Here is a 61,770-nt window from a genome sequence, read left to right as displayed (position 1 = left end):
CCCCCCCACCTCCCCTTCTCCCATGTCCTTCTGGAACTGTCGGTCCCCTTGTTTTCTCCTCCAGATTGTTCACATTTTTTTCTTTTCTTTTTTTGGAAACTACTCGAGGGTAAGTCAAAAAGTATGGCTGCTAGGGTTCAGTTCATACATGGATGGGTTTATTCCAAACAACAGGTGTTTCTACACGTCTCTGCAATCAGTGGGTGGCTGCAGACAAGTGCTCCCAGTCATACACGCTTGTTTCCTTAGGGTGCTTTCCAAAAAATGTGTCATGAAAACAGTGGCTTCCAAGGGATCTACTGGGCAAAGAGGTCAACTCAGAAGGGTATGGCGACTGTTTTGTGAGATTCCAAATGGTGCACCCTGGTAGCTTTCTCAAAAGACACAGGACCATCCTGGGGAAATGTATTGGAGGACAGAGGCCCGGAAAGCTGTGCCCAACAATGTGTTTTCATCATGACAAAGCACCTGCTCATTGTAGGGTAGCAAGGACTGTCCTAAGAAAGTTTCATTGGGAAACTTTACCCCATCCACCCTACAGCCCTGATCTTGTGCCTTCAGAATTTTTGTTCCCCCAAATCAAGGAGCATTTCAAAGGAACACGATTTGAGTCCCTCAAGGTTCCAATGTAGTATAAATCAAAGCCTATAGAATTCTTCGAGGCAGGGCCCAAAGGACACACTCTTCTGGGAGAAGCCTCAGCCTGAAACGCACTCAGCTTTAGCTCTGTGGGTCAACAAAACTAGCCTCCCCAGTTAAGTGCCTGGAGGCAACCCATTCCCCAAGCAAGCCTCTTGTCTTCTGCTCTTGGTGTTGCTGCCTGTGAGGCCACACTTCTTCACCTAGTCTCTGCTTTATAACACTGTCTCTTGGATCAAGGAGGTTCAGTGTGCAGAATCTCAGCGTCCAGAGGAGTTGCTCCGCTCCTGCCTCTTTCTTGATGGCAGTGAGTTCCTCTTCCCCCTTCCTGCTTCTGAGATGGCTCATTTTGTACATCAGATGGCAAAATTGCCCAATCCCCTCTTTAGATTTCCAAGTTTTAACAATCACAGTGAGCCCTGTTAAGGACCATTCACAATCCAGCATCTTCTCCCACCTTCGCTTTCCCAGACTCATCAGGAAAGAAATACACCCCAGCTGCATGGTCCCACCCTCTCATTTGGTGGGAGTTAACAAAGACAGGCTGAAGAGCCACAGCAAGTAAATCACTGCATCTCAGGAGCTGATTTATATATTTCTATTAGACATATCAACTTAGGTCCACAATGAAGGGAGATGACTTGGGGAATTGGAAATAGCCAGTTGTTTCCAGTTAAAACCAGCAAATAGGAAAATTGAATGGATTTTTTTTTTTTCAGAATGAGTAAGGTCCTGGGAGGGTTGAATGGTCACAGTGGTCACAGCCCAGACTCTGCACTGATGCAGTTTTAAGAGGGAAGGAGTTGTCCTTTGGTGAGGAATTCAGAGCCTGAGAGGTAGAACAAGGTCCATTTTAGGGGTTGGAAATAAGTTCCTAATAATCAGGGCAGCAGTGGCATATCTGACGGATGATGTTCACAGGTAACACACACCTTACAATACCTAGGGCCCAATTATAACTGTACTTTTTTTTTTTACACCAGCACAAATATTTCTTTCTTTTTGCCAGGTTTCTCAACATGGATAACCTGAATAAGCTTTTTTGTTGTTGTTCGTTTTGGTCTTTTAAGTCATTTCCATCCTGTAGTCTGTGTGATGTTAAATTGGAAGAACATGAGTGTCCAGACAGACTTGGGTTCAAATCCTTGCTCCACATGTTACTACCGAGTTCCTGCTGGCCCCCTTCATCTGTAAATGTACTCATGGCTACATAATTTAGGGTTCTCAGGCTTGTGTGGCCCCATACATGACAGGTGCTCCCCAAAAGTTAACATCTCCAAGGAGCCTCCAGCTCTGAGAATGTGAGACCAGGCCTTTCTGCAATGCTTCAGCCCGCCTTAGAGAAAAGCTTGCTTTTTCAAGAGGCAAAGTTCAAATAAAATAAACCTCTTGTTTTGGGGTATAAAACGAATGAAATAATAGCGAGCTCATTGACCTCTCACTCACTCTCCGTGCATATCCACAAACCAATGACACATCAGAAAATTGGCCCTGGTAGAAGCCTGACTTAGGCTTCATCAATATGTGCGTGTGTGCGTGTGCGTGTGCGTGTTGATCTCACGGGTAGAATGAGCAAAGTTCATTTTAAAAACCAAGGCTTCTTTTCCTCTTGGCTTTGAGGGTTTCCATGGAATGAAGGATACGGTGTTAGGAATTTGGAAGTTCAGAAATGTCCATGAGTTAGCCTGTTGATGCCCTTTGAAACTTTTTTCTATTACTGACTGCCTTCTCCTTCCCCGTCCTCCCCACCACCCCCCAAAACGCATGAAAATACTGTGCTTATTCTGATCACAAAATTCAGGCAATATGGAAAAAAATTTTTTTAAATAAGAACAAGAACAAAAACAAAAAGAAAAGAAGAAAATAAGAATAAAGAAATACCTGAAACTCCAATCCCAGAGAAAAATACTGTTTTTGGTGAGCAACCTATCTACATATATTTTATTGTTATGCATGCTGTTTTATATAATGCTATCATTTTTCCATTTTAACACAGAATTCTTTTAAATAAATAAATTCTGTTTTAGTTGTTGCCCCTATTATGAATAAACCATAATTTGATAGACTTTGCTACCCGAAGGCTTTTTATTTCATTATGTTTGACACTTCTGAATATGCTTCAGTGAACAATCTTAGACATTCAAATGTGTGTCCAATCTTTCCTAGGGATAAATTGTTAGAAGTGGCATTTGTGGGTTTGATGGATGACTACATATAAAATTTGAATACCTCTTTTCAGAGTACTCACAAGTACTGTGTGAATGCCCATTTCATGCTAGTCTTAAAAGTCTAATGAAAAGAAGTATTTCTGCTTTTACTTAAAAATAATATCCTGCTTTATTGATTTCAAAAGAATCACCTTCCTTTGACAGTTACGTTCGAAGTGAGGCAGCTCCATGAATCTCCCCTCAGACATGATGGCTGTGGTTTGATGAATACCCATGAACAGTTATTTATCTGTGTTTATGGTATCACTGTAATTATATTGGTCTTAGGAACTTTTCACTAAAAGGTATGTTTTATTAGCCTGTCCCCGCATAGGTGCACAGACAGTTACCCCGTCCTGTGAGCAACTGCACAGCAATATAGACAAACAACTATTTTCCTCGCCTTCCCACATAATTGTTAACTATATGGACATGAAATTTTGCCTACCTGTCCATTGATCTCTTTACGCCATCTTCCTCGGAATGGAGTTGTTGAATCAAAGGCTTTGTACTTCTTGTATCAGGAATATTGATTTAATTTTCAGTCTCTATCGGTGGGGTATAAAGAAAGCCTGTTTTCCACATCCTTGGTAATATTGACCAATATAATTTTTTTGTTTGTTTACCGGATAGCTGCTTTTTGTGTGTGTGAATTCCCTGTTTATAATCTTTACCGACTTTTCTATTAGACTGTTGATTCTTTTTTTAACTTTCTTAGATAACTTTCATTATATATTAGGAATATCAATTTCTTGTGAGTGTAAATTTTAAAGTTAAATATATGAAAGGTTAACCTTTTAAAATTAGTATCTTCTGTGTTCTGGGTTTTATCTTGCTTATAGTAAGAAACTGCCTGACATTTAAAAAAAATCTTTAATCCTATGGATTTAGAAAATATTTAGATGTTTATTCCATCTGGAATTTATTTTTGTGAATGGGATAAGGTAGCTGATTCCCAAAATACTATTGATTGGACTGTGCATTCACTCCTTGCTCATGTGAAACACCTTCGTTATTTTACATTAAATTCTTGTACACCATGGGTCATTTTCCGGACTCCCTCTTCAGCTCTATTAATCTATTCATCTTTTCTAAGCCAGTAAATACCTTATAGTATAGGGGGTTGCAAATGGAATGGCTAACTGAAATGTCAGCAGTTCAAACCCACCAGCTGTTCTGAGGGAGAAATGTGAGGTTCTCTACTCCTGTGGAGGTGCAGTCTTGGAAACCCACAGGGTGGCTATGAGTCAGCATTGAGTCCATGGCAGGAAGAAGCCTTCTCACATCTGGTAGCAGAGCAGAGCCCACGCTTTAATTCTTGCCTTCCAACGCTTGCTGGCTATTCTCATGCAGGTAGGCTTCCAGATCAAGCCTACAGTTACACACCCCCTGTTAGAACTGCCTTGCATTTATAAATTAATTTAAACCTTTCATCTTCCCACATCTTTTCATTTTTTCAAGACTTTTGGGAGTTATTTTTGGCTTTCTTTGCATAGGCTTTCCCCCTGCATTTTAAAAGTTTAGTCTTGGGAACTTTATATTTTTGGTTGCCATTCTGAATAGAAAGGGTTTTCCAACTATTTTTGATGACTTCATTGAAGGTTATCAAACCTAGTGACAGTAAAACCTACCGACTTTTAGGTTACTCTTAAAACCTCTGGAACAGTGATTAACTCCCTAAGAGTGGATTATATGTTTATTCTCCATCACTGCTCTGTCTAGCCACGTCCCAAATATATGACTACCCGGGCCACTGTTGTATGGCTTTTCAATTAAAAAGAAAATAATATGTTGTTGTTGCCGAGAATATACGCAGCAAAAATAGGCACGAAGTCAAGATTCTCCAGGTACCGTCCTGGACATGGAGCACATTCTTTGAGTTGTGCAACCAATCTTAGTCTCAAGGGTCTTTAAGTATTATGTCTTATTTCGTTCCTTTACCTTACCATCCTCAAATAATCATTCTGTCTCTTCAATGCATAACCATTTTAGTTACTCTTTACCTTTTTAAAATTTTTTTTGCTTTCTGGGGTGATGTTTTAGGCTCATTTGTGCATTTCCTGCCCAGATCCTGCGATCTGGAACTTCTCCCCCGGGACCCAGGAATGGGCCGAACCTCCAGAACAAAGCGGTGTAACAATAGGGGGAGCAGACTTTCCTTGGGAGTTTCCTTCAGCTAAACAATCTGGGGCTCTGCCTGGAGGAGGAGGGCCCAAGACTCTGCTAGCTCCCAAAGACTAGGTCATCAGTTAGGAATCTGCCCTCTTGGCATAGCTCTGGGGAGGGAGCTGGCAGGAGCCCTCCTACTGGGGTTTTTGAAGTCCTCATCCATCTCCCCCCCCCAGCCCCCGCTCAGGTATCCTGTTCAGGGCTGGGCACTGATCTGGGAGTGGGGGTCTCCGGTATGGCCCTAGTTCTATTCCCAGGGAGGCTAGAGGTCGCAGGCGCTGCTTACCCAGCAGCCTACCCAGTCTGTGGATGCTTTTAATCCTCTGCCTTTTGGGCCTCCAGCAGAGGGCTCCAAGGCTGTGGAGGTGCTCTTTGAAGGCCTGAGGCTAAGTGAGGGGCTGGAATCCTGGGTGGGGCTGCCAGAGTGACCCTGGGTTTACCAGTCCTTTCAAAGGCAGAAAACAGACTTGTGGGTTTTTTGTTTTTAGATTTGTGGTTTGTGGGACCAAAGGCTGAGATAGATAGATGCCCTGAAGGCAGCTGTCTAACCTTCACTGGGGTAGGGGGGTGTCTGGGAAGGGTGGAGTATCAGGTGCCTCTGGCAGTGAGGGAGGCCTTGGAGAAGGGCAGCAGCTCCTCCCTCCTGGGCTGCGGTGGGGCGGGGGCGGGGGAGGGGGATGCCGGGCCTGTCTGAGCTGGAGAGGAATTTACAACCCGTTCCTTCCTGAGTGGACAGCCACCAGCCTGTAAGGAGTAGGTCTTTAGCAGTGGGGTGTAGATCCAGTCCCCACTACCATGCTAAGTAACGTGACCTATCTTTCCTCACAGCCAGATTCAACGACTGCTTTTGAACCAGACTCAGCGTTGTTTCTTGATTCCTCCCTATGAGAATTCCTTTTTGGCTTCCTGGACATACCAGGCACCTGGTTTTCTTTTTTCTGTTATTATAAAGATCATTTTATTGGGGACTCTTAAACAACTCTTGTTACAATCCATACATCGATTGTATCAGGCACGTGTTTGTACATCTGTTGCCTTCATTCTTTTCTAGACATTTACTTTCTATTGAGCCCTTGGTATCAGCCCCTCCTTTTTTCCCTCCCCTCCACCCTCGTAACCCCATGGTAGATTATAAATTATTATTTTCATATCTTACACCGACTAATGTCTCCCTTCCCCCATGTTTTCTGTTGTTCTTCCCCCTGGAGAGGAGTATATGGTTATGTATCGATCATTGCGATTGGTTCCCTTTCTCCCTTCCTCTCACCCCCTTCCCCCACCCTCCTGGTATCGCTATTCCCACTCCTGTTCCTGGATTCCGTGTGTCGTGAGCCCTCATCTCTTACCCATATTTGTGTCCATGCTCCGGTCTAGTCTGAATTGAGAAGCGGCACTGGGGACACGATAGTGGGGGGTGAGGAGGCCTCCAGGAACCAGAGGAGTATTGCGTTTCATTGATGCTTCACTGCACCGTTTGACTCACCCCTTCCCTGTGGTGGTGTTCTTCTGTCATCTGGGACGTTAGCTAGGCCGTCTTCACGGGTTGTAGGTGGTTCTTCAGGTCCTAGAATTCTTTTTCTTCTACCTCTTCTCTTCCTTTTTTTCTCACGATGGCACGTGCAGGCCATGAACCCACCCTTTTAAAGTGCTGCATTTGACCCGGTTCTGTGCGGTCTTTAGTCTGTGCAACCATCAACCGGCATCAAATTCTAGAACATTTTCCTCACTCTCCGGAACAGCCCATACCCCTTAGAAATCACACCCTTCGCCACCTCCCTTCAACACCTAACTCACTAACTGCCACCCAGTCAGTTCTGACTCATGGCGACCTTATAGGACAGGGTAGAACGGCCCCCCTGGGTTTCCAAGTCTGTCACTCTTTATGGCAGTAAAACGCCCCATCCTGCTCCCTCTGAGCACATGGTGGATTTGAACTGCTCATCCTATGGTTAGCAGCCCAATATGTAACCACTGCGGCACCAGCACTCCTCAGCACCTGGCATCTGGTACCCACTAATCTGTCTCTCTCTCTTTCTCTCTCTGACTCGGCCTATTCTGCACTGTCCATGTTAATGGAATCATGCAATAGGTGGCTGTTGTGTCTGGATTTTTGAAAAAATGTAGCAGCATATTTTAAAAGTTCATCCATATTGTAGTATACTCCCATGTTAGTACTTAATCCTTTTTCATGGCTGATTTCTTTTCCCTTATGTGGCTATCCTGCCTTTTGTTCTCCATGTATCTGTTTGATGGATTTCCCACCACCACTAAAATGTTTCCATTATGAATAATGCTCCTATGAACATGGATACCTATTTTGTGGTAATAGGTTTTTATTCTCTTGCATCATTTATTAGAAATGGAATTGCTGGGTCTTGTAACTCTTTTTTTGGGGGTCTCGTGGTTACTCTTCTTAAACCCATTGGGCTGCTAACCACAGGTCAGGGGTTCAAAACCCCCAGCCTCCCTGAAGGAGAACGATGAGGCTTTCTGCCTCAGGAATCCAAAGTGGCAGTTCTATAGTGGCCTACAGGGTCATTACAAGTCAGAGGCAACTCGGTGATGAGTTTGGTTTAAAGTTTGGGATTGGCCATTTGAGATTTTCTTCGGAGAAATGTCTGTTTGTATCCTTTGCCCATTTTTACTTGGGTCATCTTTTTATTGTTGAGTTGTAAGAGTTCTTTACATATTTCCAGATATTAGACCCTTATCAGATGATTTTAACAAACATCTACCATTATGTGGTTGTCTTTCCACTTTCTTTTTTTTCTTTATTTTTTCTTTTCACTTTCTTGGTGGGATTATTAGCACATTGTTTCTAATTTGGGGGCAGTTCAACTTATCATTTTGTTTTTCTCTTTTTTTTTTGTTGCTTATAATTTTGGTACCACATGATCACGAAGATTTATGCCTATATTTTCTTCTTTGAGTTTTACGGATTTAGCTCTTCAATTTTGAGTTGATTTTTGTGTGTGGTGTGAGTTAGGGGTATAACCTCATTGTATGTGTGTGTATGTGACTGTGTAGTTGTCTTAGCACCATTTGAGGAGCCCTGATAGTGTAGTGGGTATATGTTGGGCTGCTAACCACAGTCAGCAGTCGTTCCGGGGGAGAAAGACAAGGCTGTCTACTCCTGTAGAGCGTAGTACTCTCAGAACCCCATCCGGGCAGTTCTCCCCTGCCCTGTAGGGTCACTGTGAGTTGGAATTGACTCCACAGCGGTGAGTTGGTTTTTGTTGTTGTGGGAGCACCGTTTATTGCAAAGACTGTTCTTTCCTCCTGGACTTGCCTCGGGACTCTTGTGGATAGCTTCTCTTCTTCCTGCACTTCCTTTCCCTGGGGGGATCTTACTAATCCCAGGCCCCTCTATGGGCCGGTACTGAGAAGTATAGCCCCAAAGTCTGGGCCTTTCTCCTGAGCTCCTTACTCAGGTCACCCGAAACAACTAGACCATCAAAGCCGAACTCATGGTTTTCCCCTGCAAGCCAGCTCTGTCAGTGCCTGTCCCTGGTTTCAATTTACTTAGTTTTGTCTCAGCAGAGCAGCCAATATCCTCTGTGCTCAAGCCTGAGGTCTAGAGTCATACTTAACACTTTTTCCTCTTCACCTCACAGTTAACCGATCACTCGGTTAGGTTGATCTGTTTGGGCGCCATTACCACTGCCACCAAGCTCAGCCCACAGCAACCTCTCTGCTGGACCATGGCCTCCTAACTCACCTGTGTCTGTGGAACATTCTAAACATACACACTGGAGAGGGGGGGTACAGTAGACCCCAGGTATCCAGAACCACAACACAAAGCCAATCTTGTTTTACCAATACCCAGGTGTGGTAGGCCGGGTTGACGAGAGAAACAAATCCAGTGACACTCATGTGTTAGAAAGAGCTTTATATCAAGAAGCAATTCTATATCAAGAAAACATCCCAGCCCAGTCCAACTTAAGTCCATAAGTCCCATCCTCGTCCCTAAGCCCCTCTTCACACTCACGCAGCCACATGCAGTGATGCAGAATGCAAGGAGGTCACAGGCTGGTGGATGCAAAGTCATGTGGATCCAATGGTGGTGGTAATATTGGACCCCACCAGTAAGAAGGTGATGGCAGAGAGAGAGGTGGGGGTTCCCAGGGCCCTCCTAATGAGAAGGCCACGCCCATAGGAAGACATCATCAGGCTATGACCTGATTGACAGGCTGAATACCACCCCTATCCAAATAAACATGAAATTATATAACTACCACACCAAGCTCTTGTGCCTCCCCCCGCTCAGCGCCCCTGGGTTACTTCAAAGCAAATATATGGGTCAGAATGATGTTTCTAAGACACAAAGTTAAGAGTTTACTCCCCTGCTCAAATCCTTCCATTGGCCCCTCATGGCTTTAAGATAATGACCAGAGACACTGCTGGTACCTAATAGACTGACCTGAGCTGTCCCCCACCCCCAACTCTCCAGCCTCATTCCTCCCCTCTTGGCTACTCATCCCTACCCTCCAAACATGCAGGCTCTGTTTAAGGGCCTCCCAAAGTTACACACCTGGACTGAGGGCCTTAACACAATGTGATCCCCTTGCCACCTGTCCATCTGGTCAGCATTGTTTGGAGATCAGTAGACGTCCTCCTGGGAACTGAGGCTTTCCCTCCTAGCATGTAGTGCACAGTTCTAATCTCGGATTGCTTCATAGAAATATGTTTCATGCCTGCCTCTCCTACCGGGCAGTTTGAGCATCGATCCCTGCTTCACTCCTCTTGGCATTCACAGCACTGATGCTGAGCTGAGCGGGCAGCAGGCCCTTGGGTGGTATTTGTGGGAGGGAGGCAGAGGGGCTTGGTGGGCCTCTGAGGACTGTGCTCCTGGGAGAAGGGTTCTGACCACAAAGGGCCAGTGGCCATCGGCCCTTCATCCACTTCCTTTATCTTGTCCTTGGTCAGTAGTCAGGTTTTCTGAGGGTAACTGAGGCCCAGGAAGAGAGAGTAACTTACCTCTGACAGTGAGAGGTCGTTGCGGGCCCAGAGCGTCCTGCCCACGCTCCCAGGCTCCAGGCAGCCCCAAACCTGCCGGTGACCAGAGAAGAGCCTGCTGGGTGCACAGATGCAGGGTGTTTCCGGAGTGGGCGTCCTCGGTGGCTGGCGTGGGCAGACTGAATGACATCCATAGGTGGACAGAGCGGGCTTGTCCCCAGACTAATCAAACCCCTGGCATCTCGGAGTGCGGGCATCTGAGTGACTGCGACTGAGTCTGAGCCTGCCCCTCAGCAGGCCCAGCCAGAGGGTGGCCACCGGGAGCATAGGGGCGCTCTGTTTCTTTCATGAATGCCAGTCTGTTTGGAGACTGAATGACCAGCTTCTTGTCTGGAAATGGCCAGGCCCCTAGTGGCCCGCCAAGAAAAAGTGGTCTGTCACCAGACCCAGAGTGCCAGCTCACAGCCGCTGCTGCTCTGGCAGCGGGCACTCTGGGGGAGGCCAGCAGTAGGCAGGCGCCCTCTGCAGAACCAACGGCCTGCCCTGCGGTCTGGGCTTCTTAGGAAATCCTGGAATCCCCAGGAGCAAAGCTTCCGGGTTTCAGCTGTTTGTTCCATCTGTCTCCCTGGTGACTGCTCTCACCGCACAGGCCTTGGAGCTCTGGGCAAGACTCCGGGGGGTGGGGGTGAGGGAAGGTGGGGGGCAGGTAGCTGGCCTCAAACTGTGGTGGAGAGGGGAGGAGGGAGGATGGGTCCTAAGCCTGCCTGGGCCTGAGCTGGGAGCGCGCTTCTGGGTCAGAGGAGTGGGGTAGGAGGCAGGCACTGGGCACGTCCTAGGTGGGAAAGGGCCTTGTTCTCAGCCTCTTGTTCTGGGTGTTGTCCCAGGGGCAAAACCTGGTCATGCAGGACATAGATGGAGCTTCATCCTTCAAGGAACATCACGGAGACACAGGGGTTGGCCTGGGATGCCGTGCATGGGAGACCCTCCCCAGGGCTGGGTAGTGACCCCTTCCAGAAGACCCTCCCTATTTCGTAGGGAGCACACTCCGAGGGAGGTGGCCTGGAGGTCAACCAGAGCATCAGGGTGCAGCTCCAAGCCAACTTGAGGCTCTTTGCTACCCGCCTGCCGTCTGTGCCCTGAGGTCCTGTGGCTTCTGAGCAGACAAGCCTGGACACTGAGGAGTGTCTCAGCTGGGGGCACTGGTGTACTGAATAAACAGCTATTGAATACAGGCCTGAAGCCGAGTGAGGCCCTGGGCATTGGAGTTGAATGGGACCCAGTGCAGTGGAGGGACAGCTACATAAACATGCCTGAGCAGCCAGTGCGGGGGCACTAGGGAGGGAGGGGTACACTCGGTGTCAAGGGGAGGTGTCCAGGTAGAGCTGGGAGGGGCTGCTCATTAGGAGGTCTCCTGAGGAACAGGGGGATCCCCGGGACCACCTACCTTGACGTTCATCCCCATGAGGCTCTGGGCCTTCCTGGTGTGGGGAGAAGAGGAGCAGAAGCCGGCTTGGATGGGCAAGGACCAGAGAAAAGGGGGCTGAGATGCGTTACCCAGGGGCCGTCCAGGCACCCACTGAGCTAAGGGTGTGGCTGGCCATGCTGGGCCCTGATGAGGAATCTGGGGAGTAAGCTGTTGGCTGAGCTCATCTCCCCACTCCACTGGAGGGGAGGGGCAGGCTCTGAACTCCCTGTAGGTAGAAGGAGCTCTCGTTTGTAACAGTGCTGAAAGGGGTTCTTGTTAAGGCTGGACGCAGCTGCCCCCGAGGCCTGGGCCAGCCCACACCTCCTGCCTGACTAACTCTCCTGTTCTTTGCTTGGTTGTTTAGGTCCCCCCGAGACAGGGTTTGGGGGAAGGGCCTGATCTTGGGAACCCCACTCCCAGAGAGGCCGCTGTATGTTTACCTCATCCCTGAGAGACTGTCTTCTGTCTCCTCTGCACCCTCGGCTGGAACTTGGGAGAAAGCTGGGCCCTGCACGGCAGCCAGAGAGAGCTACAGGGAGGGGCTGAGTTCTGGGAGCCGTGGAGTCCTCCAGCCTGGCCCTGAGGTGGAAACCGTGCCTCCTCTAGCCAGACTGGAGTCTGAGTTCCAGTTCTATCACTGTCCAGAATGTGGTCCGGAGCAAAGTGCTTTCACCTCCTTGAGCCTCAGTTTCTTTGGCTGTTTAATGGGGATTCTACCTCCCCCTCCCCAGGGAGCACCCTATAAAGGAACCAGGCTCCAGGGGCTACTAGGGCTTGATTTGGTTTGGCGCTATCGGGAGCTCTGCTCTGAAACACTGGTGGCAGAGGTGGAATGCTTGTTGGGTGTGGTTTAGAGCCAGGTTTAGGCTTGAGGCAGAGTCTGTGTGAGCAACTCACTGAACCTGGCTCCGCTTCCAGTCTCCACCCACATGCAGGTCTCACCTGTGGGCCCTGGTTTACGGTGTCTCGTCTGGCTGCAGTTGGAAGTGGAGGGGCAGCCACGGGCAGCAGCCCCTCTGCTCCCTCCTGGGCTGGACGCCTGGCCCAGGGCCCTGCTGTCTTTGTTCCAGGCCTTGTCTGTGATGCACCTGGGAATGCTGCGCCTGCATACCTGTCTACCCTCTGACTGCACACGTCCACATCCTCTCGGATTTCCCAGTTAGGATTCATTAGAAGGGGAATCTGATGGGCCAGCTCATCCTTCCACTTTGAGGAGTTGCTACCTGGCTTGTGGGTGGCTTGACTTGGGCATGGAGCACACCCAAAGGTCCCTGGGTGGCACAGATGGTTTGTGCTTGATTGCTAATCTGAAGGTTGACAGTTCAGACCCACTCGGTGGTGCCACAGAAGAAAGGCCTGGTGAGCTGCTTCTGTAAAGATGACAGCCCAGAAAACCCTCCCGAACAGCTCTTCTGCATAACGCCTGGCTCTGCCGGGAGTTAGAATCAATGTGATGGGTGGCAGCGGGTTTGGATCGTCGGCGCTCTGGTAGCACAGCAGATTGTGTAGGCTTACTATTAATGGTTAATAGCACGCCTCATAACCGAAAGGTTGATGGTTCAAATCCAAGCAAGAAAGATGAGCCTGCCTTCTCTGATAAAGGTTTATAGTCGTGGAACTCTCTGGCCCCATCCTGCTCTGAGTGGAATCGACTGACGGCAGGGCTTGGTTTGGTGTCCGGTTCTCAGAACATGCCTGCGGTTCCAGGGCTAGTGGCCAGGGTCAGTTTGTATGAACTGTGTCCTCTTGGGAAGCAGGTCTTCTGCCTCCACATCCCTCCTCAGTCCAGTGCAGCCATGGGTTGTGAAGCGAAACCTGGCGTAGGTGTTCTCAGGCCCTACCTGAGAAGTGGGAGTCCTGACGCTCCCGAGTCGCTCCCTCTCCCAGAGGCCTTTGCTAGAGGAGCTGAGCGGGCTAGGCGGATTCGAACCCAGGTGCACGACCCCTCCTAACTCACGGAGCCCTATCCCCCTTACATCCGGCCTGGGATCCCAGAATGTGGTTTCCTTCCTTCTCCCCACCCCCACAAGGCCGCTGCCCTCGATGTGGATGCCAATCTAGAAGAGAAAACACTAGCAGCTTCCGGGTAAATGTGAAGTCGGTAAACCAGAGTTATGTTTGCCAGAGAAGGAAGTATGTCTCCTCGAGTCTCAGTGTGTGGAGGCTGAGCCTGCCTCCAGGCACCTTATCTAGTTTCTCATCAGCCAGGGTTGGGGCTGTGAGTAAGCCCTGTAGCATAGAGAGCCTATGGGGGGGCTTTTGGACAGGACAGGGTGTGAGCTGGAAGTCGGTCTCTGTCATGGGGGTAGCTGGGCATGCCACTTCCTCCCCGTACCCTAGGGGACCTCCGTTCTAGGACCCCGCCAGATGAAAGAAATCTATGCTTATCCTATGATTTGTCACAGATGTTGCTGACTCTCAAGAGAGGCAGGGGGAAGGTACAGGAGAGCCAGCAGGGCCTGAGAGCTTTAGAACGTGGGAGCTAGGCTGGCCTTGGGGAGGCCGTGGCCATGCTTCCCACTCTGAGCCACCAAGAGAGGAGGGGTGGAGGCAAGGTTCACCCAGGGGGTTCTCAGTGCTGGGACACACACTGAAAGTCACTTGAGCGCTTTTAGAACCCTGAAACTATGACCACTCCAAATATTTACCCGTAGAAATGGCTGCTGTGTCTGTGAGACCCACCGCCAGATGGCTCAGTGTCCTCCTACCAACCCAGGCGCTGGTGGTTTGAATCTACCTAGAAGCATTTCAGAAGCGAAGCCTGGCTATCCCAAAGGCCACAGCCATGGGAAGCCTCATGTGTAGACCCACTCTGGCATACATGGGGCTGCTCTGACACCCCTGGCCCCCCTGCCCCCCATGAACACCCCACTGCCATTCAGCTGGTTCTGACTTACAGTCAGTCTACAAAGGATTTCTGGGGCTATAAATCTTTTTTGCACTGGATCGCTTCATCTTTCACCCAGGAAGCTAGCTGCCAGTGGGATTTGAACCATTGACCTTGTAGTTAACAATCCAGTGCTTCCTTCAGAGCACCACCGGGGCTCCTTTGGATGATCAGTAAGAAGACAGTCTCAGGACATTCGTAGCAACAAATGCCCATTCCTAGTAAAGCGGATAAAGAGATTCAGCCAATAGAATTGTAAACACTGATTAGTATGCACAATCCACAACGGCTTGCCTTCACACGCGGGACCAACAGAAGCCACGTGAGAGTACGGATGGTGTAGTTCCATTGAAGTCGAGGAAGCCCTGAGACAGGCGAAGGCAACCTGTGTCTTTAGAAGTCTGCAGGCTGGTCCTGCTTGGCGGGCAGGGGAGAGAGCAACCCTCTGGCCTTCATAAAGGCGTCTCCATAGATAAATTTAAATTTGGGGACTCTCCCTGCCTGGTGACGGGTTTCTAACGATAGAATCCAGCCAAAGGAACAAGATACCTGTGACAATGTGGACATAACTATTACATAACGAGATCATGCTCATCTTGCTAGCGAGCTAGCTCTCTCCCTGGCTGAGTTCAGAGCAGCATGCTGTCACAGAGGGAGCTGCTCCACGGAAAGGGCTGGTTGACCAGGAACTGGGGGCAGCGCTGTCCCTGGCAGACAGCTGAAGGAGAGCAAGGCCCTCAGCCCAGCAGCTGCCCGCAGCCACATGAGCCCTTCCCCGCCCCCGGGGCTCAGATGAGACTGTAGCCTTGGCCTACACCTTGATTACAGCCACCTGACCCACAAAAACGGTGCAATGAGAAATGTGTATTGTTCTAAGTCACTTTAAAAAACAAAGTTACAATCAAGACAACCCTGTTATCTGGAGTCACTAGGAATTGTCCCTGGAAAAGGACATCATGCTTTCAAGGAGTGGGGCAGTGACAAAAGGCAAGACCCCTAACCAGATGGATGGACACAGTGGCTACAATGGGCTCGAATATAAGAACATGTGCGCAGATGGCGCAGGACCGGGCTGGGTTTGGTTGTGCCGTGCATACTGTTGCCATGAGCCAGACAGCCTCCTGGCTGGCACCTAACAACCACGTGAATCGGAATAAACTCCCAGGCACTGGACAGCCAACCTCTTCTCCCTGACGATCCTGAGCTAATTGAGCTGAGATGGGGCTCAGATGTCATTTGTTTGTTTAAATAGCTCTACAGGTGATTCTAATGGGCACCCAGCTGGTCTCTTCTCTGAAGTCAGAGGAGAGCTGTGTGCCCAGCAGGGCTTCCAACAGCTTCCTTCTCAGGAGAATGACTGTCGTGGGGGGATCCTGTTAAAATGTAGCTTCTGATTCTGTCCTGGTGGCGAAAAGGCAGTCTCCACAGGCATCAACACAATGGCAGGCCTGTGCTGAATGAGAGGTGGGGGTAGCGGGGGACTTTGGAGCTGCCCTGGTCTGCATGGTGGGGCCCCCTTGGCTGACCTTCTATCTGACCCTTCAGCTCCTTCTCTGATAGCCTTCTAGGGGTTCTGGCTCCATCCTTTCAGGGCCCTGCTGCTCAGACGTGGTTTGGGGTTGACAAGGAGCAGCGTTTGTGTTTGGATCACAGGCTGGCTGCAGGAGAGGACCGGGCCCTCTTGGAGTCCGGCCTGACGTGCGGGATGCTCTAGTGTCCCAAATAGCCACGAGAAGCCAACTTAGGTAAGAGGCGTGCCAGGGGAGCACCCCCGTTGCCAGCCATGTGTCTGTTCCATCTGTGGCTGCTGGGCCCTGCTGGCTCAGGCTGCCAGGCCTGGCAGAGGTTTCTGCTTCACTCCCGGTGCCTGCCATGGCTACCAGCTATCGTAGAGGCTCTGCCACAGCCTGGAGGGGCTGTGCTTAGGAAGTGCCAGGGAAGCTGGGTCAGTGTCCCCTGGCCTGAGACAGCACAGGAGAGGGCAGCAGTGACTCCCCACATGGCTTTTACCCAGACTTCCCGCTTTCTTCTTTGTATGTTCTGTCTTCACCCCATTTGACCTGGCAATGGGCTTGGCTGAGTGCCTCCATGTGCCAGGCTGTCTGCCTGCCCCCAGGCTAGGGCTCTTGAAGGGAGGGCCTCCTTCTGCACACGAACAGCTGTCTGCTTCCCTGTCCTGGGGGTTTGCCTTCCTCTGGGTCCCCTCCCTTCCCTCTTACTGCCTCTCTGTTCTCTCCCCTCTGGGGGTGTCATCATCTCTTTGTCTGTCTCTCCTCCATTCATTCCTTCAGCAAATATTGGGTGTCTGCTGTATGCTTGGGAAACAGATGTATAGGATCCCTCACCCCCAATACACACACACACGCACACACACACACACACACACACACACACACACACACACACGGAATTCAGTGTACTGGGGAAGACGGGTGTAAATAGCCAGCCCGGTCTGCTGTTGCGGTCAGTGCTGGGGCAGCAGCCTGGGAGAAGCACTTGGCAACTAGTCCAAAGGTGAGAGGTTCAAACCCACTCTGAGGCATCTTGGAAGCTCGGCCTGGTGATCTCCTTGAAAAGTCACAGGCTTGAAAACTTTCTAGGGTAGTTCTGCTCTGCACACAGGTCAGGGTTCACTGTGAGTGGACTGATGGACAGCAACTGACAAGAGCAACAGTCAGGGAGCTGTTGTCAGCACCCAGGAAAAGAAAGTGGACTTGGGCCTTGGATGGTGTGCCGGGAATGGGGAAAGGCGATGGTGTTGGGGATGAGGTTCAATGGAGCTTGGGGATTGACTGGTTGGGGGTGGGGAGAGGAGGGAGCTGGGGATTCTACCTTGAGCCACAGTGTGGTGCCAGGAGCACCAATACTGAGCCCTCACAGAAGGGAGGGTTTGGGGAGAGGCTGCTGAGCTCAGGAGGGGATGAGTGATCAGGGTTAGGGTATAGATCTGGACGTTGTCTGCCTGGTTGGGGTTCTTTGAGGCTGGGGCCACTGCCTGTCTCCCCCTCTGCTCCCCATTCTTGGTGGCTTTGCTTCTCTACATCCAGCTATGTGCCGAGCTGCTCACTCCGCCCTCAGCGGCTCCCAGGCAGGGCAGGCCCCACAGGGGCTCCTGTTGCATAGCTCAGTGAGTATTTGTGGAAGGAATGAAAGTGTGGGCAGGTGGTATGAGCTCACCAACTGGCCAGTGGGACTCCGGGCTGGGGCAGTCACTTGCTTCGACATTCCTGCCTTCAGCCAGCTCAGCGGAATGTAAGAGCCTTCCCTTGGTGCTTCTCCAGCCCTTTGAATTCTTTCTAATGTCCCAAATACTGGATTTCCTCCTACTCCCCAGCCCGGCATCTTCCAATAGCCGCTCTACTCTTGCGGTTTGGCTTTAAACCAAGAGCACTAGGTAAGGATTGGAAGAGCCCAGATATTCCAGAGTCTGGATGAGGTAGGATGGGGGCGGAGCATGGGGGGGCTGGTCCACGACCCACAGGGGAGGAGTGGCTATCTCCAGAGGGTCTGTGTGTAAGGATGGACTGAGGCTGCCGGCTGTGGGAGCCCAAGCTGAGCTGGGCTCATTCCTCACTCTCCAGCTGCCGGTTCAGGAAGCTTCTCTTCTGGCCCTTGGGGTCAGGACTCCATAGACCGTTGGATGTGACCCTGCCTGTCCGGTTCTGATCCTGAACTCTTGAGGGCCCAGACTTTTCCAGCAACACTGCTTCCATCTCGCTTTTCCCATTCATCTAAGCAAAGGAATCTTTGGGTACTGAGGACAGTTGAGCACTGGACTACAATCAGAATGGTTAGCAGTTTGAACGCGCCCAACAGGGGCCTTGGAAGACAGTACTGGTGGTGGTTTAGGAGGTCCCGGCGCCTTGAAAACCCTCGGGGGCAGTGGGACTTTGCCCACATGGCATCGGCATGCGTGGGGACTGACTTGATGGCAGTTAACAACTGCTGTCAGCAAGCAAACAGCATAGGAGAGAGGACAGGACTGATGAACAGAAAGTCTAACGTTGAACTCATTTTGAAGGCAGCACAGGCACGGTCATTTGGACCACTGACAAGGTCTTGGGGCCAAGGACTTTATTGGCGAGCAAACCGTAAAGGACTGGCTTTGTCCCCCCTCAGAATACAGAGACTCATCCCATTGACCACATGTCAGGGGTCTCTTTGGGTTACGAGATATTTGAAAGGGACTTGTTCCCAAGTGGCTCCCGTTTTCGTGGCTGTTGGCAGGTAGCCGGGAGCCTTCTTTTGTGCTGTTCCTGGCCCAGCCTGCCCCCCAGCACTCACACTGTCTTCACATGCCAGCAGTGCCTACAGGTTTCAGAGACGGGCTCAGAACTCGCCGTCTGCTGCTCTTGCGTCAGGTTCGGGGGGATTCTGGGACGGGCGAGGCAAGGTCTCTGACTGTGGAGCTGCCGTTCATTTGGGGAGGTGGACACCTTAGCACTGCCTCGTGTGCTGGAAGCTGAGGGGGGACAAAGGACAGCTCCTCGCACTGAGGAAGCCCTGTTCTCGCCTCCTTGAATTTGTTTTAGAATCTATGCAAATGTTTGGAGACAGGTTTATAACTCTACCCAGTTTATAAAGCATGGAGCCTCTGCTGTGCTTGGCTGCTAGCTGGAAGGTTGGGGGTTCGAGTGATCTGGCAATCTGTTTCCAAAAATTCAGCCCTTAGAACAGAGCACAGCTCTGCCCTGACTCCTGGAGTCACCAAGAGTCAGAACGGCCTCTCCGGCTGCTGGTTCCAAGGCCCTGTGTGTGATTACCTCAATAGGGCACAGATCCAAGCATATGTGTCCCTCTGAGCCCTGGAAAACCCCAAGAACTCAAGGTGCACTCTCTGGAGCCTGAATAAGGGGGATCCCTGCCCTGGAAACAATGGATAGCCAGGGCCCTGCCTTCTTTATCAGAGATCAGTTTTAACCCCTTGTCTGTTTGGCTGGGGTATGAGCCCACACCATTCTCTCGTAGGGCTCTAACTCTGTAACGAATCAGTGGTTGGACTTGCAATGCCACTCCACAGGGACCTCTCTTACCAGAAGGCAAGTAAGAGACAGATAGATGGCGTCTACTCCACGGCGAAGCACAAGTACAACAAAAAAGACCACAAGCAAAATTCAACAGCAATGCAAAAATGAAGGACATTTGTAAAAATGGCAAACCAAGGGTTAAGATTCACAAGAAATATAGCATTTATATAAACCAATAAAAACATACAGACAATTCACAGATGAAATTCCAGTGGGCATTATTTTGGGGGGGGGCAGGGGGGGCAAAGCACGGGAAGGAAAAAAGTTCAACCAAGCACATTGCCACGGAGTCCATTCCAATTCCCAGTGGATGTCTGAGGCTGTCACTCTTCCTGAGAGTAGAAAGCCCTGTCCTTTTCCCAGAGTGGCTGGTAGGTTCAAACTGCTGACTTTGTGGTTAGCAGCCTAATTTGTAACCACTGTGGCACCAAGGCTCTTTAAGATGACAGATTCCTCCTCAGGTCTGCAAAGGTGAGGGTGCTAACAGCCTGACTAGGGAGGGTTTGGCTGTAGGGAGCAGGCACTCTGGTGAAATGCAGGCGGCCGGGTTCGGACACTGCGTCCACAGATTTCATTTCTGAGACTCTATCCCAGGAAGGCACTGCGCCATTAAGAATTCACGTTAAACCAGAAAAGCAGGATACAAGCATAAATTATGGATGATTTTACCTTTGGGTGATTTGAGGGGAAAGTGTATTTATTATTATTTATTTATTTTTAATCATTTTATTAGGGGTTCATACAACTCTTATCACAATCCATCCATACATCAGTTGTGTAAAGCACATCTGTACATTCATTGCCCTCATCATTCTCAAAACATTTGCTCTCCACTTAAGCCCCTGGCATCAGGTCCTCATTTTTTCCCTTCACTCTCCACTCCTTCCTCCCTCCTGAACCCTTGATAATTTATAAATTATCATTTTGTCATAGCTTGCACTGTCTGACGTCTCCCTTCACCCACTTTTCTGTTGTCCGTCCCCAAGGGAGGAGGTTACATATAGATCCCTGTAATCCGTTCCCCCTTTCCAACCCACCCTCCCACCACCTTCCACTTGCACCACTAGTCCTGAAGGGATCATCCGCCCTGGATTCTGTGTTTCCAGTTCCTATCTGTACCAGTGTACATCCTCTGGTCTAGCCAGATTTGTAAGGTAGAATTGGGATCATGATGGGGGGGGAGGGGATTTAGGAACTGGAGGAAGGTTGTATGTTTCATCGTTGCTACGTCTCACCCTGATTGGCTCATCTCCTCCCCGCGACCCTTCTGTAAGGGGATGTCCAGTGGCCTACAAATGGGCTTTGGGTCTCCATTCCACACTCCCCCATCATTCACAATCATATCATTGTGAACTTTTATTTTTTATTGTAATGAATGATTTTGATCTTATTTTCCCCTATTGCTCACATGTTCTGCACCGAACCTAATAAGTAAAGGTGTGGGGAGGAAACCTTATAAAATGTGAAATGATGATTCTCAGGATCACTCCAATTACTCGCCCTGGGAATCAGTCAAAAGGTCAAAACGCTAGCAGAGTCGGTCGCTTGTCAAGATGCAGGAAACATACGTTGATGTGTATGCCAAGTCCTTCCATGAGGTTGGGGAGGGCAGAGGTCAGTAGCCCAGATGGCTCTGGCCAGGGTGATATTGTGGGTGACATCACCTGGCTCTTAGCCGTGTGACTCTGGGCCAGGTGAGCCTGCTTCCTTATTTGTATGGTGGTGTGGGAAGAAGGGGTCAGACTAAAGAGCCTCCGAGCATCCTGGTGGCAGGTCCTGGTCCGAGGCAGCATCGGTGCTTGACGAAGGGAACGTGGGTTGCCCCAGGTGCTGAGTGTGACCCAGAGTTGGGATTTGGGTCCTGTTACCGCTGCCCGATCACCGTGTTCTCTCTGCCTTGGTCAGCCCTGGGGCCCTTCCATCAGGGCTTAATGTGACTGCTAGTGATTCCACGCAGATGCCAGGCACCAGGAGGCTGGGGACCCTGTTTTTTTGGAGCTTCTTAGGACCCCACCAGCCACTGGGGGTGGTGGGGAGCTGGTGTCTCCTCCTTTCTGTGCCTCCTCTCTGGGATATACTGGAGATTGTTTGCCTTGTAGGGCTAAGACTCCACTCAGGTGGCTGAGGCCACTTGGTGGTGTGAGAAGGCCCTTCCCCACCAGCTCTGCAGTCTCCCTCCTGCTTGGTAGCCACAACAGCTGCTCAGTGTTGAAAAGGCGTGTGCCTTAACTTCTTTTCCCAGAACAGGATGGTTTAAAGCATCGGTTCTCAACCTGTGGGTCACGACCCCTTTGGGGGTCAAATGAGCCTTTCACAAGGGTCACCCGATTCATACAGTAGCAAAATGACAGTGATGAAGTAGCAAATGAGAATACTTTTATGGTTGGGGGGTCACCGCAACATGAGGAACTGTATGAAAGGGTCATGGCATGAGGAAGGTTGGGAACCCCTGGTTTAAAGTCATGTTAGCTTTTGCTTTCACTAGTGAGCAAATCTTAAAATCCCCCCCTTTGAGGAGTGTGCCTCCTCAAGGTCCAGGTCAGGGCTGGAGGCTGGACTGTCCAGTGTCCGGATGAGTTGCTGTTCCTGGACTTCAAGCTTTGAGGCAAGATCATGTGCGAGGCTCTCCCCACTGTCAGCTGCCCTGACGCTTCTGTCTAAGTTTTCAGACTCACCTTGAAAAGCAGGGTCGGTTTGGGTGCAGGGCAGAGGCAAGTTGCCCTGGGTGTGACGGGGCCCAATGGGGCAGGGTACCCCGTCAGGCTGTCTTCTGATGTGGGTGTGTCTCCAGAGCAACCAGCAGATGCCTACAAAGATGGCTTCTCTGAAGAGCTCTGTGGCTAGCCCCGAGAAACTAGACAGGCTTCAGGAGCCCCCAGAGTACAGGGAGCCCCCCGGAGAAGTCAGATACACATACAGATTGGGGGGTAGGAGGCCTTCAGAAGGAGGCCTGTCAAAGACAGAAGGAGTCTGGCTAGGGGCCTGGATCCCTCAGCAGGTCTGTTAGGGCAGGCCCAGGCTGTCTCCATCTCCCCCCCCACCCTCCCTTCTGCCCACTCCTGCCTTGCTCAGCCCTCTGGGACCTAGGAGTCCAGCTTCTCAGGTTACCTGCCCGCTCACTGCCCACCTGTGCTTGGCCCAACCCTCCACCTTGGAAGTCTCCCTTGGGTCAGGTGAGCAGTGAGCTTTCCCGGCAGAGGCGGGGGAGGCTGTGAGGAGCACACCCTGCTGGGATCACTGCCCTTCCTGCTCATTTCTTCTTGGGCCTTCTTCTGCCAGAGCAATGGGAGGTGGCCTTTGACTCCCAGGGAGGGCAGCGCCGAAACATCTTTGGGAGACTGTGGGCTCACTGGGCCCATCTCCTAGAAGGGGGGATGCGCTTAGAGACCCAAGTCCTTCCCCAAGGATGAGCAGCCTGTTCCTTGTAGCCTCTCCATGGGAGCTCCGGGTACTAATCTTTGCCCTAAGCTCCTGGGTTGAAGCCAGGGCGAGATTGGCTCTGAGAACTCATGGGCAGGACCCGAAGGTTCCTTGTCCCTGCAATGGAATGTCTCCCTTGCAGCCTGCCCCACCCAGAGGGCCTGAAAGGCGAAGAGAGAAAGACGTGCAGCCGAGAAGGGGTAAGTGAGAGGAGGCCCACTTCTCCCAGAGGGAGGGGACCCTGGGCTGGCCAGACTTTTGCTTCTGGACTCCTTGGCCACCAGGCCTGTCACCAGAAAACAGAGTCTCTTGGAGACCGGAATGGGCGTCCTCTCTTGGGTGAGGGTGGTGCAGCCTCTTCCGTCATGACCCAGTGTCACCAGGAGACACGGTGCTGTGTTTGGAACTCAGCCCTCCACACTGACTGGCTGCTTCATGCTAAGTCCTGGGGCCCCTTGTGGCATTCGTTCCTTTGGTGTCTGCCCTCACCGAATGTCTCAGACCCAGCCCATGTGTTCACAGACTGTCCAGAGTAAATACAACCAGCAGTACCACAAGCTGTTTAAGGACATCCCTTTGGAGGAAGCGGTTCTCAAAGGTGAGGCGGCTCCCTCTCCTTGCCAGGTCCTCGCCTCCAGAACCTCCCCGGAGGCACAACATGGATTTAGGCACCGACTCCCCTTTGATGTGGCTGGGGTTTTTGTATCCTTCAAATGCATAAGACTGAGCTGGTTTGGGATATGAAGTTGAATGTATGAAGATTTTCTTTCTTAAGGAAATGTCAGGGCTCCCAAATCTTACTTTTCCCCCTGCCCTTTTGAAAGACGATTCTTTCCTGCTCAGACTTCTGACCCAGCCTGGGGAATACTTGGGCTGTGAGACCCTCTTCCCAGAGCCTGAGGGGATGTGAACCCAGGATTTTTTTTGGAGGGGGAGTGGGGGGACTGCTGGGCAGGGACTGCCCAGACCCCTTGGCTCATGGGTGGAGAAAGAGAGAAAGAAGAATGGCTAGTTCTCTGATGGGGGTGGGGGTGGGGTGGGGTGCTGTAATCGGGAGGCTCAGGAGAAATCTGTGAGGGTGTTGAGGGAGGGGATTGTTTGGGGCCTGGGACTGGGAAGGTAGGCCTGAGAGGGCAGGCCCTGAGGCTGGACTCTGGACTTGTGTGTGCATATTCAGGCCTTGGGACCTCCTGGGCTGACCTTGCTCACGGCTGCCTTCTTTCCTCTGATTCCCTAGTGTGCTCCTGCGCCCTCCAAAGGGACCTCCTTCTCCAGGGCCGGCTCTATATCTCTCCCAATTGGCTCTGCTTCCACGCCAGCCTCTTTGGCAAGGATATCAAGGTAGTAATGCGTGGTAAGGCTGCCGTGGCTCTGTGAGGCCAAAGCCCTCTGTCCCAAAGATATATCCGAAGTTTTGCTTGGCCCTTTCTACCTGCTTGGGCACTTGGTGAAGCCTCACCATGGTTGGATGAGGCATCCAGGGAAGCAGCCCTGAGCCTTCCAAGCACAGGGCCTCACCAGATGGCACATTTGGCCTGAGCTGGTCTGGTCAGGACCAAATTATTCTGCCTATGGTGTCTCAGAAATGCTTTCAGAATCAGAGTGGGATACCAGTTTAGGGCAGTTTAAATGTAGTCAAAGGGCTCTGGTGGCATAGTGGATATGTGTTGGGCTGCTAATCAGAAGGCTGGCAGTTTGAAACCACCAGCCGCTCCATGGGAGGAAGACATGGCTCGCTCGTCAGAAGTGATGCATTCATACTACATGATTTTTTTTAACCTGGACCCACACAAAAGAGCATGCATCACATTTATATAGCTTTTAATAGAGGAGGGGCTTAAAAACTTTCATGATTGTGGGAAAATCCCGTTGTCTTTTAATTCTACTTTTCAATGAAATTTTGAAGTCTCCTCATATATACATATAAGTGACTTCCATACAGAGTTACAGTCTCAGACCCACAGGAGCAGTTCTACCCTGTCTTACAGGGTCATCAGGAGTCAGAATCCACTTGGTGGCAATCGTTAGGAGTTTTGGAAGTGTAGTCAAGAGGTAGCTCTTGGCTAGGAAATGGAATTCACCAGCTCAACCATCCTTGATAAGAGGTGACATTGAGAGGCCAGAGCAGCATGCTCCCTAAGCGAGGGTGGGGATCATGGAAGGGGAGCCTAGATGAGAAGGTAGAAAGGTCAGACACCTCCTCGGAGGGGACCAGGCTTCTCCACACGATCTCACTACCATCTGAGGCTGGGGTTCCGTGGAGGCAGTGGAGGGACCACGTCTTTGGGACAGGTCTGGAGAGGAGCATGCCTGTCCTCTTTAGGTGATCATTCCTGTGGTGTCTGTACAAATGATCAAAAAGCACAAGATGGCACGACTTCTTCCCAATGGACTGGCCATCACTACCAACACCAGCCAGAAGGTGAGTGAAGCCAATGCTGCCTGGTCAGCCTCCTTACCCAGTCCCAAGAACACTAGCCTGGACTCTGGCACAGTCCCAGGGCTTGGCTTCTTATCACCCCGAAACTCTCCTGTGGATGTTTCAGGCCCAGGAACCAAGGTTCATAGACAGGGGTCCCTGTGACCCCTCACAGCCCCATATCCCTGAGGGCTGGCCACTCACCCATGGAGGGGGAATGCTGGCATTGCAAGTCTCATCTTCCATCCCTTTCTGCTTTCTTTGTCCCAGTACGTCTTTGTGTCACTCCTCTCCCGGGACAGTGTATATGACATGCTGAGGAGGGTCTGTACCCACCTACAGGTATGGAGCTCAGGGGTAGGAGGTGGGCCAGGCAGGTTGCTCAGGCTTGGGCTTCAGCCTTGGGTCAAGGTTATTAGGAGAGATCAGCCCTCAGATTTTCCTATCACTGGGGATGGGATGGGGCAGGGAAAGGAGAGGGGTAAAAGGCTCAGCTCCCAGAGGCAGTACTTAGACTATGTAGACTATGTATCTGTGCTCATCAGCAAGTCTGTCTGAGGCCAATAGGCCCTCACCTGTGCTTCCTTAAAGCCCAGATAGACAGGAGCCTGGGACTCCTTCCCAGTGTGCCTTGCAATGCCCTCGGGCTTGTGGTGAGAAAGAGAAGGTGTGGGGTGGTGGTGGTGGTGGTGGTGGTGGTGTGTGTGTGTGTGTGTGTGTGTTTTGGGGGAGCAGCCTGGGGAGGGCCAGATGGACAAATGACACCTGTTCCTTTCCTCCTCAGCCTTCCAGCAAGAAGAGTCTGAGTGTGAGGGAGTTTCCGGAGGAACCTGAGTGTGAGGCTCTGGTGAGAACTGAGTCCAGAAGCAAAACGCTACTGCCTTGACATTGCCCATGACTTGGAGGCTTCAGGGCTCTCAGTACAGACTTGGGGCCCCAGAATGAGGGGCCTGGGGCCAGGCTGGGCCAAGGGGAACCCCAAGACCCACCTTGCTCCATACCCTGCAGAGCTACTAGGTCCTGGTCAGGTATACTGGCTTTCTGAGCAAAACGGATGTCTGACTGCAGGAACCCTGTCCAGGTTGGATCCAACTTGCCCAGACAACAGGTCTAGGGACCCACCATCTTTCCTTTGCTGAGCCCAGTGGACCTTTAGAGGAGAGAGATGTCCCTGGGGGGTCACTCCAAAGGCTATCACTGTAGAACCAAACAAATGATAGATTTGGACCTGCTTCAGCAGCTGAGGCCCTAGGTAAGCAAAGCTGAGCCTCTGAGCCAGGCGTTTGGGTGGAAATGACCCGAGGGTGCTTTGAAGCCTCCTTCCGTAACTGTTAAGTGTTTAGCCAAGAACACAATGTGCGTACAGCACCATGCAGGGGTAGAAGGCAATGTTCCCATTTTGTTGAAGGTCAGGGACATGCGTAAGGTGTGAGCCAGGATTCGAAGGACCCGTATAATATAATCTGTGTTGTACCGTGCTTTCTTGGACTCGGTTGATTTGCGCATGGACTTGAGTTGGCTTCCATGGCTGAAATGTCTCCTGGGACCATGGTGAGGGAGGTGAGCTTGAAGGCCAAGTGAGAAGCCTGGGGTGGGGGGAGAAGGGAGGCCCAGCCCCATAGCTTCAGGATTGGGTGAGGCACTGGCTGATAGCATTCTAATAAACACCTAGAGCATTCCGTGTGGACCTTCAGTTTCCTATCTGTTCATATTATTCATACTTCCTCTGTCCAGGTGGCAAGGGGAGAGCTGGTATGGATGGCAGAGTGGGAGGGGTCCAGTGGCAGAGGGGCTGGTCATAGTTAAAAGAGCAGTTAGGAGAGATGTGGTTGCTATAGCAATGGTTCTCTCCTGGGTACCTGCTTCTGCCCCTGAGTAGGCATCTATATTGGTAATTTCTTTTTAGATATATTTAAAAATCATCAAATGTACATACAAATACAAAACCAGGTCTAAATGCCTTTTTCCCTTTTTATTTATGTGCTGTAGGTCTAAACTCTTTTATGTTTATAGTTGCAAAGTCAAAACAAATTAAAAACTACAAAACAATGTTGTTACATCAATTCCAACTCAAAGTGACTATATGACAGAACTGCCCCTGGGGTTTCCTAGGCTGTCTTTGCCAACAGTTTCTCCAGGTACAGTGAGGGACCCCGATCATATTCTGAGCTGGGCAACTCTTCCCACACTCCTTTTCTGACTTGTGCCCCCCTCACTACCCTCTACATTTTCTGTCTCATCTTGTAGGTTGCTGTTTCAGATCTGATCCCATAGATGGTTTTCCCCACTCCCCTCCATGTTTGTAATGAACTTGAATGTCACTAAAGACACCAAGTCCACTTCAGTTTTACTTTTCCTCCTTTTTTAGCTACTCAGACCAATATTTATGAGCATGATGCTAAAGACCTTTTTTTTTACCAGTTTGGTTTTCAGATTCCAGGGGCTATTTGTTGTTATTGTTGTTGTTGTTTTAAGGTTTAAAGATTATCTCAGGGCAATAGTTTCAGACGTTCGTCCAACTTTCATGTATCTAGGAAGTCTGGAGTCCCTAAGAAGTTGAAATTCTCTTCTGTATCACCCTCCCTTTGACCAGTACTCTCCCCCCCCCCCCACTCCCTAGCGATCAGTACTCTTCTATGCACTCTTTAGTCAAAATGTTCAGGAAATAATGATACTGGGCACCAGCTAGTTCTGGAGGCGGATATTCATGGAGACAATGAACCACACCTTCTATTGTCTTCCTCCTAGTCCTGGCTCTCTGTCTTGCTTCTGGTGAATGGAGACCCATTATTATGCCTTTGATGGCTGTTTGCAAACTTTTAGGACCCAACGATCCATGTTGTGCCTTGCTCTTTGGGGCTTGGTTGATTGGCGTGTTTACCCACGTTGGTGTATGTCTGATGTGCCGCTGTGGCTCCAGTCCTACCAGTCTTTGAAAGCATGTCTCCTGGGACCATGGTGAAGGAGGTGAACTTGAAGGTGATGAGGTAAGCTAGCTAGCAGGGAGGATGCGAGGATCACACAGGACTGTGTTGTGTTTCCATCTGTTGTGCACAGGGTTGCTATGGGTCAGAGCGAACTCAGCACCCAACACCAGCCTAGGCATGGTGAAGGAGGTAACAGAAGCAATAAACAAGACCCCGAACCTCAAAACCAAGGATCCGAATCCCAGGAGGTGTCTGGTTATACATTCACAAATAGCCTCAGCAGCTATTTGTGTGTTTGTATCTATGTAAATATGTGTCCATCCATCACACAACTTGACGGCAATTACAGCAATTGGCTGTACAACCTTATCCTCGATGGGATTTTCTCATCATCATCATCATCATCATCCCCCCTCCTTTTCTGCCCATGGTAATCACGAATAACTTTTGGTCTCTGTACATTGCCTTGTCTTTTTATGCAAGTGAGATCAGACACCATTTGTCCTTTTGCGATCGTCTTCCTGCACTGGGCCTGTCTTCAAGCGCCACCCCTGTGCTAGCGTGCTGAATACTATTCCGTCATATGCATGGATCAGTTCTGTTTATCCATTTCCCTGCTGGTGGCATTTAGGTTGTTTCCACCTTTTGGCTGGTGCACAGTGTTGCAACGAACAGTGGTATTCACGTCTCTTTTCGAGTCAATGCGTTCAAGCCTTGGGTGTATATCTGGGAGTGAAACTGCTGGCCAGGTGGTAGTTCTAGTTTTTTTAAGGAGCTGCCACATGCTTTCCACAGCCCCTGTACCATCTTGCATTCCTACCAGCAGTGGGCAAGGGTACCAATTTCCCTACATCATCATCAACATTTGCTATTTTCTGTTTGTTTTTTAAATCATAGTTGTCCTGGTGCACGTAAAATAGTATCTAGTTGTGGTTTGATTTTTGCATCTCTTTGATGGTCCGTGGTGCTGAAAGAAACTCACTGCTTTTGAGTCGATGCCGACTCAGAGTGTCTCCACAGGACAGGTTTCTGAGACTGCAAATCTTCAACACGCAGAAGGCCCATCATTCTCTCTTGGGGCAGCTGGTTGATAGCCCCAAGCGTACCCCACGAAACCACCAGAGCTGAGCATCTTTTCCTGTGTCTGGGGCCATTGGAATGTCCTCCAGTGAAATGTCTACTATAGAGAGGAGTTATGTGTCTTGTTTAAGTGAGTGAGCTTCATTTTGGTGATTAGAATCTTGGTAGGATATACCGTTTCCAAAGCTAGTCACCTAGTTGGTAGCTTGTCTTTTTGGTAAAGCCTTGATGAACAAGCATTTTCAATTTAAATTTCATTTATTTTCCTTTTGACAGTTATGTTCTTATTATATTCATCTAATATTAAATCCTTCTAATGAGGTCTGAGAGCCAGGCCTGATAGTGTGGCCCCTGTTGGTTCTTTTAGGAGTTTTATGCTTTTAGTTTATACGCTCAGGTTCTTAATCTGTTTAAAGAAATATGTATTTTTAAAGGTATGAGGTGTGGATCCTGCTTCATTGTTTTACATGTGGAAATCTAATTTTCCCAGCCCTATTTCTCCTGAGCTCCCCTGTCAAAACATCAGTTGGTAATTTTGAATGAGCGCTTTGATAAATCTGGTACTGCCCCTTGGGACATGTAAGACCCTGAGGCCTGGAGTGAGACAACCTGTCGCATCTTCTCTGTAGGAAGTCCTCATTCCTGAGATGAAGTGGAGAAAAGTGTGCCATACCTCCAGGTCCCTGTCCCTCCCAGACAGCATCCCGTGTATCCGGCAGGCCTCCATGGACTCCACGGACAGCTTCTTCCCCGCCAGGAAGCCTCCAGGGTCTGGTGAGTTCAAGAGGCTGTCCATGACAAAGAGCCTTGGTGTCCATGACAAAGAGCCTTGGGTGGTGTAGCTGGCTAAATGTGTGGCTGTTAACTAGAAGGGAGTCAAACCCTCCCTGGAGCACCTTGGAAGAAAGGCCCAGCAGTCTGAAGGGTGTCGGTCTGGGAATGCTGTGTAGTGGTGCTACCCTGCACGTGCCACGCAGGTCACCGTAGACTGCAACAGACCCCACAGCTATGTCCTGGCTCTGGTTCACTAAGGCCGGGCATTCCCTCTTCCCAATGCTGTGTGAAGGGGCTGCTGAGAGCTCTTACCTCAACTCTGCGTAAGTCATAAAGGAGACCTGGTGGTGCAGTGGTCAAGCTTTGGGCTGTGATTCCCAGGGTTGGCAGTTCCAAACCACCAGCGGCTCCTTGGCTTTCTTCTACTCCCCAAGCTGCTAGTCTGTGAGTCAGCCTTGACTCGAGGGCAGTGAATTTGGTTTTGGTTTTAGAAGCCAGACGGGGAGGTCAGGAGCCCAGTCAGGCCCAGGCTGTCCCAGGGAAGGAGGGGAGGCAGGCAGGCTGGGGTGAAGCTGCCTAACTGCTCTCCCCTTGCAGAGGCTGCAGTCTGTGAGGAGGACACGCTGCAGGCGGCGCTCCAGCGTGACGGGGAGCTGAGGCTCTGGGATTACCGGCTCCTTAAGGTCTTCTTCGTGCTGTAGGTGACGCTACCCGGGGAGAGGCAGGTCCACCTGGGTGTCTTGGTGTTGGGCGTAGGGGCCTCAGTGTGTGTGTGTGTCTGGGGGTGAGGGGTGGGGAGACATCATTATCCAGAGCCAGAGGAGGTTCTGACTCATCTGCAATTGAAAAGACCATTTGGGGATCAGCTGTGGGATTCTGTACAGAAGCTTCCACCGCTACTTTAAAGCTGCTCAATTTGCGTGGAGGCTGCGTGGCAGGTCTTTCAGCAGTAAGAGCGAGTCTCCCGTTTCTGTTCGTGAGGACCTGTAATTTGGGGTTTAGGCTGCGCAGGGGCAAAGGAAGGGGCTGTACAGGCAACTGTTAGGAAGTTGCTGCACAGGGTGTGTGGGTGGAGGGCTGGGCTCTTTTAATGGTTTGTGCTAAAATTTAGGTTACTTGGGGGTGCTGTCTAGATCAATCCAGAATCCTGAGCTTCAACTCCTGCCTTTGGGCCTCTGCTGTGACTTTCTTTTCCCTTAATCTCTTAGTAAAATATCAAACCCCATGTGCATGTTTTTCAAGAAGGGTCCCGTCTACATGCTGCCTCCCTGCCCAGGGCGGCGAGGGGAGCGGGCTGAACTGTCAAGAGCCATCAGATAGATAGCTGGGAGGAGCGGGGCCTTCCCACTGCCTACCTCTAGGACACTTTCCGGAACCCTTGTTTTGTCTGCCCCTTTACCTAAGGACAGCGGAATTGTGAGCATGGTGTGATATTTTTTCACCAACTAATGCCAACTTACCCTTACCTCACCCACCACCCCCTCTGCCAGCTGGCTTGACTGTTGACCTCAGCACCTGCTGGGGGAATCTGACCCTCAAGGCCTCCCCAAGGCAGTGGAGGACCACGGTGGCAGTCAGAGGGGAGGCAGGAGGACGGCTTTGGCCAGGGCCATATCGCAGAGCCCTCGGGAAGGCGGCGGCCCGTCTGAGCAAGGCTGCGGGGAGACGGCGCTTTCATTCCACCTATTGCAGGGATGGGCTAGTTCCCATGCCTGTTTCCCATTGAGTCTCTAAAAATACCTTTTCTCTGGAAGAGCGGTTCAACTTCTCCTTAACGCCTCTTCCTGCAGGATTTGCTTCCTGGTCATGTCCTCATCCTACCTGGCATTCCGCATCTCCCAGCTGGAACAGCGGTTATGTTCCCTGAACTGGGATGGACCAATCCCTGGACACAGGTGAGGCTGTTAGCTTCCCATGGCGAGAACTGAGGGTGAAGGCATGCTTGCCTGTTTCCCCAGGGGACTTGGCCCCCTCTGGCTAAGTGGACTTGTTGGTCCAGAGCAGGGATGAGCCATGAATTTGGGGTCACAGACCTCACTTCTCCTTTGGGGGTGGGGTTGCTGGGGGTGAAGGCTTCACTGGCCCAGAGGCCGTGTTTGTCTTCCTTCTGGGCCCCCCTGATCTAGGCATCTTTCCTGTGTGCAGGTAATCGCTGCTTCGCCTTTGTTCCCACTTGTATCAAGAAGAACTCTCCGGGTGCTAAGGCGCTGTCAACGACCCCTGGTTGACGATGCTGCCGTGCTGAGATTCAGTAAAGGACATATTCCGATCCTGCATCTTCCCAACTCTTCACCCCTCTAAGGAGTGATCTGAAGGGCTGGCTTCTAGAAAGTCTAGACTCACACCTGGATTTGGGGACCAGCTGTGGGATTCTGAATGCTAAGCTTCCGCAACCACCTACATGGGGGTGGGCGCAGATCAGCTTGCACACTGGTGAGCTGCCTGTGTGCCAGACTGTCACCGGGGGTAGGCACTCTAGGGACAAAGGCCATGCTCTCCGATACCAGGAATGCAGCTTCTTGTCATTTTGGTTCACTTCAGTTGAGGGCTGAGGCCAGAACACACAGCAGCGGAAGGGGCTGTGCCCCCTCCCAATGTGCTGTGTCTAAGAGTCCCTGTTCTGAGGCCCAAAGGGTTTCTATGCAGGGCTGACTGGGAAGGAGGTGGGTGGCATTTATAAATAGAAGACGAGGGCTTGTAGCCAGAATTACAGTGCACACTCTGGGCTGGCCCCTCATGAGGACCTGGCTGAATCTGAGATACCAGATCTAACAGGGTTGGTAGCAAGGACCAGGAAGAACAGAAGATTCTAGGCTGCTGTGTCCTCAGCGGGTACTTCTGGGAAGCAGGCAGAACAGGGCCTCTGATCACTGTGGCCACAGACCTGGAACAGGGTCTCCTTGTGGTGCACAAATCAGGAAGTAAGAAATGGGAAGGGCAGGCTGGATGGGGGCCCCTGACTTCAGGGTTTGTTTTATATTCGGACTGCCTGGAGCTCAGACAAGGCCAGCATCGGTCTGTTGGGGATGCTTGGCTGGGCAGCTGCAGGAGTGGGGGTCACTACAGGGTGGAGCTCTGTGTCACCTCTCGTCAGTGTGTTGTTGTAGGCCACGGAGGAGGGCTTCCACTTCTTGGGTTTCGTTCTCCGTGAATAAGTTGAAGGTGTCCAAGGTGGACCTAGTGCATCGTCAGGACCAGGTCAGGGGGCTGTGGGGACAAAAGAAGTGGGGATAAGATAGAGTGGCTTTGACCTGGGAAAGGCCTTCTCTACTTTGGTCCCCAAACTCTGGTGTACCCTCCCTGGATTCCACCTGGCAAGACAGTGCCTTTTTAGGGTCAGCTCTTACAGGGGAGCTCTGGTGGTAGAGAGGGCATCATCAACCGTTGCCATCATTCTCCTACTCAGATGGCCGAAAAGTTAATCAGGGAAGAAATCCAAATGGATATTATTTATTTCAGAGCCTTGATTGTGTGTCTTGTTTATGATAAATCCAAATGACGATGAGTTCACACTCGGGGGTGCTCTGTCCTTTGCTCCCTCAGGTTCTAAGAGTAAGCTTAGAGCCCGACCAGGCAGGCTGTTTGTACCAAATCTCTGTGTGCCAGGGCCAACTCCGGTCTCACTCTCTCCACGGTGACTGCTGGACGGACGCCCGCTTTATCGCTCTTCCCCACTGTATTTTCAGTGAAACACTCCTCCTTGCCCCCTGAAGAGCAGGGAGAACAAATCTCTAAGCTTTGCGAGGCTGGGCCGGAGGCCTTAGGGGCGCCAAGTCATGGGTGACTATGCCAAGTTGCTGGGGAACCTGGTCTCCAGCCATAGCCTCAGGCTCAGGGCAAGAGGCTTATTGTAGGGCAGGTGACTGGGTGGGGGTGGGGGCGTGTTTTGGGTGGTATGGGTGTGCTGTGTTCTCCATCTCCCGTGTGTCCCAAGCCTGCCTGGTCCTCTTGAGGCCAGTGTAATTGCTCTCTTCATTTACAAACGGTATGTATTTAGGCAGACTTGCTTTGCTCCTCATATCCCAAACCTGGGTCAGCCACCTCTGCGGTTGCTCCATTATGGTATTAGTCTCTGGAAATATTTTTAAATAAAAAAATTTTTTTTATTGTTTTTCTAGTGTCTTGTGGTCTGGAATGCTCATTGTTACCCTCTGACTACTCAATGAGGGCACTGAGGTCTCCTGACACACTCGACACGCAGCCCAAGTCATTCCCAGAGTTCTACGTCATTCCCAGAGTTGGAGCCCAAGTCATTCCCAGAGTTCTAAGTGAATCAATGGGGGAGGGGGGTGGTGGCTTCCGGAAACCATCAAAGCCTCTGTCTCTGTTGGGTGGATGGTAGAAATGCATTGCCACTTCTCAGGGGCCACTTCAAAGCAATACTCCTAGTTCAAGTTGTACTGTGCTTCAGATTGGGGAATTAAAGCCGGAGCTCAGAGCCAGGGTAGTCTTGCTGTGGATTAGGGTCTAAGTGACGCACACACTGCCATCGAGTCGGTTCTGAAAACTGCGGAAACAGAAAGCCTCGTCTTTCCCCAGCTGAGGGCGCCCAAGTCATTCCCAGCATCCCAAGTCGTCTGCCAATCTCAAAATTTTAGCTGGATCAATGAGCAGGTGGGGGAAGGTGGAAAACTCTCCAGCTGGTGGGCTTAACTGTTGACCTTGAGGCGGGCAGCCCAATGCCTGCCCCACTGCTCCAGCCGGGCTCTTTTAGCGTCTGGATCAGTGTTCCTAAGTGGGTGGCACAGCCCCAGGGGGAGGAGAGGAGCCAATCCCACAGGGCTGCCAAAGCAGATAACCTACAATTGAATGTGGATGATGGCCTGGCGTACAAAAGGTTTTAATTTCCCCAGGCTTTTTCCCAGAAAAGGCCAAAGATGTTTGGGAACCTATGGTCGGTCTACACAGAAAAGTTAAAATCTGATTTGAGCCACACCATCACCTTTCTTTATAGGATGCCTCCCTCCAATAGTGAATTCATTCGAAGAATACTGAGCTTGGACCATGTGCTGGGTATGATACTAGACAGTGAGGATGTAGCAGTGAATGGATCACACAATGTCTGGGTTCCCAAGGGATTTACCTTCTATGTAAATATTAATAACAAGTACCCGTGTAAACAAGGTAACTGCAGATTATGATGAACGTTCCTGAAGGAAAATGAGATGAGCTCAAACAGGGATGGCCTTAGATAGCTGTTGCTAATCAGTTTATTTTGATTTATACCACCACCGTGGGACAGAGTCAACTGCCCAGTAGGATTTCCCAGGCTTTAATCTTTACAGAAGCTGACTGTCCACATCTTTCTTCCTTGGAGTGGCTGTGGGCTGAAAGCACTGACCTTTTGGTTAGGAATGATGCTTAGCCCCCGAGCCCTCAGGCTCTTCCATGAGATAGTTAAAAGAGGACTCCCAGGTGACATATAGGTAAGTTGCTGCCTAAAGGAAATACAAACTGATTGAGGGAGGAGCTGGGGAAAGAGCATGCTAAGCAGAGGGATTAGCAAGTGCCCAGCTGCAGGAAAGAGTTGTGACCGTGGAACTGTGAGTTGGTCAGCAAAATGCTAGGATAATCAGTAAGAGAGCCATGAAGAAGATAGAGAGGTGGGCAAGAAACGTGAGTTCAGATTTATGTAACTGCAGGGTACTGCAACTTAGAGCTGAAAACATGGGGATGGCAGGGTGGACGGGTGCTTGCCGAGGACAAGTGCTTGCTTATGAGGACATAGCACCTGGGTATGATATGCAGGAAGATACAGCGGACAATCTGCAGACTGTAAGGAACCAACACAACACAACACAAGTGTGCCGCATGGTCCTACCTCTCACTCTTGCCAGAAACTGGTCCATAGCAGCAGCATAGAAAGAGCACATGATGCTAGATCTGTTTTACGTTGACGTCAGCCAACTTCATAAAGGAAATGGAACTGCCTTAAATTTGGGAAAACAGAGGGCAATGTGTATTATGCTGCAACACGGGCCTGAGTCCAATGGGGAAAGGGCATCCAGAGCTGAGGGAAGCGCGGGGAGCATGCCCTCCCACAGTGCTCTGGGAAGTGAGAGACCACCATCCCCATTCAGGCTCCAGGCCAGCCCGCCCGCCCTCCTACCTGGTTCCTATGGCTCGTCTCTCCTAACTGCGGGGCCACAGGACCTGGGAGTCTATGGCAGGAAACGTCTGAGAAAGGTCACCTGTTTGCCTCACCACTGGACGAGGTCCCATGGCTAGGCTCAAACCCAGGCTTGTTAGAAGGGAAGCGGGAAGGGACGCCTAGCGGCCCACTAGGTGGCAGCAAAGGCCCTGGAAGAAGACGCGTTGCCCAAGGGGTGAAGCGCACACTGGATCCTCAGAGAATGGGCCCTGCTGGGTGGGAATCTCCCAAAGCCATGGAAGCACCCTCCTGTCCAACAGAAGAGGGGACTCTCCAGCTGGGTGATGTCGCCATTCCCCCTCTGAACAAACAGCCTTCCCCTTAGGTTCCCTCAACCCTCTCACACCTGTCTTTCATAGCCTGGGGAAAGGGCTGAGCTGATCCTAACAGGAAGACATGGATCAGGGCTCTCCAGATGACAGAAAGGCCAGACCACTAGGAAGGCAGAGCTGGAAAATCTCCCGAGCACGTGCAGGGGTATATATGTGTGCATGCTGCAGGACCAGGAAGAAGGGTCACGGGTGGGGAGCCCAGTCTCTCTCCCCCCCGGGCACAGAACTCTCCAGCCTTCTCCGGGGGCTCGTACTCTTTTGACTAGCAACTTCTCGCTGTCCGTTATTACAGCAAGCCGATGTGACTTCAGGATAGCAATCTCCCTCCCAGTTTTGATTAAAAGGCAGAGAACTGTGGGGCCCCAGGCCAAAAATAAAGGCCAACCTCCCTGCCATCGAGTTGATCCTGACTCAGCATGCATACAGGACAGGGTAGAAGGGCCCCTATGCCTTTTCTGGGACAGTAACTCTTTATAAGAGGAGAAAGCCCCATCTTTCTCCCACGGAGTGGCGAGTGGTTTCAAACTGCTGACCTTGTGGATCGCAGCCCAACACGTGACCACTAAACCACCACAGCTTCGGGAGGGGTTCAACTTGACAAATTACATGTGCTTTGTCCATGGACGGTGGGCACGGGGGAGGGAGGCAGTTAAGCTGCTGAAACGATAATTCAGAGAAACCCGGTTCATCATCCCTCGGAGTGTCCGACGCGCACCTGACGCCTGCTGCGCCGCCTTGCTGCTGGCAGGGTTCCTTGCCTTCTCGGAATGTGTTCCTTCTTGTTTGCCACTCAATGCCTGGCCCGAAGCCAAACCTGAGCTGCTCGGAATACCAGGCCCCCACTCACTGATCCTCTCACAGGATCTGAGGCCAGGCTCTCTTCTGCTTAGGGGAAGGCCAGGCCGGAGCTGCAGCCTCCGTCCACCGGGGTGGGCTTCGCTGAAGCACTTAGGGAAGATACAGCTGGGATGGGCTATCCTACAAAACAGAGAGCATTGCTTATTGATGTCTGAACCGACTGGCAGCCTTCTAAACGGCTGGAGCAGGCCAAGCTTTACTCACTAGCTGTTCATTAACTTGTTAAACGCAGACAGGTTGGCTTGGGCACCACTTGGGGAAAATGTGACACCCGGGGCTCCTGGGTCCAGTCTAGCATGAAGGCGTGCTAAGTGGTGTAAAGTTTCTGATGGAAGGTTTTCACTGTTAGTTCCAAATACCAGGCTAGTCTGTATGGCAGAGTCTCCCATAAATACATTCCCCACTCCCCGGCCCCCCCCCCCCACCCCCCCGCAACAATTACCTTTCAAAGATTTATTAGGTTCCTTCCATGGATGCCTGAATGTATGCTTCTGAAGATACTAGGATTTCCTTAGGACTATCTATGTAAATAGGATGCTTTTCACACTCTGCCTTATTTGGCGAGGAGCCCTGGTGGCATACTGGTTATGCTTTGGGCTGCTAAGCAAAAAAAAGTCAGTAGTTCAAAACTACCAGCTATTTTGCAAGAGAAAGACAAAGCTTTCTACTCCCACAGTTAACTCGCCGAAACTCACAGGGGCAGCTCTACCCTGCCCTACAGGGTTCACTGTTATGACTCACAATTGACACATTGGCAGGGAGTTTGATTTTTATCTCATTTAACACTTGAGAGCCTTTCATAAAGTCTTACAATTTCTACTCCTTCCATTGTGGAAACTGAGACCAACAGGTGAGAAATTACCATACGGATTTCCTTGCCAGCAAGGAACTTACTAAGTGGGTAAGATAGAGGGAATAACCACACAACAAAAGGGAGCGGACAGGCTGACTCAGGGCAGGGGGCTTCCCAGATGAATAAGGTTAGGGTCAGATGAAGGACGGGACCGTGGGGGAACATCAGTAAAAGGTGTGCAGTGTGGAGAATGTTGTACATGAAAGCAGGGAATCAGAGTTCCTGCTGGAGGATGGATGTGTAAGTGGGCCAAATCCCTCAAGATCCACATGGCAGGATGAGAAGACACTTGGTTTTCCAGGCAGTGAGGAGCTTTGGGAGCTTTGAGAGTTATAGGTGTAATGATGATCTGGGAATGGTGGCTTGATGAGGGAATACCAGGTGAATTAAATGTCTGGTGGAATTGTTTCAATTAGAGGATTTCTTAATCTCAGTATCATTGCTGGTTTGAGCTAGAAATTCTTCGTTGGGAGTGGGAGCTGTCCTGTGCTTAGGAAGAAGCCAGGCCACCTGGTTGGTCTCTATCTGGAAGATGCCACCTATCAGTAGTGATAACCAGAAATATCTCTGACATTGCCAGATACCGTGGGCAAAACTGCTCCTGGTTGAGAATCAGTGGGCTGGTTGGCAGGGATATATTGGCAAGTATCTGGTAGCTCACCAATTCAATTTACTGACTTTTAGAACAGCTCACCAGAGGACAACTGCTTTCCCTGTCGCAGGAAGTTCCGTATCAGTGCCAAAGAACTTAATGACAAAGATAACAAAGCCTTTCGAAGCGGGTTAAAAAAAAAAGTGGATTGCTCTGCATATTAGAAACCTCCAGGGTACTCCAACAAAGTTCTAGGCTCACTAACCACGCAAAGTGGCTGATGCCTGGATTTCTCTCCCTCCCCCACTTCCATGTAATGTTATGCTCAATGGCCACAGTCAGTAAGGCAGTCATAAGCCTGCCTTATGGAAGAGCAGCTACAGGTGTGTAGTTTTGCTAGGTTTGCATTCAACTTTCTAAGCATTTGCTTTTTTTTTTTTTAATCATTTTATTAGGGGCTCATACCACTCTTACCACAATCCATCCATACATCATTGTGTAAAGCACATTTGCACATTCATTGCCCTCATCAGTCTCAAAACACTTCCTCTCCACTTAAGCCCCTGGCATTAGGCCCTCATTTTTCCCTTGACAATTTATAAATTATTATTTTGTCATATCTTTCCCTGTCCGACGTCTCCCTTAACTCACTTTTCCGTTGTCCGTCCCCGGGGAAGGAGGTCACATATAGTTCCTTATAATAGGTTCCCTCTTTCCAGCCCACTCTCCCTCCACCCTCCCAGTATCACCACTCACACCACTGGTCCCCAGGGGATCATCCGCCCTGGATTCCCTGTGTTTCCAGTTCCTATCTGAACCAGTGTACATCCTCTGGTCCAGCCAGACTTGCAAGGTAGAATTTGGATCACGATAGTGGGGGCGTGAACATTTGCTTTTATAATTAGTGGAGTGGTAGGGCAGGGCCTGGCCTATCAGTGAAGAGATCTGAATTATTATTTTTTTTTCTTTTTTAACATTTTATTAGGGGCTCATACAACTGTTATCCCAATCCATACACACATCAATTGTGTAAAGCGCATTTGTACATCGTTTCTCAAAACATTTTCTCTCCGTTGAAACCCCCGACATTAGGTCCTCAGAGATCTGAATTATTAAGATGCCTCTCAGTCTAAAGCATCAAAGTAGCATCCACTCATTCTCCGCTTATTTCTGTAAACAGTTTTACTGGAACACAGCCACAGCAACCTGTTGATCTATATTGTCTGTCTGGGGCTGCTCGGGAGCAGCAGCAGCGGCAGAGTTGAGTAGTTATGGCAGAAACCACAGGGGCAGAGACCTTAAGCTTAAAAGGCCCTTTAAGGCAAAGTTTGCTGATTTCTGGTGTAAGGAAGATGCCGAGTTATACAAATCGTGAAGTCAGATTGTCATTCTGTTGGTGGAAATAACAGATTTTCCTGTATTCTTTCATTCAAATAGTTACTACTAAACGCCTACTGTGGGTGGGCACTCTGCTACATGCTTGGAATATATTAGTGAACAAACAGTGACTTGTGTGTGGGGAAAGTGAAAGCCAGTAGATAAAGATGATATGCTATATAGAATACTAGCAAGCAATTAAATGCTGAGGAAAAATAACAAGAACTGCACACCGCTTTTTAACATATTCTAACCATTGAATTGTAGCCTATGTGAATTATGTGTCACTGATGAAACTTACAAAAAAAGAAAGACTAAGCAAACAAAGAGCAAGAATGGAGACTGGGAACAATGGTGGGGGAAGTCTAGTTGGGAAGTGAGCGGATAAGCGAAGACTTGGGAGAGAATGAACAAAGCACAGCACTCAGCCAGATGGACTAGCAAGAGCAAAAGTTGTGAGGTAGAAGGGGGCCTAGTTTGCTCCGGAATCAATAGCTAAGGTGTCAGTCAATATGGCTGAAAGATAAGGCCAAAGAGGTAATGGAGGAGGGGCAGGGAGTCCAGATAAGACAAAGGCAAGACGTTTGGCCTTTATTCTGAATGAAACAGAGAACAGAGGCATCAATGGCTTTTAGTGTCAGGTTTTATAATGTTCAACTTTGCTTGTTTGGGTGGGGGGGGCGAGTTGGGGGTGTGGTTATGTGCACATCGAGACTGGTTCCCCCTTCCTCGCCTCCTCTCCCCACCTTCCCATTTCCCTCCTGGTATTGCTACTCCCATTCCTATTCCTGGATTCCATGTGTCCTAAGCTCTTATCTGGACCTATGTGCATGCTCCGGTCTAGCTTGCAGTGAAAGCCAGGACTGGGGTCATGAGTGATGTTGGAGATGTAAATTTAAGTGGTGTTGACAAAAAGATGTTACTTAAAAGCATGAGACTGGATGAGATCACCAAGGGATTGTATGTCTGTGAAGGACAAGGAAAGGGCTCAGGAAACAATCAGGAAGAAAGGGAGGAGTTAGCAAAGGAACTGGGGTAGAAGGAAAATCGGAAGAGTATGGTCCGGGAAGCTAACTGCCACACATCCTGGAGGAGATTGTGACCAGTACCAGCAAATCACGTCTCTTCTAAGGTGGCTCAATGAGATGCCTTCTCTGGAGGGTAAACCAGAAGTTTCCAATGTGGACAGCCCAACATCATGTAAAATTTCGGGACCACTTTTGTAATAGACCACAAAAATGGCCTGAGCCCACTGTCAACCATGGTGAGAAGTTCTAAGACCTCAGTATCTCAAAGGGCTTTCCAGGTTGCTTGAGTTATCCACTGGGTCAAAATACAATGCAGCCTGCTTCTCCACTTCTGTTACGGCCATCCTGCACAAAAGGTTTCATGGTAGCAAGTTACAGTACTGAGTAGGAGACACCTTCACAGTCTACACACATATGCCTGCTTATAGACACTGACTGGCGATTCTCTAACCTAGGCAATTTCTTGTTGGCCTTTTCTCCTATTAGGCCCTGAACCTGCCATGTTTCTCCTGTCAGATCTCTTCACCACCATCTTCCTCTTTTCTGTCTGTTCATAAGCTTCATTCCATTTCTCCGGGCCATTTCATGGAAACTCAGATTGCCTTCATTTTATTATTTGGAATAACTGGTCTTTCTTTGCATCCTCCTGGGCCACTAAATCAAAAAGACCCAGCTGGGTGTTCCCCCAGGTTCTCTAGCAATAAACTGTGCCCATGTCCTTAGAAATGAGAGTGTGCCTCCAGTTTTTCATAGCAATTATTTTTTCCTTGTTAATAAAACAGAAAAAAACCACTGCTGCTAACAAATAACCAGGAAGCAAGAACTCTGGCTTTGGAACTTAAACTTTATTAATTTACTTAATTTGGACATCTCTAAGCCTCAGCTTCATAGGATAATAGTGCCTTCAATGGATAATAATAGTGCCTACCTGCAGTACATAATTATTTAATGAGGCTCTTCTGACCAGTCTCTGTAATTCCCCTCAAATGACCTTTTCCTGATGGATCTGGGTAGGTGGGGAGGGAGAGACTGATAGGATTCACTTGTTCAAATGACCTTTTCCTGATGGATCTGGGTAGGTGGGGAGGAGACACTGATAGGATTCACTTGTTCAAATGACCTTTTCCTGATGGATCTGGGTAGGTGGGGAGGGAGAGACACACTGATAGGATTCACTTGTGATTGTTCCCAGGGTTCATTGTGATCGCCATCCTGCTGGGCATACAATGAAGCCCCTCAGCAGCAGGCAGGGTTATCTCATTGCCAGAGTGAGGACCCTGAGATTCCTACGCATTGAACCGCCCTGATCCAGCTGTGACACCACAGGACTGGCAGCGGTGCGGTAACAGCAGAACCAGGAGCCCGAGCGTAACACTGAATGGTAGACTTCCTAGCCCACAGAGCAAGTCGAGCCACCTGCCTTCGGGCAGGAGACTGGCTTGTGGTGCAGGGTGCCTCCAGACAGGTAATGGGATTAGGTTTGCTGACTCATGGGCTGGAGCTGAGGGCCTTCAAGCTGAGGCTTTATAGTAGAGTGGCATGCCCTGTGGGCATTTGATGGTATCCCTAAAGGGCCCTTGTCGCATTACCCAAGCAGGACAGAGCTCAGGCCAGAGGCCGGAGGCCAGATAGAAACCTGCCTATGGGCACAGCAAGAGGAGACAGTCCTGTTTCCTGAACATTCGACTTCATTGCACCCTGTTAACTTCCCTAATAAACCGCATGTTCACCAGTTTCATCTATGAGTTCTGTGTGGCCCTTGCAATGAACTAGAGTGCTGTGGGAAGGTCATTTGAGGTCAGGACTGATGAGGTTGGGAGGTGGAGGCGCAGCTGATTTCAGTTTCATAGGAACTGACCCTGGCCAGATGATGCTAAAGACGGTGATTTTCCTTCCCCATTGTGTAAGCTATAGGTCAGACACCAACTCCACTTCTTTTGTTTTTTATAGTACTTTACAGGTTTGTAGTAATTATTAAATGAGAAAATTCATGTCAAAATCTTAGAAGTCCTTGGCCCATAAAGCTTAATAAATGCTATTACCTATTAAAATTTACTGAATAAATTTAAATGAACATAAAACCCAATGTTGGTGGGGCTACATGAAACTAAATGTTTATATTATATATATATATATTACATATATTATAATGCTACTGTAAATTTTCTTCCTAGAGGACTCTGGTTATTCTTATGAAGGAATGGAAATGGATCCCAGGGTCTGGTGTCTCAATTTCACTTGTGCATTCCTTAAGGAGATGTGGGGTTAGGGGAAGAAGGGAAAAAATGAGGAGCTGATACCAAGGGCTCACGTAGAAAGAAAATGCTTTGAAAAAGATGATGGCAACATATGTACAAATGTGCTTGGCACAATGAATGAATGTATAGATTGTGATAGGAACTGTTAAGAGCCCCCAATAAAAGTATCTAATTAAAAAAATGTGAAAGCTAGTTATGAATCATTTGCAGCACTGCAATTCACAATGGCAAATCAGAACTAGCCCAAACGTGGAAATATGGCTAAGAAAATCATGACCTATTAACTTGGTATAACCCCGTTACCTTTAAACCTAACAAATACATAAGCAATGATTGTGTGGAAAATCGAAAAAGCAGAATTAAAAATGCTTACACATGCATTACAATGATGTACCCAGTGGAAATCTCTTAAGAAATCAGCATATAAGTTGAAGAGATGTCCCTGATAGGAGTTACTTGTTGAGTTCCCTTTTTTTTAAAAACAAAAATCCTTTTTAATCATAAAAACTGAGTTCCTTATTTTCAGTAAGGTTGCTTAAGTTCAACTCATCTTCCCCTATAGCCTGTTCTTATGGGTGAAAATGTCTGATTAACAAGGCACTTGGATTTCTGCTTCTATGCAGGGAAAGATGAACTTTTTGAATAGTTTCTAAATTCTCATCTACCCTATGCAAATAACATTTTAGGGTTTTGTGTACACCCCTTTGCTGTGTGCACTATGTGGCTATGTGTGTGTGTGTGTGTGCATGTTATTTACATGGGCATGCTATTTGTAAGAAATACACGGTATTTAACAAATGATGAGTGTCTATTTCTCAGGTACAATGATCAGGCAGCAGGGATCTAATGGTGAACAATGGCTTCCCTGGCTCTTAGTGTAGCGGGAAAGACAGACACAACGCTGAATTTGGGAACACTGAAAGCCGTGACTCTGAGAACGTCCAAGGACAGCAGCCTGTTCTCTATCTAGTGCACTAGGAAGAGCTCACTTGAAGAAGAGGCTACAGGCCATCCTCCGGCAGGTTCACGGACAACTTGCCTTTGTTCTTCAGAATTATGTTCTAAACTGGTCGCTTTGGGTACAAGGAGGGAAACTGCCCAAAAAGTAGTTCTTCATTTTTAACTCAAATTTCAGGATCCGAGACGAATAGTTTTTCTAGAGTAATGATAACTCTTCCCTACTTCTGAGACTGAAATTCTTCCTTCAGCATTCTGACATGTTAGTTTTTCCCTACACAGGATTTCACTGAAGTGCCTTTAACATTTGATTTTTTTCCTCAGTGGAATTTTATTTGCCTCATTTTGGAACTTAAGAGCGCCATCTTTACACTTTTGGTCAGATATCCTATTTGTAACATTTATTTGATGCGATTCCTTTAAGTCCCCCCAACACCTCCTTCTTTTCTTTGTGAGCTCCCTCAGGCTACCAATCTCGTCCTACTTCCCCTTCCTCATGGTAAGAAGTCTGAAAGGTGATTTAACACAGAACGTAAAATGTAAGGCTTTTAAAATGTCTTATTCTATCCATAGATCGATGGAAGGAACTGATCCAAATATGAGATAAATCAAAGTCAATTATCATGTAAGTTCTGCTAATAACAGGTAATAGATAAAACATTTCTTACCATGGCTCCTGTAACATCAGGTGAATTTATAAAATTTTAAAAGTTGAGGGAGGAGCTTTAACATATTCAAGCAAGGAGTTCTATTTTCTGGGCAACAGAGAAAGGATTAAGTAGAAGAGAGGAGAAGCTAAGCCATAGGCCTGTATTTGAGACTTTTTAAAAAGGTGTAAATAGCTTCCATTTGATTCTATTCCTATGAATCCAAATTTGAATTTCACAATGCTTGAATTTCACACTCGTATAACAAACAGCTTGTTGATTCTGTTTTGGACCTTAATTGCTGTATTTGACTCTTGATTTTGTCTACTTTTCATTTTCAAGTCATTTACCTTTTCTGGTTTCTTATCTATTAAATAGGAAAAAGAACAGCTGGTTCATAGGAAAAGCAATGAAATCAGCATTCTTTGTAAAAAGCATCTTGAACAGTGGAGTGGTATAAATTCACCCCCTTATTGCCATCCAGCCAGTTCACACCGAGAGTGACCCTTTATTTAGGTCAGAGTAGAACTGCTGCTGTGGGTTTCAGAGGTTGTAAATCTTCACATGAGCAGACAGCCTCATCTTTCTGCCAAGAAGGGACTGGTAGATTTGAACCGCTGACCTGGCAGTGTAAAGGTTAGGTGATGCTAATATATTTTGCAGTCTTTACCACCTGATTTTTTCTTTGTACACAACGGTGACTATGAGCCACTTGTACAGTTGTTTAGCTGCAGGGCTACATAACCTGAAGTCTTTAAACTTGCTAGTAGTCTTAAACGGAAGTAAGTAGTAGAGGTGAAGGGCAATGTTTATTTTCATGCCTGAGTTTTCCATATACATTTTAATCCTTATAAATCAGTTGTTGAATCAATTCCAAATCATGGTAACCCTATGTGAGTCAGTGTAGAATGTGCTCCATAGGGTTCTAATCATTGACTATTTGAAAGTAGATCCCAGGCCTATGTATAACCAATTCTACCTCATAGTGACTTCATACAGGCGTTCTGAAACGAAATCTTTTCAGGAGCAGACAGCCTCATCTTTCTCCCGGGGAGCAATTGATGGGATGGAACCACTGAGCTAGAGGTTAGTGGACCAGTGCACCAATGCCTAACCCACAGCCCACCATGGCTCTTTATTGCACTGCCCTTGAGCTGATCTAGACTCATAGTGACAGAGCTGCAGGTTTCCTGTCAGTCTTTACTGAAGCAGATAGTTGCACCTTTCCACCTCAGGGCAGCCAGTGGTTGTGAACAACAGACTGTGGTTAGCAGGAACTCTTAAACTACTATCTTTATCTTGCAGATAAGGCTACTGAATTTCAAACTTGTTACAGATTTCTAAGTAACAGAATTTGCATCTGGTTAAAATGTCATGCTTTTTCCAATAGCACAGTATGCAAATTTCTGTAAATGTTTTCTCCTTTCCTCTTTCAAGTAGTAGAAGGAACAGCTCTAATTTTCAGCATCAGTAAATAACTGTCACTGGGAACTCTGCTGTGCATTGTCAATCGAGTCTCGTAGTATTAAAGCATGTCGATGTGGATATAGCAAAAATGAGATAACAAACATAAAAAATATATCAGGGATATTAACCCACTTAAGGTGTTTTACTTCTTATGATCTGATTAGGGAGGGAGTGCTCATGAACTTCAGGTACCCAGCCAAAGGACAGAAATATATGTGGTTTATACAGAATTAAATAGAAAACTCATTGGTAATTACTTTTAGTTTTGACCACGGACTACAGCTGGGTTTTGAGACATAATTCAATGTGACTATAGTTATGGGATGACAACAGGATATCTGAAAGCACATAGTTCAGTGTTTGCTAATTGCTCAAAGTTTGATTACCCTTTCCATTTAAATACTTTGAAGCTGAATCTTACAGACTGGTTCCTTTTTAGTCCAAGAGAGAAGGGAGCATAATACCAGCAAAAGATTTTATATTTGTCCTTTTTTATAGCAAGTGACATCAATGGTGGATGGCCAAGCAGATGTATGTAGTATCTTATGAAACATTAGAGGAGCCCTGGCTGCACAATGGTTATGCCTCGGCTGTAATCTGCCAGGTCAGAGGTGTGAAACCCCCAGCGGCTCCGTGGGAGAAAGACAGACTTTCTACTCCCATAAACAGTCTCGGAAACCCAAGCTGTAGCGGACTGGCACAAGTCAGAATGGGCCCGATGACAGTGCAGCTGTTTCTAAGTGGACCATTAGGAGTCCTGTTGGGACAGTGGGTTGCGATGTTGGGCTACTAACTACATAGTCAGCAGTTGAACCTACTACCTGCTCCACAGGAGAAAGATGAGGCTCTCTACTCCTGTGAAGATTTAGTCTGACATCCCAAGTAGTTCTGCTCTATCCTATCAGGCTACCATAGCTGGAATGGATTCAATGGCAGTTTGGAATTTGGTTTTGGTTTTAAATTCTCCTGTCATTCAATACTGCTGACACTTGTACAGAGCATACTCGAAGCTTTAGAGGTGACTAGCCTGTGGGGACTGTCCAATATCAAGCCGGGTATTTGGGACACAAAATGTAAGATTTTATCTTTCTTTTAAAAAAGACTCATTAGCTTCATTAAAAAGATAAATTATTTCTGGGGCAAATCTTAACAAGTTAGGAAAGAATGCTCTCAGATGTATTAACTGGCAAATGAGATACTGACACTTAAGCAAACACACTTTGGATTATCAGAAAAGACAGCAATGTATCCTAGGGAGGATTTGATTCTTTCGTTGTCTAGACTAAGTCAATAGTTACTGAAATAGTATGGCTTTCTTCTCGTTATCTACACTCCTGGCCTATCACCAACCTGTGTCCCTCCGTTTCATCTCCATGGCTGGTTGCTAGTACCTAATCGTGTTCCTGTCCCCCACCTTCCAACTGTTGTCAGGTGTCTTCCAGTAGGTTTGATGCTGAGCCACTCTATGTACAACAGAGTGAAGCGCAGGCCAGGCCTGCTCCTTCCATTAGGCGTGCTATTTCCCCCTAAAATACTGGCTTGGCATAGAAACAGTTTTGCAGCTGTGTCACTCAGGCTTGCTCTATAACCTGTGTTTATCTACACTTAACTGTGTTTTCCCTCCCTGGCTAAAAGGAACTGAAGTTACTGTTTTCGTGGCCACTGGGTGGCAAGGTTATTTTGAGCAGGAGGGCTGGGGGCGGGGTTCGGCTGGTGAGGGAGCTCAGCCTAATCTCTGGTTTTCAAGTCTCTTACACATTGCAATCGCCTCCTCATTGGGACTAGAATTGACGTGCATACTAGAGACAGCCTTTGCTTGTTAAGTATTTGAAACAACTCTGAGAAGCCTTTGGAGGGATAGCGTTTCTCTTTCCTCTTGGCTCCACATTTTACAAATGACATTGCCTGCAGTTTGAATCAAATGTAAGAGCTGAGAAAGGTAACTCCCTCCCCCTTCCCATTCTCAGAAACAAACAAGTCTGTAAATATCAGGCATAATATTAGTCCCGAAGGCACCCTGGCAATAGTTGAACACGACCCTGACAATTAAGGATAAAGAAGCAAGCAGACTATTTTATGAAATAACAGGTAATCTTGGGCAGTCATCAGCTACGGCTTTTACAATCACAGAGCTTTGGGGATAAGGAGGGAGTGGGTACATGGCTAACAAACAAAGCAAGCAAAAGTTGTTACCAACCCAGAGTAGCAAGTCCCAGCCTAAACTAAGGGCCCACCACAGCCATTTACTTTAATGACGTTACTCAAGATCCCTCCTTTCCTAAAGCATTCCAGGAATTAGATGGAGGGGAACAAGGGCTAACATGGTTTACCAAATGTTTGCAAAGGTGAAGCGATCACAGAACTGAGCAGCTGACCCTGAGGTTACTAGGCCTTCTTCTGTTTCCAGCCCCTTGATCTCTTCAGACACGTAGAGAGTACGACAGGTTTTTGGTTTTTCTATCGTTTTCTCCTCGTCACCAAGTTGTCATTTCCTTTTCACTAAGGTTCACCCATCTCCATTTTGCATGTTTTGTGATCTACTTTTCTTTGGAACAGGCCAATATGGACAGAGGAGACCAAAAGGGAACTACTTTCATATCAACAGGAAAAGCCTTACTTGAAAGCCATGTGTAATAATTACTGTGATACGAGGCTTTTAAGGTTTGGGTGGATAACTTCAAGCCACTGCCACAGAATATACTGCTCTCAAGTGAGCATGAGAGTGAAACTTTCAGGAGGACAATGCAGAAGATGACAACTGGGGGTAAAACCATAGAATTACTAAAGCTTTCCTTTATTAGGCATCTTCCCTTAGGCACTGAGACTGCCGTCAACCAGAAACTGGGGACTGGCAGAAAGACACTTGAAAAGCTGCACAGACCCTCTGCAGTTAATTTTCTGCAAGTCTGGTGATGAGTTCTTTCCACTCTCCTCTCTTCTTGGTGATGTAGGCAGGAGTGAGGAGCTGCAGCAGGGCGTCCGGCTGCTGCCTGAAGAAGTGCTGGCACAGGGCCTCCGTGTTACATATCACATACATCCCACAGTCGTAGCTGTTTTGTTGAGCAGGGGCTTTCTCTTCCACAAAGGCCAGTCTGTCTCCTTTTCTGCCTAAGAAAGCCTCTAGTTTCTCAGCTACCTGCTTTGCATGGACTGAGTTGCTTCTGCTATGGGAGTCGTAATGAGAAAAGCAATTTTTATCCTGGAGATAAACCAACAAACTCCAGTGAGTCCCCCCAGCTGCCCGATTGGAGTTATCATTGATGGCTAAAAACACAACTTTCTTGTGGGGGAGGTCCAGGGGTTCGAGGAACAGCGCGATCTCGGCTGGGTTGCTAGTACACTTGATGAACTGGGTGACTTCGGGGCTGATGAAGCAGACTTGGTCAGAGCAGTCACAAAACTGACTACTAGCAAAGTACTCAAAGGCAAACCCAATGATCTGGTCATTGAGCCAGCTCGGAGGATTCAGCAGGGAGACATCTGACTGCCGTAGTAAGCTGTCCATGTAACTCAGGACCACGGGGTCCATCTTCTCCTGGCCAGAGTTGCTCCAAAATTCTAGAAACTGAAAGAGAGGCAGACAATATTTACTGTTGAATCTGATGTCTACCTTAGGTGCTATGCAAACAATTAGCTAGAATTAAATCTTTGGAAAATGTCCATGCTAAAACAGTAAGCATTTCATTTCTCTCCTTCCAATGGATTGGTTAAAATTATAGCAAATGTTTTACCAAACACTGTAGTATTAACTGTATATATTTGGCTCTTTAATGAATGTGCAGACAATGGCATTATTTTTATATTTTTATTTTCAAAGTGTCTGAAGAAAAAAACACTAATTACCAAGGGAAACAGTTTCCATTTCAACATTAATTTTCAGGAGATAGGTAAACTATTGCTTCCTCATTCCATAATGGAAAGTAGCAGTGAAACGGCCAGTGAGAAGAACAGAAAGTGAGGAGAGGAATACAAATGAAACTCATTCCTGATTCTGCCTTGGTGCTATGACTTGTCTTTTCCCATTTCACATCTTTACCTTAAAGGGTAAGATAAAGTCTAGTAATGTTGGTGATAGAAGTTCAACATTATGTTTGTTGAAAGGTAGTGTAGCATAGGAATCAGGAGACTAAGGTCTAACCTAGTTCCACCACCAATTTGCTGGTATCATCTTGGGCTAAATACTTAACAAGGTTTTGACCTTGATGTTTTGTTTTGTTTTTGTCATCAGTGAAAAAGGTTTGTGACTTCTACAGAGGGCCAAGTAATTTTTCTCAAAGGCACTCTAAGACTATGCAATGTTGTATAAATAATGCTATCAATTGGATGATATTCCTAAGATAATTAGAAAAATCCAGGAGAGCTCTGAACCAATCAAAGCATATGGGATTTGGAAGCCAATATCCATTCATATGTCCTTGCCCAGACAAAAGCATGAGAACCTCAAGGCAGTGACAACCCAAGTTGTACGATGGTATTAATCTGCTTGCTATCACCCAAAGCAGGGTGCTCGTACAAGAAGTCTGAGGGGTAAGAAAGCAACATCACATTGAGACGACTGACAGTGAAGTGCTGTATGTGGACCTGACATGTAACGATACTGCTAAGAACTACACAGCAAAATCTGTCATGTACATTATGAGCACAAAACAAAGCAAGCTATCAAATAAATAAATAAATAAATAAATGAAGGCCAGTAACACTGCTATCAGAGAATCGGCTAGTAATTATGATATCACTTTAATCAACTCTGGCCATGAAGCTAGGTTTTTTTAATCATTTGGTTATACTATTAAAAGCTTAACATTTTGTGGTCTAACATGTAATGACAACCTTGTAAGACTTAACTGCCCCCCGCCCCCAACAAAAAATCCCTGAAAATAAAAAGCTAAAATAAATGCACCAAGAAGCACCCAAGATAGCTTTATGTGTATATGGGATATCACAGCCTGAACTACTTCAGAAACAAAGTTTTCTCAAGCAGTAAAAACAACTGGAGCAGAGAAATAAACTGCAGCCAGGAATGAAGTCACTGAGGCATAGAGTACGTTTGTTAAAGGTGGGCCACAAACTTGGTTCTAAGCTTTTTGGCAGCTAACCAGAGGGTGTAAGTTAAACATTCACAATGCCCAAAAGGTAAAAGAAAACTCAAAACACAGCAACTTCACAGGAGAAGTCAAAATAATCTTTGTAATAAAGTAAAAAAGTTTTCTCTTAAGAAATCTTGAAGAGACATGTTGTGTAATAGTCTTCCCTCATAATATTCTTTTTTAAATTTTTTTCCCCTCATAATATTCTTATAATTGATGTGATAGTTCTACAGGACTGTTTTTCAATATAGGAGTTTTTTTATTGTGATTTTTAACATCAAGCCCCGTAGCAAATAAATACACAGAGCAATCGGGTAAAAGTTATCTTGTGGAGGCTAGGAAGGTTGGGGGTTCAAGCCTACCAGCTGCTCTACAGAAGGAAGATGTGGCAGTCTGCGTTGGTCAAGATGGCAACCTTGAAAATCTGATGAATAGAAATCTTTCTATTCTGCCCTCTGGGGTTGCTATGAGCAGGACTCCTCTTTAGACAATGCATTTAGTTTGGTTCGCTTACTGCTGATCTGACTTGATCTGAGAGCATTTGTAACTATGAAAGGGGAATTCTCCCACGCGCCTCAGGCAAGCTTCCCTAGGTACAGTATCTATACCCCCAAGCCTTCAACAAATAACTATGAATACTGTCCAGTGGTGGGTACAAGGCCACCAGCTGAAATCAGACTCACAATTTGACAGCCAATCCACAGAGGGACAGGAGTCCACAAGGAGAAGATTGCTTTATGGCCATTCAAGTGAGTACTGGCTGTAACACTGCAGAAAATGGCTTTTGTGTTTTGCTTGTTTGAATTTTATAATATATAGCACACAAAGGGTCCATCAAGATACCAATTCTACTCCGTACAGCATAGTTGCAAAAGGTTGGCCCCAAATATTCTTTGAAAACAAAAGCAAAAAGCCTTTTATTGTGAACTGGTTTTGATCTTAGGTGGTTGCTTATTCTAAGGTGTGGGTACTTCCCTAAAGTGACTGTTCCCCTTAGAGACCCGTGTACTGTTCAGCTGAAAACAGAGCCACAGGGGTGAGGTTTAGTTCCAGACCTGAGGAGTGACTGAAGGGCCATAATTTGGGGGTACCTCCAGTCTTTATCTGACAAGGCAGTCTGTTTTTTTTTTTTTAATGATACTGAGTTTTGCTCCACCTTCCCCCCCCTCACTTTATCTAGGACCTTCTAATGTGATCCTTTTCAGAACAGTTTGGCTCAGAAAATTCTAAAGTAAATGGAATTAAACTGGCTATTGGTCAAGCTTAAAAAAAACAGAACACAAAAAACCCACCTCAAATCCTCTGCTACTGATTCTATTTCTACTCATGGCAGAATTGCTTCACAGGGTTTTCTTGGCTGAAATCCGCACAGACGACCAGCAGGTCTTTGTCAGTGGCGCTACTAGGTGAGTTTGAAAGGCCCCTCAAGCGCAAAGTGTTTGTGCCATCAAGTGACCTGTAAAACCTAATAGAAGACACAAAACAAAGTTACTAACTCATAGTGACCTATTTGCCAGAATAGGACCGAATACCGTACTTTTCAATGGTTGATTTTTTTTGAAAATAGATCGCCAGACCTTTCTTCTGAGGTACCTTTGAATGAACTCACACTGCCTCAAGGTAGACTCAAACCCCTAATCTTTCAGCGAGCAGTCAAGTGCTTAACCACTTGAGCCACTTGGGGATTCCAATAGAAACATACAGTTCCAGAACTGTGATCTCTTCCTTAGTTGTTCAATGACGGATCTCAAAGGAAAGAAAAAAAGGAATAGCCTTCTTCAGATGTCTTTGGAATAATATCACAAAGTGCAGCAGTTCTTAGATTTTAATTTTAAACGAGGATTCTAAAGTCAGGTATTGTTATTTATTTTTTATTGTCTCTGAAATCAGCTGTGTTTAGGTATAGTTCTCCTTATTAGCTACAGTTTCTAACTGTACCACACTGCAAATGCTCTGTGGTAGATTCTGGCCTTCACAAAAAGGATATATGGCTGGGTGCCATCAGGTATTAAAGAAATAAAGCAACAACCCCCCCCCTCCAAACTAGAACAAAAGTGCAGGTTAATCACAGTACATTCTCCTAGAGCTCCAGCTTTTAGGGGGAAAGATGCAAGTAATTTATAAAATATTCTAAATTAATATAAACATGAACATACAGAATAGAATAAGCATAAACTTAAAAAGACATATTATGCTATTTCCATAGCACTTTCATTCTACTCTCCTCTTGGACATGTTAGTGGAACAGTCCAATGACGCCCACAGGGGATGAGCAGTTTGTAACGTAACCCTAACCTTAGAAACCCGATCGCTGATAGTTAATAAAGCGATGAGCACAAGCTTCTGCTTTCATAGCTTCAATGTGGATAGGCGCAATCTGCTTATTATTATTCTTTGGTGAAAATACATTAGTGCCCGTGCGACAATTATGAATCAGATCTGAAATGGAACTTAGAGCTGTATAATAAAATGCAATTTTCAATTTTCCTCATACCTCACTTCAAATTTATAACAAGAACTGTTTACAGCCAAAATGTGCTGAAATTGTCTAGTGCTTTGCGTCTTCGTTATCATCACCTAATCAAATCCATCATCATTTCTTGTCTTGATATAGTTTTGATAACAAGTCTACTCTCCACTACTGACCCTTCTATACAGTCACCCACGAAACTGTTTAAAAGTTAAAATGCCAGGTCTGTCTCCTGCTTAGAACTTTCCAGGAGTTCAATGTCACACGTAGGGGGAAAAAAAGGCAAAAACAATAGTTTACAAGATTAAAAGGCCCCAGCTATCTCTTCAGCCACATCTCTTATTACTCTTTTTCCACCAAGTTCTAGTTAAACCAAGCTTCTTTCTATTCCTCAGCAGGCCACGCTTATTCCCTCCCGGTAGCTGGTATACTGTCTGTGCTCTGTGCCTGGACCTTTTGAGGATTCGTGCCTTCTCACTGGGAAGATCCCAGCTGCCTACCTCATTCACAAAGGTTTTACCTGATTAGCAAAAATAAAGAGCCCATTCAGTCACTCTCACTAACACCCTCACATTTCAATTCCTGGTACAGCGCTCAGGCTACCGACAATTCTTCTAAGTTTTATTTTTACTTATTTTTTGCTTGTTGGTTAATTCTTTCCCACTCTGAAGCAATAATCTAAACCCTAGGAAGATAAGTGAATAAGGGCTGTTATCTATCTTATTTTTCTTACTAGGCCCAAGATCTAAAACATTACTTGTTAGGCAGGTGCTCAACAAATAACAGTGGAGTAAATGAATGAAGTATGATTGCAACATGGTGTAAAAGTTCTGCAGAAAAATGTTTAGTTTACAAATTTCTGAATTACAGTTTTCAAACTGCCAGGGTCTTTACCCTCTCTTCTAGCTAAGACTTTCTTCTCCACACAAAATTGTTATTCCCTCCTTCATGGAAAATGGCGCAGGAGCTTGCTTTAAACTAGCTCTGCAATCTATTTGTAATTTTAAATATTAGCTGTTGTTGAGAATATACACAGCAGAACCAATTCAACAATTTCACCACCTTTTTCCAGGTTGTTTCTCCCTCATTGGCATAAACTCACTTGATTCCCTAAGGTTCCTATCTAATCTTTACCGTCTCTATTATCAATTTGATCCCATACAGATGGTTCTTAAAAGAGCACAATGCTCAAGGCAGACATTCTTTTCTAGTTAAAGTTAAACTACTGTTTGGTTTGAAGAATACTTCAGGGAATATTTCTGGTTTAAAGATTATCTCAGGGCAATGCTTTAAAGGATTTACCCAACCCCCTTGGCTTTCGAAAGTCTGGCGTCCATATGAATTTGAATTCTGTTCTGTATTTTACCCCTTTTGATGAGGATTCCTCTATAGCAGTGGTTCTCAACCTGTGGGTTGCAACCCCTTTGGGGGTCGAATGACACTTTCACAGAGGTCGCCCGATTTATAACAGTAGTGAAATTACAATGAAAATAATGTTATGGTTGGGGAGTGACCACAACCTGAGGAACTGCATTCCAGGGTGGTGGCATTCGGAAGGCTGAGAGCCGCTGCTCTCTAGAACCTCTGCTCATAATGCTCAAAACGATGGCTGGGGCACCACCCACTTCTGCTCTCATGACAAAGAATGAAGTTGTTCATGGGGGCAATTAAACATACACTCCCTTTCTTGCTCTTATTTTTAAATATTTCCCCCCAACAGCTTTATTGGCATATAATTCATACATCATACAATTCAATCGTTGACTAACATCAAGAAGAGTAGTACAATCATCACCACAGTTTCTTTCTCCTATTGACTCCTTCCTGCTGCTCCAGGAGGAAAATACAACCAAACAAAACTCACTGCCATCAAGTCAATTCCAACTCATGGTGGCTCGACAGCACACAGAACCATCCCTGTGGTTTCTTTACAGGAGCAAAAGCTACACCTTTACAGCAGCAGCAGGCTCATCTTTCTCCCGAGGAGCAGCTGGTGGTTTGAACAGCTAACCGTGCAGTTAACAGCCCAATGCATACCCTACTAGGCCATCGGGGAGACTGATTATATGCCTTGGATGGCCATTTACAAGTCTTTAAGACACTAGGAACTATGCAATAAACCAGAATGAGAATATTCTTTATCTGCAATGCCCAATATAGTAACCACCAGCCACATGTGGCTACTGAACATTCTAAACAATGTGACTAGTGCTCCTGAGAAACCCAAACCCAAAACCTACTACCACTCATGACTATGACTCATAGTGACCCTTACACCCAAGGCCGTCAACCCCTACAGGGGCAGATAGCCTCACCTTCCTCCCATGGATGGCTGGTTAATAACGACCTTGTGGTTAGTTGTCCAACATTAACCCGAAAATGCCACCAGGGCTCCTATGTTGAGGAATCGATTTTTAAAATTAAATGAAACTTTAAATAGACTCTTTGGAGAGTACAATTAATGGGTTTTCTCAAGTATTTTTTGGAAGGAAAAAAAAAAAGATTTTACAGTTAAAAAACAACAACAAAAACATCCTGAAACTCTTTATAGAAGATTCCAAATACACACATGCAAATTAGAGGCTGAGAGAAGTTCTATAAAACACATCTAGCTCCTTTTTTGGTCTTTTCCCCTAACAAATTGAATTTTAAAAAAGAGAGTCAATTTGAACGTTTTCTTTTGGATAGAGTATCTGGTAGAATTAACAATTACCACCTATTATAGGGCTCTGGTGTCACTGTTGGCTAAGCATTGAACTGCTAGCCCCAAGTCAGCGTTTTGGACCCACCAGCTGCTCCATGGACGAAACATGAAAGCTGTCTGCTCCCCTAAAGATTTACAAAGCCTCCCACATCCTCGAGAATCCATTTGAGTTGCAATCAACTCGCTAACTTTGTTCAACCGCACACTGAAAGGAGTCTTGGTGGCAATGTGGAATAAGCATTCGGTTGCTAACTGTATGTAAGATCAGTAGTTCAAATGCACCAGCACAAGGTCAGCATTTTGAACCTACTAGCTGCTCCTCAGGAGAAAGACGAGGCTCTCTGCTTCTGTTAAGATTTATATCCTTCGAAACCCTTTATAGGATCACTATGAGCCAGAATCAATTCTATTTTCAGTGGGTCTACTATTTTGGGGTATTTGTGTGGAGGGTCACTATGGATTGGATCAACCTGATGGCAATAAGTTTGGTTTTAGTTTGGTGTACTGAAGTTTAGAATATGCTGGATTACTTAATAAATGGCATTGGGACAACTTGCTTATCCCTTGATTAAAAAAATTAAATTCCTACCTTATATAAAATTAAAATCAGATGGAGTAAATATTAAAATGTTAAAAGTCAAATAGTCAAATGACATATTAGAAAATGGAGGTTAATACAATTACCAATTGGCCAATAAATAAATGAGAAGATACCCAAAACCTTACTAGTTAGTAATGAAAGAAATGCATGTCAAAACAAGATTTTATCACATACCCCACCATCAGATTAAGCTGAGATGAAGAAGAATAAAACTCAGCAATGCTGAGAAACTATGGGGAAATGGGTACTCTTACTTAGTGTTGACAGGAGGGACTCAAACTCCCTCTTACTACCTGGTTACGGACTCACAGTGACCCTGAAAGACAGGGCAGACCTGCCCCTGTGGTTTTTCCTAGACTGTAATTCCCTACAGGAGTTAGGAAGCCCTGTCTTTCTCCTGTGGCGTGGCTGCTGGTTTTGAACTGCTGACCTTGCAGTTAGCAACACAATGCATAACCACAACACCACCAGGCTTCTAACTGAAAACAAAGTTGTAGATATAAATCTACTGACTGAAAATATATTTATGGTATGTGTGAAATGGAAAGTTATGCAATATTTTATATGTGATAAAAATATATCCAAACATAATTTTAAAAATCATTGTATTGGGGGTTCACACAGGTCTCATCACAATCCATACATCCATCGTGTCAAGCACATTTATATGTTGCCATCATCATTTTCAACTTTCTATTTTCTACTTGAGGCCTTGGTACCTGCTCATTGTTCCCTTCCCCCACCTTCCCTCCCTCATGAACCCTTGACAATTTATATTTTTTCTTTCATGTCTCCCTTCACCCATTTTTTCCTGTTGTCCCTCCCCCTGGGAGGGGGTTATATGTAGATCATTGTGATCCATTCCTCCTTTCTAGCCCTCCACCCCTTCCCCTTCTCGTGTTGCTACTCTCATTATTGGTCCTGAGGGGTTTATCTGTCCTGGATTCCCTGTGTTGTGAGCTCTTATCTCTACCAGTGTACATGCTCTGGTCTAGCCGGTTTTGTAAAGTAGAATTGGGTTCATGATAGTGGTGGTGGGGGAAGCATTAAAGAACACAAAAATAATTAAGAATGATGCCCATCAAAAGTTTAAATTCAGTTTTAAGAAGTAGGATGTCTAGGGGTGGGAGAGGAAGGAAGGGTAAATCACTAACTAGATGCAGGGGTCCTCAAACTTTTAAACAAGGGGCCAGTTCACTGTCCCTTAGAACCGTTGGAGGGCCAGACTATAGTTTTAAGAAAACTACGAACAAATTCCTGTGCACACTGCACATATCTTACTTTGAAGTTAGAAAGCAAAAGGGGAAAAACACCCAGCGGGCGGGATAAATGCCCTCAGCGGGTTTGAGGACGCCTGGACTAGAGGGTAGACACAGTGACGGGTGAAAGGGAGGACATTTATAACACGAGGGCGGTCAGCAAAACATATCAAGGCAAAGGAAGACAGGTTATTGGGATGTGAAAATGAGGAGCTGATATCAAGGGCTCAAGTAGAAAGCAAATGTTTTGAGAATGATGATGGCAACAAATGTACAAATGTGCTTGACACAAGGATGTATGTATGTATGGTTTGTGATAAGAATTGTATGAGCCCCAATAAAATGATTTAAAAAAACAAAAACAAAACAAAGATATTGGGATATGTACTAGAGTTAAAGGCAACAGAAGTGAGTATTATATATACAATCCTGCTATAATCATCAACTCTAAATGACACATAAGATGGACAGACTAATATAGTGTCTGGGGTCTTAAAGGGTTGAAGGTAAACAAGGGGCCATCTAGCTCAGAAGCAACAAAGCCCACATGGAAGAAGCACACCAACATGTGTGATTACGAGGTGTCGAAGGGATCAGGTACCAGGCATCATGAGAACAAAAAATCGTATCATTGTAAATGAGTGGAGGAGTGTGAGTGGAGACACAAAGTCCATTTGTAGTCCACTGGACATCCCCTTACAGAAGGGTCTCGGGGAGGAGCTGAGCCAGTCAGGGTGCGATGTAGCAAAGATGAAAAAAAAAAAAGATGGACAGACTGGGGAGAAGAATGGGACTGGATTCAAGAATATATAAGGTTGATAGAGGATGTTTCTACATATGTGTTTACCAACACTGCAAATATATCCATCAATACAGCATAACTTCAGAACACAAAGTTGTGAAAACTTCTTAGCCATACACAAACAACTTGAGGGAATGTTATTCATTGGGTCTAGGGACTCATGATCATAGTTCTGGGGAACATCAATGTCTATTAGCATAATATAATCCATAAAGAAAATGGTCCACATTCTACTTTGGCAAGGATCCATGGGGGTCTTACAAGTTTGTGAGTGGCCAACAATGGTGCAATTATTGATCTCTTTCTGTCCGGGGCAAAAAAGAGTAAAGAAAACTGAAGATACAAGGAAATAATTAGTCCAATTGACTAATGGCCTACTCGAACCTCAGCCTCCATGACACCGAGACCAGAAGAACTTGATGGGGCTTAGCTATCACTAATGACCCCTCTGAAAGGGATCAGAGAGAACGACCCCCTGGAAATGAACTCATCCTTAAGGCTCAATTTTCAGCCAAACAATAGACTGGTGTATAAGGTGAACAATAACACTAGGGGGGATGGTGTATGCACTGTTTAATTAATTAACCATTTGAGGAAAAAAGAAAAAAAGGCAATTTCTACCCAAGGACAAAGGCAGGAAGGGTTAGGAAAGGAAGAACAGAATCGGAATTAACCCTGGGGGATGGGACAGTGTAAGACATGACAAAATAATAATAATTTGTAAATTATCAAGGGTTCATGAGGGGGCGGGGCGGGGAGGGAGCGGAAAAATGAGGTGGTGATACCAAGGGGTCAAGTAGAAAGCAAATGTTTTGAGAATGATGGCAATAGATGTACAAATGTGCTTGACACAATGGATGTATGTATGGATTGTGATAAGAGTTGTCTGAACCCCCAATAAAATGATTTTAAAAAAAGCAAAGAATCGGAATCAAAGGAAGTTACATTGTCAAAATGGTAATCAATGACTGAAATGTGATCTGCTCGGTAAGTCTTCACCTACTTCACACTGTTGTTAGCTTCGGTTGAATCAGATCTGACTCATCACGACCCTATCCACAACAGAACGAAAATACCGGCTGGGCCTGCACCATCCTCACAATTGTCCCTATGCTTGACCCCCTTGCTGTAGCCACTATATCAATCCATTTCATTCAGGACTTTCTTCTTCTTTGCTGCCCCTACAAAGTACAATGGACGAGACGATTCTTACCATCCTTGCCTATAACAGGTATAAAATCTTCTTTTTTACCAAAATGGAAATAGCTTTATTTTCAGGTTATATATTCATTATAAAATGAAAAGGTTAAAAAAGTATCAAATGGTAGAAGGAAAAAGCAAAAAATTGTTAAAAGCCTACCTAGTATGTATTTAGCTTTTTACTGTGAATTCACAAAAGTTAAAATACAAAAAATAGGCTTATTAGATTTTTTTTTGCTGATGTCCTTCTATCTCTTAATATTGTCTGGTTTTTCATCTTCTTTTTATAATGAACCAGAAAACAAAACCCTTTCCATTTTGTAAATATATATATATATATATATATATCTCATATTATCCAAACTCCAAAACTAAACAAGCTCCCTGACATCAGTAGATTCAGGCGCATAGCAACCGTAGGGAGCAGGGTAGAACTCCCTGATAGATTTCCAAGGCTGTCAATCTATTGTTCTTAAAAGCAACTTTTAAATTGTGATTTGGTGAAGGTTTAGAGTTGATCAGTTTTTCATTCAACAATTCATACATACTGTATATACTCGAGTCTAAGCCAACCCGAGTACCAGCCAAGGTACCTAATTTTACCATAACAACTGCCTAAAAATGTGCTGAATCCCAATAAAATGATTAAGATAAACAAACAAAAAACCCCTCTAATTTTAAAATATGCTGGAAATCTCAGCTTATACACAAGTATTTCCAGTATTTGGTTTCATACCATTGTGATCCCTACACTGTGAAACCATCGCTTATCCCACTCTCTCCCCTGTGTCTACTGTTCTTACTCTTCCTTCTTTCCTAACCCTTTGGAACTTTGTCCCTGGGTACATGCTACCTTTTTTTACCTCAAATGGTTGATTACTCAAAGCTTGGGCACTTCCTTAGTGTTAATCCTGAAAACTGAGCCATGGAGCTGAGTTCAGTTCCAAACCAAAAGGATGACTCCAGGGTTCCACCAGTCTCTATCCAACTAGTCAGCCTGGTCTCTTTGGTGATTGCTTATTTATCTCCTACACTAGCCTGGGCTTTCTAATGCAATCCTTTTCAGAGAAAGTGATAGTGGTAGTGAGGCACCTTCTAATTCCTCTGGTCTCAGGGTCCTGAAGACCAGCGCTCCTGTGGTCCATTAGTCCACGGCA

The 61,770-nt window shown here is 47.1% G+C and overlaps 2 protein-coding genes across 2 annotated transcripts; one reads left to right on the top strand and one right to left on the bottom strand.

Moving 5' to 3' along the window:
• Positions 1 to 22,859: 22,859 nt before the first annotated feature.
• Positions 22,860 to 33,232, top strand: GRAMD2A (GRAM domain containing 2A). Its single transcript, XM_013007097.3, has 10 exons — positions 22,860 to 22,970; positions 23,293 to 23,368; positions 24,008 to 24,111; positions 25,094 to 25,192; positions 25,460 to 25,531; positions 25,974 to 26,036; positions 29,826 to 29,970; positions 30,568 to 30,667; positions 31,761 to 31,865; positions 32,116 to 33,232. Exons 1-10 carry the CDS (start codon positions 22,860 to 22,862, stop codon positions 32,117 to 32,119), a joined length of 879 nt encoding a protein of 292 aa, XP_012862551.3. The 3' UTR covers positions 32,120 to 33,232.
• Positions 33,233 to 48,536: 15,304 nt separating this feature from the next.
• SENP8 (SUMO peptidase family member, NEDD8 specific) lies at positions 48,537 to 53,038 on the bottom strand. The gene is made up of 2 exons (XM_045285780.1): positions 52,870 to 53,038; positions 48,537 to 50,055 (listed from the first exon to the last, which is right to left on the bottom strand). The coding sequence occupies exons 1-2, from the start codon at positions 52,903 to 52,905 to the stop codon at positions 49,381 to 49,383; spliced, it is 711 nt and encodes a 236-aa protein (XP_045141715.1). The 5' UTR covers positions 52,906 to 53,038; the 3' UTR covers positions 48,537 to 49,380.
• Positions 53,039 to 61,770: the final 8,732 nt, after the last annotated feature.

The sequence above is a fragment of the Echinops telfairi genome, unplaced genomic scaffold (assembly GCF_000313985.2).
Source record: "Echinops telfairi isolate 266 unplaced genomic scaffold, ASM31398v2 ScPeMD7_7475;HRSCAF=8513, whole genome shotgun sequence".
NCBI classification, from domain to species: domain Eukaryota; kingdom Metazoa; phylum Chordata; class Mammalia; order Afrosoricida; family Tenrecidae; genus Echinops; species Echinops telfairi.
Note: the sequence above shows the minus strand (reverse complement) of the source record. Positions and strands in the feature narration are given on the sequence as shown.

What these genes read in the sequence shown, in the direction of transcription:
- GRAMD2A (XM_013007097.3), top strand. Translation starts at nt 22,860, where the DNA reads ATGGGCAGGACCCGAAGGTTCCTTGTCCCTGCAATGGAATGTCTCCCT. An exon ending in GGAGGAAGCGGTTCTCAAAG is followed by an intron (nt 23,369 to 24,007) that starts GTGAGGCGGCTC and finishes CTGATTCCCTAG; the next exon opens with TGTGCTCCTGCGCCCTCCAA. An exon ending in TCTTTGGCAAGGATATCAAG is followed by an intron (nt 24,112 to 25,093) that starts GTAGTAATGCGT and finishes TGTCCTCTTTAG; the next exon opens with GTGATCATTCCTGTGGTGTC.
- SENP8 (XM_045285780.1), bottom strand. Translation starts at nt 52,905, where the DNA reads ATGAGTAGAAATAGAATCAGTAGCAGAGGATTTGAG. An exon ending in TCAGTAGCAGAGGATTTGAG is followed by an intron (nt 50,056 to 52,869) that starts GTGGGTTTTTTG and finishes CCTCTCTTTCAG; the next exon opens with TTTCTAGAATTTTGGAGCAA.